Source organism: Centruroides vittatus, unplaced genomic scaffold, assembly GCF_030686945.1.
Source record: "Centruroides vittatus isolate TY-2023 unplaced genomic scaffold, ASM3068694v2 contig_290, whole genome shotgun sequence".
NCBI classification, from domain to species: domain Eukaryota; kingdom Metazoa; phylum Arthropoda; class Arachnida; order Scorpiones; family Buthidae; genus Centruroides; species Centruroides vittatus.
In genome coordinates, this window is record NW_027121846.1 from 1760164 (window position 1) to 1832252 (window position 72089).

The window sequence follows — 72089 nt, forward strand, 5'->3', positions numbered from 1 at the left end:
TACGTACACGATAATTCATGAACCTCTTAAATTGGAGAGATGATTTTAAAAGGTTTTACATATCATTTTCAACTGATGATTTATTTACGTGACTAATAAGTAGAGTTATAAGAACAAATTTATATGCCACTATACCACTAAAGAAAGGTCACGTAAAAGATTCTTCGACCTCCATCTTCTCCATTGTGTACAATGATATAGTTTTCGCGATCCACTCCTTTCTTCAGAGTTTAGATTGTACACGTGAATAATGGACGACCCCATAATAAAGTTTGTAAAATTGATAAAAGTATACAGGTGATGACCTTGATTTCTCATGCTTTGAAATATAAGAGATAAGTGAGTTAAACAGAAGCCTGAAAAGCATTATAGATGATAATCAAAATATTGGCCTCGTTTACATAGTGACTGTTGATAAGCCACATGTTGAGAACTAAAACGATAAGCGACGGTTTGACAACGGGAAAATACAGATGTATATGATTACATGTGGATCTGAGTGAGTAGACATTGTGTTGATATCATGGCGGTTTCGTGTTTTTGTTTTGGACTTTAATTAATGTTACTTATAATTGAAATTAAGTTTAATGTAATAATTAAATTTTGAATTTGTGTAAAATATAACCACTTGAAATTTTAACTTTGGAGTTATTTTAGTAACAAGATAAGTTTAGATAGCAACGCGATAAACTTTTATCGAAGCTAAAAACATACTAAAACGTTTTTAATTATTTATAATATTTTGCTAATCTTTAATCGATTGTTTTAAAAAATCGGAAGAGGGATTTATATAATTTAATAGGTTAAATTTCAATATTTTATGCTATAATAATGGAAATATTTATCAGATTTTATAATTCTTACGTCAATTTAACGTCATATTGATGGATTTTCATTACAAAAAAGTAAGAATGACGTTAACTTGACGTAAGAGGGTACACAATTACAGTACGCTCCGCTGATTATAATCACAAATATCGTTATTCGTCGTTTAATGTTATCAGAATTAATGTGTTCCGAAGCATGTAAGTTAATAATAATTATAATTATTATTAATTAATCTTCAAGTTTGTGTTTTTTAATCGTTTTAACGTGCATTTTTAATATCAGATCAAGAAAACTAGAATTTTCATTAGCCTTCTTTATTTACCCCAAGTAATGTTTTCAATCAGCTTTGTTATCACTACAGACGAGTTATAAACTGATTAAAATAAATGGATTTCACAGTATGATAACGCCAATGTACTTTAATTTTTCAAAAATGAACACTCCTGTATCTATGATGAAAATAATTACTTAGAAATACGATTCTGAATTAATATTTACCCTATTACCACATTAACCCTCTTACCTAATCATATAATTAAAAAATTATGAAAATCATCTTGAGTACAAAAAATTAATGTAAACATATTGTGTCTAAATAAAATGAATGAGATTATTCGTTGTTGGATTATTAGATGAAACTCCTCTTACACTTAGTTATGAATTATTTTCTAATAACTCGGAACACGTTCGGATAACTTAGAAAATGGTTCTTTAACTAACTATTGCTGTAGCCGAGGCGATAAAAGGCGCCAGTCTGCCTCTCTGAGAGTTCCAGAATTGAATCCGAGCAGAGGACCCGAGGAATTTGTATAGACAATCTGTCGTTTATATGTCGGGTCTCGTTTTTCATCAACCGGCCGTCCCATTGTGAGCATTGCCAAACCCATGATGAACCTAAAAATGACCTTAATGTCCTCAGCCGAAAAGACAAAAACGAAATACGCTATCATACATTCCTATTGTATGGCAGTAATGTTTTCAAGTTACAAAGTAATTTCATCCCTTACAGTTAGATACGAAACTACTGTATTACAGTCGGTTTATTGTAGGCCTCTCAACGTTTGTTGGCAGTTGTAAAACCAGACTAAACTACTTTTGAACCATTCGTAGTGGAGAAAGGAATACCCAAGGCTAAGGGGATATAATAATAATTAACTACTTAACTAATAAAGCAGTTTCTCCCTACAATTGTTTAATCTGGTTTGATAATTGCCTACTGTTGAAAGGACTATACCAGTAATATAATTCCAGAACCTACAGTTTCTGGATAAGATAAGAAATGATTTAAAATTTTTCTGACAGTCTATTAGAAAACAGTTTTCCGGCTAAAAAGACGTTTCATTTCCTAAATAAGAGTTGTTTATTTAATAAAATGAAATCGAAGAGGATATTGAATGATTAACTACAGCCTGATCTAAGAACTACAAATAATGTAGAAAATTACTCATGTATTCCCAGTTAGTTAGCGGTAGATTAATTAATTTTGAAGAAAGTGATTTCATCCCAAGCAATGGAATCTGCTAAATTGTTAGATGAAATCACCGGAGACAGTTTGGAATTCTATTATACTAACTTTGAAGAACATGCAAAACCATGTCAAGAATAATTTTATGGTCATTTTTAAATTTAATCACAATATAAACAAAATTATTTCTAAGGGATGGTTGACACAGTCACGACATTCAAAGTTATTTTCAAGGTTGGAGTTGTTTTATGAGGTTTACTTGTGTTTATACGCCCTTCGTGACGCACTTAAGACCCCCCGCGAGACAGGAATACAGACACTTACTCTGAATACTTTATTCGGGGTCCTTCCTGGACCGGGCGATCTCCGCTCTTATACATAAATCAGGGCCGTCTCCCTCCCTCCCTCCCTCTCTCTCTGTTGTTGCTAGATCTTCCCGTAACAGTTGTGCTAGAAAATTGTCCTTTTTTTACTCTCCGCCCTGTGGACTCTAAGAGGACCTCTTATTAGCAAACCCATTATGGGTTCGGCCAGATCCACAATGGGGCGGCCGGGTGGTAAGGGACAGGGGCCGACGTAGACGGCCGGATGGCCGAGCGGTCAAGGTGGCAGCCTACCGCTCTGGGGGACCCGGGATCGAATCCGAACGGGTCGAATAATCCCCAGGAATTTTTCGGGGGGTGGTCCGTTCGGATATGTCGGGCCCCGTCCCTCACCACCCGGTCGCCCCATTGTGGGCCTGGCCGAACCCATAATGGGCCTACTAAATGAGGCCCTCTTAGTGCCCACAGGGCGGAAAGAGTTAAAAAAAAGGGGGGCCGACGTATCCAGTCGGACCACCCCCGAAAAATTTCTGGGGATTTTTCAACCCGTTCGGATTCGATTCCGGGTCCCCCAGAGCGGTAGGTAATTTGTTGTCAAATTGCCTGAATATTGAAAATTAAACGTTTCGACAGTTGATCACTTACACATTTAAAGTTTAAGATGTTAGCTATCATTAAAATTATAGCGCCTAATCACTGGACGTTGATGATCTATTAATTACATATTAGTGACAAAAAATGCTGTTTTAATATGCCGCACGCCCACGCTGGATTATAGTACTGTATCTAAGGTGTTGATACGAAATATATGAATAACAAATATAATATCAAAATAAAATTTTTATATATATTTTTTTATTCTTGTCAAGCTTTCGTTTGTATTTTGTATTTTTTTAACAGTTTCATTTGTATAATCTGACAACAGACGATTATGGCAATCATCGCATGGTAAATGACAACATATATACAGTATATATATATTTTTATTTACAATAAGACAATAATTAATACATAAAATAATTATTTTAATATTGTAACAAATATCAAATTAGATATTTTAATTACTTTCAGTATAATTAACTTAAAAAAAAACGAAAAAAAAAAATTCGAAACAGCAAATGGCGCTTCGATCGCTAATCGTATTATATTCCCTAGAAGTGTCAATCTAGAACTGTAAACAAGAATTGAATCGTTTAAAATATAATTGTTTACAGATTTGTGATAATTATCTGCACATATGTCAACCAATAGTAAAGGTGAGCTGTGATTTAAACGTGCAAATAAATATTACTGACGGATTTTATAATTATTTCAACTTGTCGCTTATGGAATGATTCCCTTTAATTTACACACATTTAAATGGCTTCACCACAAGAGTTTCTTAACCCTCTTTTTTTTTTTTTTTTAATTTTGAAATTTCGTATTTAGAATATAAAATTTTAACGAAAAAACGAATTTTTTTCTGATAAGGAAATTGGGATTATGTATTTTATTCTGACACAATTTTTATAATCATTTGCTGCATCTGGTTTGTTCTTTCATTTTGCTATTTGATTAACATTTATGACATATATAACATGAGATATTGACAATGTTTCTTTAAATTAAATTGAAGAAACAGTGTTGATATAGAGTTAGACATTACATTTGTTTAAAAAAGAAATGATTAAGTATTAAAAATAATACATGTATGTTTTATTACTAAGTGGAGAGCTTCCCTTTTGATGGTAATCATGACCCTAAAAAATAAAAAGAGGTGTTGTAGGAAATGTTTTGCTTGGATGATTTTTACCTCTAAAGAACCTTTATCCTTATATTGTTTTTTTGCTTTAGAGAATATTTTTATGACCCTAATTCCCTGCCAGTCATTAATCTAACTTTTTATTTTTTTATCGGTTTATTCACTAAAATAATATCAGATTTTGAGAATTTAGTATATTTAACATGTTAAATTGTTGTGTAATTATATATAATACTTGCACAACAATTTATAACACCAATATAGTAATAGTAAATGTACTATATACATTGTATAAAGAAGTTTAAATGATATTTAGAATTGCAAATTCTTTTCTAAAATTTTCCTTCATTTTTTTAATAATAATCTGTTAAGTTAAACATTTAAACATAAATTACAGTTGCATTTTTATTTTAAAGAATATTTATAATTCTTCATAGATATCATTTGATTAAAAAATTTACATTATTTTAAAAAAATAATAATTTATTTCCAGTATAACCTAGGATATATATTATCTTACATAATAGTGTTTTGAATAAAATATAAACTGTGAAGCATTTTTAGTGGAATATATGTTGAAATTGAAATTTTTAATAAGCATGTATATTTCTAATGTAGAACTATCGTTTTGATTTTTCTACCTTAGATTTGAATTTATGGGTTTAAATAACATTTAAAACCAAAATTAAGTAATATAGATACCATAAAATGTTATCCATATAAACAATGTGGCAAACTGGATACTTATTATATTAAACAATCGGATATTTGTTTTTTAATACAGGATACAATATTTTGAAATGTGGTGTTCTACTTCCTACATTTTATATAATTATGTTAATTTTTAAATATGTGTACATTCTATTTTGTATTCTTTATTAGTTATGTTCTAGATTGCCTGAAAAGGACTTTAAAAATGACTGAAAACATTAGTATGTAATAAGATTAGTTTACTGGACTTACAAAGATGACTGTTTAATATAAAATGCCATCAAACTTAAGTATTTAAGATAGCTGTATTGGTTTGTGTTATCATCTGAAAGAGTTTGGACAATAAATATTTGACCAAACCTAATAAATAATATAAATTCTTAGGATAAATGACAAAAAGATAACAAACAATGTAAGTACTAAAATTCCAAAGTATTTTTGATAAGTTTAAAGGACACATTCTTAGTTTACTATAATTTTTGAGAGCAAGAGTTAAATGATACTGAAATATTTAGATGAATTAGATTTTGGTGCTGTTACTAGCTTGAGCTTCAATGTGTCTTTTTCATTTTTTCTTGGTGATCAAGGTATTTTTCAAAATCATCATCAAATTCTGAACTAGAAATAGCAGGTGATGTGTCAAGCTGAGAGTCCACATAATTTGATTGCTTTTTTCCTGCAATTTTTTCACTCAAACCAAGTAGTGCTGCTTTTCTTCTGGTTAACTGATCCTTAGATAGCATTATTCTGTAATTTGAATCAACATAAATTGCTGCTAATAACATATCATTATCTAGTAACTGAGTTTCTCTGTGCTCCATAGACTCTTTGATTCCATCAGCAATGAGACCACCAATTTTGGATAACTTGAAGAACAAATCTCTCTATTCCTTGAACAATAATCTGGGTATTAGGTAAGACTCTTGGAACTTTACAGTTGCAATATATGGATGGTGAAGTAATATTTCAAGCTGCTTAACTTCATCCCATACTTGATCAGCTAAAGTTATGTCAAGATTAGGCATATCAAGGAGTACAGGCTTTAATTCTAAAAGACATTCAATCATTAAATAAACACTGTCCCATCTGGTAGCTTGATCAATTAGGACTCCTTTTCCACAGCGCCTTTTGAGAATAGCATTAATCTTGGGGTTCTGAGCAGCTGCAGCAACCTGACGCAACTTACTTATGAGCTTAACTGCACGAGCTCCTTTCAGACCATTGTGAATTGCAAGCTGTAAAGTATGCACACCACACCTCATATGTTGTATGCTGACATTGGTGGAAGTGAAACCTGCAAAATTGTTTCCAATAACATGCAAGGTTTTGTCTAAGTGCTCATCTTCATCTAAATCAAAATTACTGTCCTCATTCTCCAGGTTCTCCACACAGTTTTCTCCTGAAACAAAATCTGTCTTTTTGTCATTTAGTTTTTCAACTGTTTTTGTCATGTTTGATGCATTGTCTGTTACTACGGTATTATCAAGATATTTTCCTTCTTAATTATTTCAAATTCTTTGAGCACATTTTCAATCAATTTGCAAACCTCATTGCTTGCATGCTGGGCTTTAGTATCTTTAACTGCTAAGGTACGTATTATCGTTTCTTTATTTTCATTCACAATTGGGCATTTATTGCAAAATATTTACTTGTTGATGGGTGCATGTGTCCATTTTCAGATGAATATACTTTTCCTTGAGCATTTCCTTCAATAATTCTTTTTGACTGTTAGCTTCTTCTATTATTATTTTTCTAATATTATATCGTTCCAAAGATACTCCTAGTTTGGCTGTCATTTCACCAATCAATCCAATAAAACCCGAAGAAGAGAAGACATTTGAGTGGTAGTCTGTTCTTTACAAGTTCAATAATATATCTTTTAAATTTAGCAGCTGTCATTGTTATTGTAATTCTTTGAGACTCAAAATACAGTAAAACCCCGCTTAACGCTGATTTGATATAACGCGGTCTGCTGGAAGCCTAAAAAAAAAAGCTCAAATTGTATGCTGATCTTAATTATCATGGCATTTCATTGATTCGTACATAATACAATTATTTACGAATATGAACTAGTCAGTAAAAGGTGTCCTTTCTTTAAATCTCCGTTTGTTTGGTGCAATTTTGGAAAAAATATAACATTATGGGTGCCATAGACAATATCGGCTTGGCTTGGCAAGAATTAACTGATAAATGCACGAACAAAGTGTGGAAGAAGTTATGGTTGAAAGTATCCAAGAATTCTCAACGAGAAGAGCCTATTGCTGTATCGTTAGGTTGACCAAATTGTCAATCTAAAATATACAGCAGGAATAGGAGATGCAGACGAGCAGGATATTGAGGAGTTACTGCAGGTTTCTGGTGAGAGCCTTGCCAATGACGACCTTCAAGAACTGGCACAACAAGGAATTCATGTAGAACTGGAAAATAGAGATTCTGAAAATGGTGAACCCAAAGAATTTCCCTACAGATTTCCTTAGTAAAAGTTTGGTAATGATTACCGAAATCATTGATCAAATTGTAGCGAATGATCCAGATTTTGAAAGGAATGCAAAAGCGAAACGAGGCGTTTTGGATGTGATCTTAAGAATTTCAGAAGAGCCAGGACCTTCATCACAAAAAATGGAATTTACATTTCTGTGTGCATATGTTTATGTTATTTAACATATATTATTATGCAAATTAATATAAAAATAACCTAAAATTAAAGTAAAACTTGTTTATTTTTGGTTGCCTGTTCACCTATCCCTATTTGCTCTATGTTAAAATGACCTCATTTAATGCTGTTTCACTTAGCGCTTTGTCATCTAGGAACGCATTCCCTGCGTTAAGCGGGGTCTTACTGTAATTTATTAGAGCATTTTTTTCTTTCTACTTTACTACTTGTGCTAGGCCTAGAAATTGATGACTTTTTGTTGCTTTCCTTTTTCCATCATAAGCTTGAATTCTTTTGGATGAAAGCACTCCAAATGGTGTTTTAAATTGGATGACCTGGTGGGTGCATCACCTCTTTTTCCTTTCCCTGTACTGATTTCTGAATTGCATTGCTTTTCTGGGTTATCTTTGTTAATTGGCATTTGAAAACATTGTTTTCTCGAGATAATTCAAAGCATCCAAATACTGCAGATTTCTTTTGTTCCATTATAGGAAACTGAATTATTAAATTTATAGTTTATCTGAAAAATAATTAAGTTAATTTAAATTTAGGGTTAAAGCTAAATTCAAAAATTAAACTTGAAATAAAGTATTTTTATTAGCTGGATTAATGATTTAAATTAGATAATGCAATATAATAAAATTGTTTTTTAATGTTTGATTGTGCAATATAATTAAAGGAGTAACAAATATATTTTGTTACTCCTTACTCCTATTTGTATTCCTACTCCACAGCCCTGACTGTCCAGGTTGGACATCCCTGGACTAGGCCCACAATGGTATGGCCGGGTGGTGAGGGATGAGGTCAACATATTCATATGGACCACTCCCTGAAAAATTCCTGGGGATTTTTTGACCTGTTCAAATTCAATTCCATGTCCCCAGAACAGTAGGCTGCCACCTTGACTGCTCAGTCATTCAGCCATCTCAAAGAAGGGACTGTTGCGGAAAGGTAATTTGACCAAAAGTAGTCATTGATCTCCTCGTGGAAGAGAGGATGGTCAGTGACCAGTAATTAATACTGATGTACTATTAATTAATATTCGATAAGTGATCCGTGTTGGATAGGTTGTGATTGCCCTGCATGTGGTCAAAGTTGCTAACCTTAAAGTCTGAAAGACTTTATATAAAACTTGTTTAAATAAACAAAAAATGTAAAAATGCAAGAGTAATTGCTTTTATAAGATGATAATGTGTTTATATTTTTGCAACAGTTTGTTTATATAAAGTACGTGGGAAGTATGTTCTTGTAAATATCAAGTTTATAGAAAAATTATTGGGCTGCAATTTGGAAAAATTTTAAGCCTATGGATTCTGACTGTCTTATTTTAATAAAGTTTTGTAACTGAAGAATGTAATGATCTTGGAATTCAGCCTGTAGGAGTCTTTAACATTTGGTGACAAAGTTTAAATAAGTTTAGATTATGTATTATAGATTGTATATAATGTTTTGGGTTGAATGTGTGTGCATAACAATATATATATAGTAAAATTTAGAAGAAATGTTGGAAAAACTATCTGGGGCAAACAGTAAAGTGGTATTGAAAATAAATATCTGCAAAAGACAAAAGTTATGTTTAATGGATTTACTCTGAAAAAGATTGACAAACAGAACTGAGATTGAAGAAGTACAAAATTATGTCTATCTAGATTAAGAAATATCTATGAATAACAATATCATGAATGAAAAAACAGGAGAAGAAGAATTAGACAGAACAACAACAAAAGAATTAGGATTGGATGGACTACATTTAGCAAATATTGCATAATTCTAAAAAGCCACTATGTCTGAAAAGAAAAGTATCCAACTGGTGTGTTCTACCAGCATTTACCTAGAGGAGCAGAAACATGGACAAGACACCTAAAACGATAGCTAGACTATACAAAGAAGTATGGAAAGATGGATGCTGAGAATTATAAGAGAAAAAAAGCAAATCACTTGGATCAGAGATCAAAACAAAGGTATATGATATCATTGAGAGGATAAAATGTTCAAAATTGCAATGGACTGAACAGATTGTCAGAAGATAAGACAACAGATATATAAATATCCTAGACTAGTTTGTACCCATGAAGGATCAAGTGCCTGAGACAAAGATCTCAAGTATGATGGAGCAGTGAAATAAGTAAAGTGGCTGGCATAAATTGGAAAACTAAAGCATTAGACAGAGAAAAATGGAAAATATTAGAGGAAATGTTCATTTAGTAGTGGATTGATAATAGTGATGATATAGTAAAATACAGTGGGTGGTCGGTTAATGAACATAATTTGTTTCAAGACTCTGTTCGCTATCCAAATTGTTTGTTAATCAATTACCAATTTACCATAGGTTTTTATGGGAATTTGACTAATTCGTTCTGGAGACCCCAAAAAATAAAAAAATATATACTTTCTTACTACGTTTATTTTTATGTAATAACTAAAATACATATATGCACAGTTTTGCATTTTTATTAGTCATGTTTTTTCTGTTTGTGGAGGTTAAAGAATCTATCTAATGTCAATTGCTTTTCTCTCTTCAGGATTTTTCAGAAATAGTTAATAGCATTGTAATAGTAGAGATCTCCAAGCCTATTAACCTCACCCTAGTTTGGATGCCATTCTAAGATTGTTCTGACATCCTCCACTTCTTCAAAAGATGTTTAATAGCAGATTCTTTTTCAGAAGAAAACATATCTTGCAAAGTTTCTTGGTGTTCTTCATTCAAGAGTTCTTGGCATTTTTCTGTCATCAGATCAGTTTCAGGTTCCATTATGAGCTCTTCAATGTTCTTTATTTTTCAGATGTGATTTTTATTACTCTTTAAGCTGCTTGAATCTTCTTGATTATACAGTATCTTTCTTAGATAAAATTGAACTGTAGCCTACTGTAGACCTGTTCAAGCCATACTGCCCAGCAACATCAGACATCTTCTGCCCACTCTCTACCTTTGCTATTATGAGCCCGCAGGTTTTGAGGGCATAAATTCAAGAGTTAAAAGGGGGTTCATGACCCACAAGTTCGATAGGAAATTGATCGGATGTTGATTACACATTTGATCAGAAAGAGAAAACATAAATCCAAGGCATTGCGATCAGATCAGAAAGAGAAAACAAAAGTCACGGTCATCACAAGTGAGCAAATTAGTCATCGAACATTGAATAATAGACTGGCTCAGTGCCAACCACGATGGCATAAAAACCTGATCGACTCTGGAAAGGGCGCGATCGTCCAGGAAGGTCTGAATCCAGTGTCTCCAGTCCCGGATATAAGACTGATTCCAGCTTCCATAATCCAGGAGGTCGTCGCATACGGTCATCGGACCACATATCAAGGTATATCGACTTTAAACTTTCTCCCACTAGAAGTTAGGCACGTGACCACTTTATTGGTTAGAGCGCGATTAGCGATAGGAATATTTTATCCGCATTTTGGCAGTAGTTATCTGTATACCTTTATTTTATGTGTATCTTTAGTGTATGTGCACTTTTGTTAGTTAATAAACCTTTATTATTTGTCAAACCTGTCTCCTGTCAAAGTAAGGACGCCTGTCGACTTACTGACGCACTTCCCCACTCACTTTTTGCCCTCCTAGCCATCCAACGACAGCGAGGTTGGGTTTTACCAACCCGTGCAGCGTAAGTGGTCAGCGAGGTTTTCCCCCTGACCCTCTGCTTATCTCACACTATTATACTCTCACCTTTCAAAAATAAAAACCCACTCTCCCAAATACTATAAGAGAGTTGTTTCTGTCAGAAAAAATAAAAGGCTGGAATTACAGGGAGAGTTTCAAAGTTTGGAGGAATACTATCCGATCAGTATATACTGGGCTGAGCGTCGATGTCAACGTCTCCCAGGCTTCAAATAGTTTTGAATTGTTGCCTGAAGACAAGAGAAGACCAATCAGTATTCATTATTTTACATCGCTGCTTCTTGTGTTTGTTCTGTGAGGTGTTCATTATCCGAACATAAAAATCTTTCATGAAAGTGTTTGTTAACTGAACTATTCATTAACCGATCACCCACTGTATGTACCAAATATGTGAAATTATTAAATATTCATAAAAATGATAGTTTATTAGTAATACAGTATATTCAATTGCATACAGACTGTAACTGATTTTTTTATTCTTAATTTAAATCTAGAAAAATTTTATATTCAGTGAGATTGGATTTTTAGATCTTGGATTTTCTATGTTAATATTCTTTCCTTAAACTGTCAATGACTATGCAAAGAAATGTATAATCAGTAGTAGTATAAGGAAAGATAAAATATCTTTAGTCAGACAAGAAAGTTATGTTTCGTTAACAAGATGTTTTATAGGAAAGACAATAGTATGATTGTTTTGCTTTTCAGCATGTCATTTTTATTTTCTTGCTGCATGTTTACAGTATTTAATTTGAATATTTACATTTAACACTTCATAAAAAATATTTTTAAAGTATAAGGAAGTACTAATTTATTTCTTTTGCAAATATACATAATGTAAGAGCATTTTATCATTTTAAGATATTCTTTTAGGATATTTGTACTTTAAACTCTAAACAGATTAGTTCTGAATGGAATGAACAGATGATTTAAATTTCTTAGTAAATTCATTATTACTAATTGAGTATCTTTTGTATAACTTGACAAAATTCCAATGTATCTTCATCCTATAGTTTTATCTTAATGATTGAGTATATTCTTAAATATCGTTATATTGTTGCTTTTTTAAAACTGATATTAATATTTTGAGCTAAAAATAAAAATTTCATTATCCATACTATGTTTTATATAAATAAGATTGCAATAACAATATGCCTTAATGTATTCATAAATGGCAATTCGAAATTCTTTCGAAATATACAAGGTGGTTATAATTAAACAGGAGGTGTTTAGAGCTTTGTGTTAAAAGAACTCTTAAACCAAATGCAACCAAATTTGGTTCCTGGTCATTGGATTTTGATTTTGCAGATAAAACGTTCAGTTCCAATGTTTCCAATAGGTGAAATTTAATGCTAATGCCACTGCAATTTCATATTACATAAATTGGAGAACAACTTTAGGGTTAGGGTTATGTAGGTTGCAATGCATGTTTAATATGGATTAGTAACAAGTCATGGTGCTTACTGATCATGTATTGCTTGATAAACTTTAATCAAAGAAACAGCAATGCTGATATTGCACTCAAGGAGTTCCAATGTTTGATGTCCTTGTGGAAAGATTGGACTGTTACTAATCCCCAAAAAATATTTTGCATTTTGAGGAAATGAAAACGTTCAATGTGAAACGAAGTAGGTTTTACATTGAAAGTTGTCATTCTTGTGTTGGCATTGAAAGTTGTGTGCATTCTTCAACTTTGGTTAAAGTTAGCAAAATGATGGTAGTGAAGTCTATCATCATCAAATAATGATAATAGCATTGGTATTTTTTATTTTAGTTTCATGATTGTTAGTTTGATGTCATGAATTGTTTTGAGTGATATTAAAAGTATTGTTGAAACATATTGTCTTCATTAATACTTGTGTTTTTGGAAGAGTAAGGTATCAATATCACCATGAAAACATTATAAATTTCCATTTGCTTGGATATCTGTTGTTATTATAAGTTTTAAATATATTAGTATTATTTTTTCTTATCTCTGTCAAAATACTTGTATTCTATATATAAAATACTTAGCTTAAAATCACTGCAACACTTTATTTCCTGTCATGAAAAAAGAATAAATAAAAATGGTGGCACTTGGAATTATGATTCATCATTAAATCACAAAATTTTTTATGAATAGTCAATATTAGGAACAAGTTGGCAAAGTAAGCAGAGGTAAAACTCCTTAGTCTTATATCAAAAAAATTTTTATGGAAAACTTTAAAAGTTTTAGGTCATTGTTATCTTTATGGTTCTGGAATATTTTTGCAGTATTCTAGTAGAAAGTTTAAATGTGCTCTGGAGACTATAATTTTCTTGCACATGCCCTTTCCAACATGTTCATAACATGTTGGAAAGGGCATAAACAAATGACATCATCATCATAGTTATATTCAAAAATAGCCAATATTATTTGCATGAATTGTAAGTCAAAGATCACTTACAACTTTTTTTTTTTTCCTTTTTTTCCTTCACTACTAGGTGCATTAATAGACACTAGGCATTTTTACTTTATCTTTATTCTGGATCCTCTATAGGCTGATATGCGTTTCGGTCAAAGGCCCCTCCTCTGTCGGCATGACTTGCAGGATTTTCCTCAGGTGGGGTTGACACATCTCGCTTAAAAATTACTTATTTACAGGTACTTTTAAAATTACTTTTTTACTTGTAAATAAGTAATTTTTAAACAAGATGTGTCAACACCACCTGAGGAAAATCCCGCAAGTCATGCCAACTGAGGAGGGGCCTTTTCCCAAAACGCATATCAGCCTACAGAGGATCCAGAATAAAGATAAAGTAAAAATGCCTAGTGTCTATTAATATACCTAGTAGTAGTGAAGGAAAAAAAGCAATAAAAGGAAGACACAGTCTCGGAATACATAACTATAATCACTTACAAGTTATAGAATAAAAATTTTGATATCCAATTGTGCAAATCTTTGGAAGTGTTTGCTAATTATCTAAGTTAAAATAAGGTGGTTAAAGCAAACAAAGCTACATATGGAGCCATAATTAATTGTTCCTTGTCACTACTGTTGTTATTGTTCTTGGTTGTTCATAACATCCTAGTTGTTCACAACATCAATAGAACATTTTAATTCAGTGATGTCAGAAAACTAGAAAACTGATGATCATATACAGAAATCAGTCAAATGATTCATCTGGCATAACTCCTAGCCCAATGTCCTTTTTACATTTCAGGATCTGATCACTTTATTTTTGTCTTCTGTGAAACTTGCCACAGATAAATTTCTAATAGTTTGTTACTTTCTTTTCTTATTATCTTGAGCATCGTTTTTATATTTTTCATTTCTAAAATCTAATTCTTCTGCTGAACTATCATTTTAGTAAAAACATACACCTTTTTTAAGATTATCCTGAAATTGATCAAAACTAAACAGAAATAAAAATTTTATTCTTGGGGATTAAACTTGATAACTGCTTAAGTATAACTATCGAAGAAGCAACTGTCCAACAAAAACAAAAAAAAATAAAAAAAAAATATTTTAAAATCTAATATAGTTAGGTATTGACAATTTTATCTAAAATTACATATACTTCTACCAACACACTCTTATCATAGCTTTGTGTTTGAATACAAGTTTTTACTACTTTACTATCGATAAACTAATGATAATTTTTTTTTAAATTCATATTACCATAAAATTGAAGTCATTCTATAAAAATATATTTACATTATAATGTGATTGAATCAAAATTTATGTAGAATTAACCTTGGAATAAATTTTGCTTCATTTTGTTTTTTCCTACTTTACCCTTAAATATATTAGAATTCTTGTAAATGTAAAAAATTATTAAGGTTAAAAGAGAATGAAAACTGAAATTTAATGTTATTAATTAGTTACTATTAAAATCTTTGTTTATTGAAAAAGTCCTGTTATATTTTAACATGCATATAATATCTTTCATCTATGTGCTAATAAATGCTGCTGTATACAGAGTATAAGGAAAGTAATAATTGAATGCAGAGATTTTTTTGTCAAATAAAAATATCGTTTTTGTAAATTAAGTTGTAAAAGATTATATCATAGATATTATCAAGTTGTAAAATATTGAAGATTAATATTATAGATACTATTTAGAATAAAATAATTTAGTTCTTTCATACAATGAATTACATTCAATTTTATATCTTAAACTCCATTTGGTCATTACAGAAAATGCTTTTAGTTATTTTTCTAATTTCTTGATTGATTATGATTAATGTGTTTTGAATATATATATTAAAACAAAATACATATATGTATGTATTTTGGGTACGAGGCTTATATTAATGATTTTGTCAAATAAAATAAAGGTTAAAAAGTAGTTGGCATACTTAAAGTATATAAGTCAACTACTCTAGTTATTTGTGAAAAGATAATGAGTCAGATTTGATTGGAAAAAGACAAAATGCATATTCTCAAACAAAATTGTCATTCGTACTTTAAAAATATAGTATGACAGTATAGGATTTTTCTTATACTGTAACTCAGGGATGGGAAACCTTTTTCTATGTAAGGGCCGCATTTCAAGACTTTGAACTGATGCAGGCTGCATACAAGTGGAAAAGAGAAAAAAAATATCAGTAAATCACAATTATTTATTCATATATAATTATAAATTAGCACAGGTATACTTAATTTAGCTTTTGGAACTGATTTAAACGTAATATATCGGAAATATTTTGTTAAATATTAGTCAATGCTAGTGTTAAATTAGTTTTGATGTATCTGTTATCCGGTTTCTTGTTTTAATTTCTACTAAATTCATTGCAGAAAAACAATTCACAGGCATAAGTTGTAGAAAATAACATTTGAATTTTTGCTGCATACTTCCTTAAGCTGGGAAATTAATATGTTGCAGGTTGCCCATCCCCGCTGTAACTAATGGTTGTCTATGAACTTGTTTCATTAAAATCTTTCAAATATATTATTTTTCTAATTGAGTTCTGATGATGAACATGTGGACTGAAAATGCTTGTATCTGAAAATTTTTACTTGGAGAAAGGCCATTTGAAATGGATTTACATTTGAAGACATTCCTTACCAAGTGTATTATTATTTATATTTTTATATAAAATTAATAAAATTCATATTTTTACCATCTTTTGATAAAAGAATTGTGTATCTTATTAATGGATACAATAAGGAAAAAAGTGTTATGTTAGTCACAAAAATTCCTGAAGTGTGGAGGAATGAGGTCATCCCAGCAAATCAACAAGTTTAGAAAGGGTGTATAGTGTGCTGGTCTTTGGTGATGGAGGATCCAATAGAACTTGTCAATGTATCTGGTCTTCAATAAAATCCCTGAAACTTGCAAAAAAGTTTTTGTTTATATATACATTTTTATATTTGCTTAAGTTAATTGACATTTAATACTTGATAAAATATAATACAAATATATTAAATAAAAATGATAAATTTTAACCAGCTTATAATTTTGATTGCCTTCAATATAAAATGGTAAATAACAGTTAAAATAAAATTAAAACAGTATTTATGTATCTGACAGTCTCTGAAGTTTGAGATTTGTTTTTAAGATTGCTAACAATTTTGCATTATTCTCTCTATCATTAAAGAACTAAAAGGAATGCCAAATTCTGATTTATAGTGTATGAAAAATATAATTCTCAAATAAAATTTTTGTCATGCTTTAGCCAAGCATGAAATAATTTAAAAATGTTAGAAAATGCATTAATTTAGTATTACTGAAATTGTTTTGAGACGATATAATATAATAATTTACTATTTATATATATAAAATTACATGTTCTGACTGACTGACTGAATCATCATTGCCCAGAACAAACTGCTGAACCTAAAGAGGTGAAATTTGATACATAATTAGGGTACACCATGAGAATTCACACTAAGAAGAGATTTTCAGAAATTCCTCCGCGTGGGGAGAGGGAGAGGATTAAGGCTTAACCCCGAAGAACTCGGCTTCTATTATACTATTTTAGATGTCTTGTTTTTAAAATAATTTTTTGGCAGGAAATTGAACATATTTTTAGACCCTTTAAAAATTTTCAACGATATTTAGTGTTCCATCGTATTTAAAGTTGACATGGGGAGTGCATGCGCATAAGTTCACTGTATTCGAACTTTTCGTCTTAATGTTTGATTTTATGTTCAAATTTATATTTATGAATGGTTCTGAAAGTTCCAGCTTATTTTTGGAATTAATTAAACCTAAAGAAGAACCCATGAGGTGTTACGGAAACATTTGTTATTCATCACTTAGTGGTACTGTGAACTGGTTAGTAGTTGCAGTGAGTTTTAATTGTCGTTATTCCAGTGTGGTAAGCAGATATCTAAAAATTCTCTAATTAGTCTCAGAAGAAGAGGGACCTAATTCTTGCACTCAGTGAAAACGAGTTAGATTGACTATAATCTAATAATCTTAATCTTTGTTATCGTTACTTTTTGCTCAAGCAACACTGGGCTCATAAAGTGCAAGAAAGCATTGGCTAATGAAGAGACAAAGTGTGGAATCTGCTAGTATTTATATGGTTGCCTTTACACATTAATTTAGTCCTATAATCGATATAGCCGAATTAAAATAGTATGTTGCATATTTATATATGTTAATGAATAGTGATAATTAATTAGTGAATCATAATGAAAGTAAATATTAATAAATAATATTAAATTTTTATTAAATCTTAATAATAATAAAACAATAATAATTAATTTAAAAAAAATTCTGTTTGAAGTTTTACAGTTTGAGTTTTAGAGAGATCTGAATAATAATTGTTTAAATTACAGATCTGTTAGATTTTCTCTAAAAAACAAATGTTTAGTCTTAAAAAAATTATTATTATTTTTAAGACTAAACATTTGTTATTTTATTAAACGTTAACGAAAATGTTGTTATTTTATTAAATTTAATTGTTGGATTTTTAAAGGTGTGATTTTTGTTAAAAATAATGAGAGCAAGAAAGCATTGGCTAATGAAGAGACAAAGTGCATCTATTTTACCAATAGCATTTTATAGATTATCTTGAAAGCACTTTAATTTTGTTTACAATAAGTTGCATTATTTTAAGAAACAAGCTGCTATACTGTAGTGATCAATACACTATATTATTATATATTGTAGTAGCATAAGTTTTTATTTATATTTGAAAATACCTCATTTTCAATTGTTCTTGCTACATTTTATACTCTGTAGCAGTTTTCTTTAAACTTTCAGCATTTGTGGAACTAACTGGGTTCTATAGATCAGGGGTGGCCAACAAGTCGATCGCGGATCGACCGGTCGATCGCGAAGCCAATTTTGGTCGATCGCTCGCTATGTCTTCACTTAATGTGTTACACTTGTAATCGAACGCAACAGTATGCATGCAGTTATGACTCGACTCAGAAAAACAAAGCCATTTAGCTTGAATATTTGGTACTGTCATACGGTAGCTTTTTTCTTGAAAAAGGAAATTGTGGAATTTATATCTTTTCCTTTTAAGAAGGATTTGTGTGAAACGTATTAGCCAAAAAATTTCAGACATATTTCGTATGAGCAAAAGGCATTAGAAAAAGAAATTATAATTTTACAAACTGACTTAATCTTACAAGTCAGAAAATTTGAAGATTTTTGGAAATGCGTCAACTGAGAAAGACAGCCCAGTATCACCAAATGTAACGAATATATTTGTTCTTGTTTCGGATCTACATACCTGTGTGAATCGGCATTTTCATACTTAAAGTTAGCGAAGACTAAACAACGTTCTGTTTTGACTGATTCCCGTATTGAAGACTCATTATTATTATCTTTGTCAGGATATACACCTAATTATGACTACTTGATTAGAGACGTGCAAACTCAGTCCTCCCATTAATGTTAAGATAATAAAATAAATTCTAAATCTGTCTTTATCTGTAGCTATTTTGAATTAATAAATATTGTTAATAATTGATGTTTTAATTCCCCTGGATGTGAGATTTTTGGCCCGTTAAATAATTATGTTGTTTTTACGTAGGTAGATATACAGGGTGTTTTAGTACGAGGTGCACTCTCGCGAACTATTGATAGATTAGCAAAAGAGTGCACCTTGTACTGAAACACAGTGTATAAACATAGTATGTATTTCACACCTCCCCCTCCCCATTTAGACTATGCTTATGACAGCAAGTCGATCGCGATATATTTTTAAGATAAAAAGTAGATCTCACGTACACAAAAGTTGGCCACCCCTGCTATAGATGTTAATATTTGATTTTTTATAATTCCACAATAAAAATGACTGTTCTATATATATTTTTTTCTAATTACTTTTTTGTAATCAAAATTTTATTTGAAAGTTTTTTTTTTATTTATTTTTGAACATCAAGCATTATTGCGATATAAATTTGTTATGAAATTTTTCTTCAAAAATTTTTTTTTGTAAATTAAATACAATTTCTCAGAACTCCTGAATATTACACAGAATCTTTGGCTATAATTCCATTGGATGCAATTTAAATATCACTGTTCTATAGATTAATAAGCTAGTTTTTACATTTTCATAAACCTGTTGCACATACAACAGAGTGCATTCTTACTAATCTTTCAAACTAATTATAAGGTTATTCAGATTAGTGGAAAATTTGTATTAGTGTGATTATAGGGAGAGAATAGGAAGTTATAGAAAATTGCAGATAAATCCATACAGTAAAAAACTTTTTAAATGTGTTTGGTACATGTGTTCATGTTAATTCTTTTCCATATAGATGTATATTTATCATTTTTTTTTTAGAAAATAAAGACAGCAAAAAATAGGATTCATATTATAATTGTTACAGTGGCGTAGCAAGGGAAGTGCAAGGGAGTCTATCATGCACCGGGTGCCACTTGCAGAGGCGTGCCCAAATGGTCTCCAAGACAAACTGTGTGTTTCTGGAGGGGGAGGGGGATGCCAATAAAGTGTTGTGCCCCGGGCGCCAGTTATGTTTGCTATGCCACTGAATTGTTATACTAAATGATAGTTCTATTGTTATTATTGCTATTATGTCAATATAACAAAAATTATTTCAATTGTTAAGTTTGGCTATTTTCTAAATACAACCAATTTAGATCAGTTTACATTTACATTTTTATTTCTTTAGTGTGTATTTGCTTAATGATACTTCTCATACTTGTTTTAATTTTTTGGTTGTTTTTTAAGTAAACTCTTTAATTGTTCAAATTGTTTTGTGTATAAATATTGCATTTAGTATAGTCACTTTCTGTAAGCGTTTATTTATTTATAGTAAATTTTAAAGAAATTTGTATTTCTCATATTAATTATGTATCTACATAATTTTTTCTATATTGGTAAGAGTGCAAGATGTATAAACTAGTATTTCAGAAAAAATTTATCAGAATTATGAAAATCAGGTGAAATAAATGATTATGCAAAAAAAAAATTCTGAGGGGAAAAAAATTGATGATTTGGAATTGGAAGAAAAATGATTTTGGAAAAATTATTTTGCTTTGAGAGAGTAATAATAAATGCTTTAATATTTAATTCAATTATATTATAAATTTTTAATTTTCAATGATTTAGGTTTTAAATGAATTAAATATTCATTCAAAATCAAAAAAAATCAAATATTTGTAAGTTAGACTTATGAAAATAATTTAAATAATTTGAAAACGTGGTGAAAAATGCAATATAGAAACATTCAGTAGAATGTATCCTGTGTTAAATTTGTTTTTTAATGCAATATTTAACAGATAACTTTTACTTTATCTTTGATATACCAAATTAAAAAAAAATTTAGATTGAATAAGAAAATATTTCTCAATTAAATATTATTGATAAAAGTTCATTTTCTTGTTTTTATTTATTTTTTTTTCTTCCAAATAATTTCAAAATAAAATTTAAGGTAATAATAAGAATATGTTTCATTATTATATTCATGATGTTTGTCATTAATAAATTTTCAGTTCAGTAGCAATGTGTTTTAGTCAGTTTTTCTTATTTTGGAGAAAACAAAAGCTTTAATATAAAATAAAAATTAGAGTTTTGTAATTTTATTCTAATATGTTTCTCAGAAACAGTTTTTATATACAACTGACATTTAACAGGAAGTATGAGAATAGAAGTAATGTAACAGTATTGAAGGAAGTAATTTCAGCATATGACTAAAATTAATGCTAGTAAAATTTATAGCTTCTAAACTGTTGAAGGAATGGGAAGTAGTTTATGCTAGGAAGGAATTATAGTAAAGAATAATAATAAACAAAATAATAAAGAAATAATAATAGTGCAAATATGATGATATGAATTATGTCATTAGTGTTGAAGTTGAAAACAAATAAATCAAATTAACTTTAAGAAGATAAGTTTCATTTAATTATGAATAATTTCAGATATTTAAAGTTTTCAATATAATTGTATTTTATTAACTGAAAGACTTTTTCTAATTGAAACATTTAAATAAATTAATTTATTGAAGAATAAATAATAATTATATCAAAGTGATAATTATGTAAAATTTTATCATGTTTGCAATTCTGATTTTTAAATTAAATTTATATTGATTTAATTACTAATTATATAATTTCATAGTTATTTATATTCTTTTGTTTCTATGTTAAGATTGGAGAGAGTTATTTTAATTCATATACAAAGTTCATAATAAAATTAGAAAAATTCCTTTAAAATTTTGAAGTATATATATTGTATATAGAAATTAAAGTTCTGATATAGAAAATTAAATAGAATAAACTAGTATTTAGATTCCTATAAATATTTTGTGTTGTATTTAGTGCTTCGTACTTATATTCAGGGTTGTAGATACAAAACTGCAAATTCTGGATCCTCAATTTTTAAATCTCCAATTTCAACTCTTTCATGAATGTTCAATTTGTGTTCATAATGGTAAATGTACTGAAATGATAAGTGATACTGTAAGAAATTTTATTACTGCTACTGTATGAGCATCAAACTTCATAGCCCAGTTTGTCCTTTCAATTTGTTCAGATTTTATCTTTAGTTTCTAATAAATTAATAGTAAATGTTTTGAAGATAAATTAATAAAAATAATATAGAAATTTGAAAACTTCTATAATACAGCATTATGTATAGTCTAAACTATGAAAATATTATTTGAAAATACAGAGGTATCAAAAATTTTGCATAATTAGAGCATGGCTTCACTTGGATATAACAAGTAAATTAATATCTTCAGCAGTATTTTTTTTTTTTTTTGTAACTCTTTCCACCCAGTGGGCACTAAGAGGGCCTCTTATAGCAAGCCCATTATGGGTTCGGCCAGGCCCACAATGGGGCGGCCGGGTGGTGAGGGACGGGGACCGACATATCCTGACGGACCACCCCCCAAAAAATTCCTGGGGATTTTTCGACCTGTCCGGATTCGATCCCGGGTCCCCCAGAGCGGCAGGCTGCTAACCTTGACCGCTCGGCCATCCGGCCGCTCTTCAGCAGTATAAACTCCAAATACACTGTAAATAAAGTTTAAAAGTTCAAGTATTTCACAAGGAATATAGGAATATTTACAGTCAAAATATAATTTACAGAATCACTATATTTAAACAAATATAGTGATTCTGTAAATTACTGAATCACTATATTTGTTTAAATATAACACTGATTACAAATTACAATCAGTGTTGTAAAACACTGATTGTAATTTCAAAATTAGAAAATTCTAAATTCTAAATGACTGTTATAACATCAACAACATAAGGTCAAAAGAACACAATGACATTACCATTGAAAGGAGTTAGTGTCTATTTTTGATGGCCAAATATGGATTTTTAACATCCAGATTTTCAGTGCTTCACTGTATATTTAAACATTTCAGTTTTTATTTAAGTGATATTTTTCTTTTTATAAATTAATCTTTTCTATATCTAATATATAATGTGTATTATAATTTAAATAAGCAGCTTTGTTTTACAGTAAATTTAAGTGAAGAAATTTTTAAAATATTTATTACAAAATTAAAAGAATTATAATTAACTATAAAATATTTATTCAACAGAGAGTAATTTTATTCTTAAGAAAAATTAATGATGATAGTTTTTCTAAAGTTATTGTTTTTTCTCAGAGAGTTCCAAAAAGCTACACTATGTAAGTGATGAGTTGTGACATATGAATGATAGATACCATAAATAGAAATGAAACACAAATTAACATCAATTGCTTTATAACATTGGGCTAAATATCACCATAATAATTGTAAATTACTGATAAATTTGACCTTAGAGGGAGGTGATAGGTGCCATCTTGTATTAAATTTAATAATTAAAATTTAATTAAATAATTTTAGATTAAACTGGAAGAAAAGAATTAGTGTGGAGAGTGACTCAAACCCACAACTCCTGCTTGCTGTGCAGATGCATTGCCAATTACACTACTTGGACCTCTGGTTTTATCTGCTCTTCCTGTATATTTAATATTACAATATAACAATCGTTGGTTGTTACAATGCTGACTGGAAATGCATTCAACGCCTTTGTCCTGTAAACTCTCACACAAGGCACTCAGCTGGCCATTGCATATCCAGCAAGGTGCACCTATACAAATATAAACATCTTACAAAACCTGATACATTACAATAAAACTACTTCAATTGCAGGCAGTTTATATTTGAAACAAATTTTGAAATAAATATAATAAAATGCATAAACTGTATAAAATTTAATGAAATAAATGGGTTCCACTGATGCTCAACCCCTCCCTTCCAGTGTGGTTGCCATTTATGGACAGCCCTTCCTTGTGTTTTTTGATGCAAGAAAAAACTGTTTTGCTGACCATTACTGAAAAACCATGTGTGTTGATCTGTTTTCTTTAGGGCTGTCCATTAATTACAGTTACAGTTTTACAGCCAATTTTTGATCGCCCCTCTCTTTCTGTTGTGAACAATGATGTACTTTTGACAAATTTCCTCCCCCTTCAATTACATGTACAATAATACTTGGACTCCCCTGACATTGAAGAAATGACTTAGAAAATATTTGTAGAACTTTTTAAACTAATAATTTAATTCACATGACTAGTAAGCAGGTTTATAAGAACAGATTTGTTTGCTACTAAAATCTTCATATAGAAAATGCATTAATCCCCTCCCTCCTCATTGCGTACAGTTATATACTTTTTGCAACCTCCCCTTAAATTGTACATGTAATTAATGGACAGCTTCTAACATAACAAAAAATTATGTATTTAAGTTCTTTTCAGGCACACTGTATTTATTTTATTTTTTTTTATAACAGTTAACAAAATTAATTTATTTCATATGGTACTGGTACATAATATAAATTTGATACTGCAGTTATTTAATAATTTACTTTATTAATCTTAAATCTCACAATGCAGTTTAATGTAAGAATAATAAGCAATTTCATTAAGAATTAGCTTAAAGTTCTTAACAAATTATACTTGCTAGGAACTTACTGAAAATTTTATGCAATTGTTTTTCTTTCTAAATGGCTGTAGAATTTACTTTCAATATAATCATTTAAAATGTTAACAAATTGCTTGAGAGATTAATTCTGAAATTTTCTGATATATATTTATTATTATTCATAATGAAAATGTACCTAGTAACTACATTATTTTTATGTTAGCTGAATTAGTTTGTGATTCTATTTATATACCTTGAATAAAATAGAAATGTTCTTTGCTTTATAAATAATTCAGTTATTTTTCAATTCAAATTATTGCCACAAAGTTAATATATTGTCATTCAAAATCATTCAAAAATAAGCTATTACTTCAAGCCTTTGCACTCTTTGCCAAATGACAAGCATCCATTTATAGGTCAATTTTTAAATTAGTATATTCTGTTTATATCTAATAAAATTATCCTCTTTCTGTTTTTCATTAGATTATTTTTCTAAAATAAAAGTATAATTTTTAATCATTTTAAATATGAATGAAAGCTAGTTGTTTATCTATAACAATAAAATTATAAAATCATTAAAATGATTTGAATTGAATTAAATGCTTTCTAACAATTTTTGAATAAATTTCTTCATACTGAGAAGAATTTTTATGAAGATTTTTATTTTCAGAAAGAATGAAGCAATGGTTTATAAGTAATAATTAAATATATAATTTTGTTAAAGGATTACTGTAGTTGAAAAACTGTACTGATAGAAACATGACTAAATTCTATAAATATTGTATTTAGAGAAAATTTTAAAATAATTATTATTTGTTAATAATATGTTAGTTATAATCTAAATTAAACAAAATTAATTTCAACATTAAAATAAATAACAATGAAAAAGCTAATAATTTTGAATGTCATTAAATATATAAACTGTATTTATATATAATTATAATGTTGCTTTTTTCCATATAAATATGTTTATAAATTTGAGATAGCACTAATAAAAACCTTGTTTATAAATTAATTAACAGAGCCAAATGATTCTTGCCAAAGTTATTGGGCTAGAGTGTAGCCCCAATAATTTCGGCAAAGATTGTTTGGCTTGAATCAATTAAAATTGGGTTATGAGGTTTTGTTTATATTTAGATTTTCAGTTTTTTTCCCCTACATCAGCACTGTTTTACACATGCATGAATACAAATACAAAATTTCAGTTTTATAGCTTTAATGTAAATCTTAGGATGGGAATTTAACTACCGTCATTAATATTAAATCTCCTGCTAGAGATAGAAGTAGGTTTTTATCATTATTATATCTTATTTATAAATTTATTTGTTTTTAAATAGGTTGATAATTTTTTTTATTAAATTTGAGATTTTTCATTAATGAATATTAAATTTATGATATACTGTACTTTTATTTATTTATCTATTCTATCTTTATTGTATATTAGACATATAGTCACACTTTTTATCATTACTTATTGATTAGTACATTAATATATCTGTTAATTAACAATTTTTCTTATTACATGAACCAAATTATAAAATTTTAAACTATTATTTTGTAAATAAATTCTTGTTTATTGTCAATTTTAAGTATTCAATCTTTGTATTTCTCAACAAATATAAGAATAGTTAAAATTTTATATAATTAATACATTTTTTTGATAAAATTAATACATTAATTTTATCAAAAAAATTGATTTAATAACTAACTTATTTAATGGATTAAATTATTATTGTAACATATTAAAATGTTGTTAATCTTATCAATTTTATGAAAGGTAAATAATAATATATATTATCTACTGGTATTTTATATTAAAAAAAAAGATAAACAATATTTAAATTATAAATTTTATTACAGATTTCTCATGAATTTGATGAAATATTGAAATATAATATGTGGTTATTAGTAAAATCTGTTTAAAAATTACAATTCTAGTTATCCAAAAGTCTTGAGTTTGGTGGGAAAAAAGAAACTAGCTTATTGCATATCATATCCCAATCTTCAAATTTCAATAGGACGTATACAGTACTCCATAATTATAAAGAAATTTTCACATGTGTCTTGAATTGTAATAAATTATATTACTATATTTAATGTTTAATATCTTAATTTCATAGAAGTATTTATATTTTCTGTTGTTATTAAGTCTGCTCTATTAATAGAATGTATTTTGACCTTTTAAAGATAAGTGTTTTATTATTTATGCCAATGACAAATTTATAAAATAGAAAATAGAATTTAAAATTGAGTTTTATATAATAACAACAATACAGATTTTTTAAAATATGTAAAATTTTCTTTATTAATATTTAATATTTTTAAATTAATGATTTGTTAGATAAATAATTTTATGATAAAGTAACATTTTTTTATGTGCTATTAAAACTAATTGGGCATAACAACCACTAAATATAATGACTGTACCTACATAACTGCTCTCCATTTCTAAATTTAGCAGTTGCAGTCTATTAGTCAGCTTTAGATTCTTATCAATTCTACTTTATGCAAGTTATATTATCTATAATTTATGCTTAATCTGCCTGTTATTTTTATATGAATCATATAAAAAAGAATTTAAAGTGTCTATTTAATGTATTTAAATATATTTATAAGTGTTAAGTAATTTATTTTATAACTATTAGTTATTTATATTAAACTAAAGGAATTTTGAATGACGAAACATGAACAATTTTAATTACTGCATTTATAAAAAGTTTTTAAAAGGTAATAAAATGTAATGATTATAATTCAGTTACATAGTAATCGAGGTTTTGAAAAAGTAATTGTCAGCAATTAAAATTCTATTTAAATTTTCTTTTACGTTGATTAATGAAAAGCAGGTTTATCCCGATATTCTTCAATTGTATATGTTACATATCTGTAAAAAAAATATATGTATCATTTACTTTTAAATAGTATATAAATATATATGCATTATTTTAATGTCATCAAAAGTAAACCTTTTTATTATTCTGGTTTTTAATGCACAAGGTCAGTTTAAAAACCAGTTAGAGATGACATAGTGATCCTGTTGTAGGAATGTAATGACAATAGAATTTTGAATTTAAATTAAAATTGATTTGAATAATAATACAAAAATTAGTTATTAATATTATTATTTGTAATTTTTAAGAAAATTAGATTTTTTTTTTTAAAATAACAAAACAATAATAAATTTGTAAGAAAAAAATACATCATATATATATATATATATATATATATATATATCTGCAGATCTGTATACTGATATATCTGTAGATCTATATAACTTCTATTTAATTTATTTATAAAATTTTAAATTTCCTGTTCAGTATTTAGAAGAGAGAAATTTGAGAGAACTGTAATCATCAGTGTTGTTATATAAACACTATTTATATATTTTTGATAGTATAAATTTCATAAATATGTATTTTATACACAATATTTGTTATTTTGTAATAAATAATGAAATATATATAATATATAGAATTATTATATAAATCATTCATAATTGTAAACTTGTCTAAATTACTATATTTTACAGTATATAAGATATATGGCATATGACTTCCTCCCAGTTCAGCACAGAATATTAGGAAGATGTATTTAGTATATTTCAGTTATCCTATGCCTTTGACAGTCTGCTGTAAATTTTTTTATTATATTCTAGTTAAAAAAATTATTGTTTAATAAAACATATTATAATATTTTTATTCAAGCGTTGGCAGTTACCTATAGCCTACTGAAAGCTGTTTCAGGATTTCATTAGCACATGGGATCAAAACCTTATATAAAGAACACATGGCTTTCTTTTTTTTCCAGAAAAGTTGCATCTTATATGTCTTAAAATATTGTAATATGTAAATACAGTAAGACCCTGCTTAATGCTGCCTCGTTTAACGCTGATTCAATATAAAGTGGTCTGCTCGAAGCCTAAAAAACGGCTCAAAATTTATGCTGATTTAAATTATCATGGCATTTCATTGATTCGTATATAATACAATTATTTACAAACACGAACTAGTCAGTAAAAGGTGTCCTTTCTTTAAATCTATGTTTGTTTGGTGCAATTTTGGAAAAAATATAACGTCATGGATACCATAGGCAATATCGGCTTTGCTTGGCAAGAATTAACTGATAAATGCACGAATGAAGTGTGGAAGAAGTTATGGCTAAAGGTATCCAAGAATTCTCAAAGAGAAGAACCTATCGCTGTATCATTAGGTTGACCAAACTCAACCTAATCAATACAGCAGGACTAGGAGATGTAGATGAGCAGGATATTGAGAAGTTACAGCAGGTTTCTGGTGAGGGTCTTACCAATGATGATCTTCAAGAACTGGCAGAACAAGGAATTTGTGTAGAACTGGAGAATAGAGATTCTGAAAACAAAAAATTCAAAAAATTTCTTTACAGATTTCCTTAGTAAAAGTTGGTAACGATAATTGAAATCATTGATCAAATTGTAGCGAATGATCCAGATTTTGAAAGGAGTGCAAAAGCAAAACGAGGCATTTTGGATGCGATCTCTTGCTACCAACATTTACTTATGGAAAGAAAAAGAAAGTGACAAATGAAACTACACAATTTTATCACAAAAAACAAGAATTTCAGAAGAGTCAGGACTTTCATTACAAAAAATGAACTTTACATTTCTGTGTCCATATGTTTTGTGTTATTTAACATATATTATTATGCAAATTAATATAAAAATAACTTAAAATTTTTATATTTTTGGTCATGTGTTCCCCTATCCCTATTTACTCTGTTAAAATGACCTCGTTTAATGCTGTTTCGTTTAGTGTTTTGTCATCTAGGAACGCATCCCCCATGTTAAGCAGGGTCTTACTATATATATTTATTTCTTTGACTATACTCTTTACATGCATATGTGCACACAACTCACTTATCTGAATTTGATGGGGCCAGAGAGATTTTGGATAAATGAAATTTCATATAGTCAAGTAACACATTTTTATATTATGGATACATCAAACACATGCATTTAAAGTTTCATGAACAATGAATACTGTAAAGTTAAATAATTTTCTCAAAATCTAACAACTAACAATGTTACATATATGACCTAGTTTTTGTGGCACTACAATTGACAGATTACATAGTGATTTCCTGTTACATGGAAATGTTTTCTCATGTATTATACTGTGATATATATATATACAACACTATATGTTCTGGATTTTTCGAAAACTGTTTTGAATAATCGAGTTCCCACTTCCTAATCTCTCTTCATTCCAAACTATCCCACTATACTACTACTAGTGGTAGTAGTAGTATAGTAAACAAATATATATAACTATATATATTTGTTTTAACAGTTTTCTGAACTTCATAGTGATGGGATTGTAATATTGAAACTTAATTGATAAATTGTTTTAATAAGAATAGTATCAGTTTGGTCAGACTTGTTCACTTGCATTCTCTTTTTCTGTATGCTATCTGCTGCTTTTTTTTTTTTTTTTTTGTAGAAATCTATTGTTCTTTAAAAGAGATCTGACTTCTGAAATAATTTCTTATGGAGTGTACCCTTTTAGTTGAAGTGCTTCAAGCTTCCTCACTCATTCAATCTATAATGATTTGTACAATGAAGATGACTTTGCCAGTTATCAGATTGACACATATAACAAACAAACACATTTCATTTAAAAACAGTTTATAAGTAAACTTTGTTTTTTTAATATAAATTATCATTTAAAATGAGAGAGAGAGAGAATAAAAATATTTTGATTAGTTTAGTGTAATGGTAAATATTTATTTACTTATGTTAGAAAAATAACTTACAATAAAAATAAATTTTCTTTTTATTAAGAACTTTAAATGCTGAATGAAATAATGATATAATAATAATAATGATGTTATATTACTGTATTAGTAATATCAATTTCTGTATGCATTAAAATATTTTAAAAGTATATATTTTTATAATATAAATAAAAAGATTATAAGATGTATTAAGAATTAATTAAAACTTAGCTAATAAATTGGAACTAAATATAAAAAAGTATTATTTGAATTTATAATTTAAGAACATTGGAAGAAGTGTCTTACTTGCAGAAATGTGTAATTAACACTAAGAAATCGTATTTAAGTTTATTGGTTGATTTTTATTGTCAAGATGTCATAGTATTCAAACTAAATATGCTATTTGATATTTAGAATTGCAGAAAAAAAGCATCTACTATACACACATTTATTTTATAGAAAATTTAATTTTATTAGAATTTTTTGACTGCTTAGCTTATTAATGTAGTAAAAATAGTTTGTGACAATTAGTTATAGCTATTATATGAAAGTTTAGTTTGAATTATTTCTTACGTATGTTTTTATATATACAAGTAATCTCAGTATTTGTGTGTTTGTATTTGTGCTTTTGTTTATTTCATGAAACATTTGTATATCCATATATTGCTTTTATAGTATTTCAATTAGAATGCATTACTTGTAAAAAATGTATTCTGTTATCTGTAATTTTTAAAATTTTTGGCAATCAAGCAAAGTACAGGAGGGTCTAATGATGTGTTCACTTGTTTATAATCGATCAGCGCCGCCGTAACTTATCCGTTACAATTCCCAGACACGCACCTGTTATCAAAGAGTTGACCGTTACGATTTGACCGTTACGAGATTGACGGTTGTGATTTGCGCTGATCGATTATAAACAAGTGAACACATCATTAGACCCTCCTGTACAATAATTACAATATTTGTATTGTACTACCGAACTGAAGTCATTGTACAGATGTTGAGAACATACTGTATTGTAGAGCTATAAAATCCACAAATGAACTAAGTGGACATGATGATACAGAAAACTTCCACCACAGCAGAGGAAAGATGATGAAAAAAAAAGTGCAAAAGCTGCCATTGACAGCTTTCAAGCTTTCAAAAATATACAGCACTGTTGATAGCTTGTGCAAGGAGTTGCAAGAATCAGAGCTAAATCCTGAGTGCATCCTTAAATTTAAGTGAGCTTTGGAAACAGCCTGGCTTCTGTATGCTGAAGTCTTAAAGGACATGAATAATTTTGTATATCAAGCAACATTAACTCAGTTTTTCCAAATTGTTGTTAATCTTCCACAATCTTCTTAAAATGTAAGACTAATGTTTTTAATATAATTAAGCATAGGAATAAAATAAACATTAGGTGTTATTTACTTGTTGAATCATTCACAAAAGTTTAAATTTTCCTGAGACAGCAACATGGTTTAGATAAGGTACAGTACATTGGTTCACCCACAGGAACATAACTCAATTTTCCCGTAGTCCTTTGTATTTGATATTTGTGAGATTTCCAAGAAACTTAACTCTTGTGGATACAAAACTGTTTAATATAAAAAATTGTGTATTAATCTTGATAATTAATTTAGATTATTTTATCTTTTTAGGTAATATGGGAACTTTAAATATATTAAAATAATATAATGAAAATGGAAACTAGGAATGTCACTCATCGCCTTCTTCAAAGAGAAGAAAATGTAAGTATTATACCAGTTCAACTTGAATAAATTCTGTTAGTATTAAAGAGAAATATTTTTGTTGTTATAATTTACAGTACTGGCATAATAAAATAATAATAATCATAATTTTAAAAAGTTATTTTTGTTTTGATGATTTATTGAGCTAAAATTAAATAATTTTAGGATGTTCAAATTTTTAAATTTACTGTAAATTTATAAACATAACTTTTTAATAATTTTGTTTTAAAAAATCAAATGACCTAAAATGTTAAATGTCATCATTGGTTTTGTAGCTTTATAAATATGATATTAAATATGGAATTATTTTAGGATAAGTGTCAGCGTCGCTTCCAACGAAAGCTCCATGTCACTCCGAATTTAATTTCACGTCTTGGTTTAGAAGCAGAATTGGAGGTAACTTATTTTATTTTCTCTTTTCAGTAAGATGATTATTATTATCATTATTTAAAATTACAATGCTTTTAGGGTCATGCTGGCTGTGTTAATTGCTTAGAATGGAATGAGAAAGGAGAGTATGTATTCATTTTTAATAGGATTATTTTTTTATTTTGAAAAATATATTTATTTATTTACTTATTTTCAGTCTGTTAGCAAGTGGTTCAGATGATGTTCACATTATATTATGGGACCCTTTTAGACATAAAAAGTTACATTCTATTCAGAGTGGTCATCATGGAAATATATTTTCTGTTAAAGTGAGTAATCTGTCATTAAAAATATTAAACATTTTTTATAATTTCATTCATTTATTTTATTGAAATTAGTTCCTTCCAAACTCTAATGATAACATGATAGTAAGTGGAGCAGCAGATTATAAGATAAGAGTGCATGATGCAAATGCTAAAGAAACTACAATGGCTTGTAGTTGTCATGCTGGACGTGTTAAAAGGATAGCTGTAGCTCCTAATGTACCATTTATGTTTTGGAGTGCTGCTGAAGATGGAATTGTAATGTAAGCTAACATTGCAGAAAACAATTAATATTATATAAAATATATATTAATATTTAACATTATATTTATTAAAACTATTTTAGGCAGTTTGACTTAAGGGCACCTCATCAGTGTTCTAATGTGTGTAACAATGTATTGATTAATCTGATAAACCATTTAGGTAAAAGTGCCGAAGCTAAGTGTCTAGCAATAAATCCATTTAGACCAGAACTCCTTGCAGTGGGAGCAAATGATCCTTATGTAAGGTTATATGACAGACGTATGATATCAACAACAACTATAAAAGTATGTATGTTTTTTGATCTAAGATGTAACATTTTTAAGTATTAAATTTACGTAATACATCATTTAGTATTCCAATGAACATATACCAAGATCATTATGGGAACGTCACTCTTATTTACCTATGTCAGATTCTGAAGAAGACAATCTTCCAGTAGGCTGTGTCACTTATTTTGTAGCAGGTAAAAAAGAAAATTAGAATTGAAAATTCATGTTTTGTTTTATTTTATTTTACTATTCATAATGCAATTTATATCTATACATATAGTTAGTTAATAATGTTTTGGAAACCATGCTTCTTAATAGTCAGTGATAAAATAATTTAAAAAGTTCTAGTATTTGTAGATTTTGTAAATTTTTAAAAGTTACAAAGTTTTATGTTATATAAAAATTAACATTTAAGAATGATCATCTCTCAGCATTTATATAATTAATGTTATAGTGTCTCTAAAATGTATCAAAATGTTTATAAATGCTTAAAATAAAAAACAATTTATAAGTCCTGTAATTTCTAATTTTTAGCATTGTCAATATTTCAAAACTATGCTTTTCAATATGTATTGAAAGTTCATAAAACTAATTTTTAGTCATAAAAGAAACCTCCTTATCAATATAAATAAATTTTTGAAATGAGAAAGATATTTAGGATTCTGTCTATATATTGCAGGGGCATATCCAAGAGAGTGCTTATGGTGCTGCATCACCCCATTGATACCAAAGCAATCAATTTTGTTACTTTAAAATAAAAATAAATATAACAACACATGCATGTTGCATGACTTCAGTTAGGTGACATTAGATAACTGAAGTAATTGAGCAACATTCTCTGAAAACAATAAGAGGCATTTGCCTTGGTCTCCCTGAATCTGTCTTGAGCAGCATCCATATTCTTAAAATCCTGGATATACCACTGATATATTGAACAAAGAAAATTGTTTTGTGAACAGCATTGTCTTTCAATAACAATATTAAAGCAAAGTTTTATTTTTATTATATGTTCTTGGTTTTTACTTCCTATATATCATTTTTCTGTGCATATTTTTTTGCCATTTTTTTACTAATCAAAAATTGAGTTGCAAAAAATAAGTGAATTTTTTTTTTGAAGATAAGACTGTCCTCATATTTACTCTTACAGGATATCTTGATTAACTCTTTAAACGTGATATAAGACAAACTTGCCTTAATCCATTCGAGACAAAATTGGCCAAAGGAAAAGTTGTTTGACTGGTTTATTATACAAATTTTCTTCATAGCCTAAGGGATAAAAATAATTTTGTTTCCAGATACACAAAAAGAAGAAATTTTCAGAAGTCATGATTTTATAAGACAAATTTAATATTGTAAAAAATTAAGATGTTTGAACAATTTGAAATTTTTCACATAAATAACATGCAGATAACCCATTTTTGTTAGGTGTTCATATTCTAAAAAAAAAGATCATTAAATGAGATAATTAACTCTGCTGTTTATTATATTGATTTAAAATATTAATGAATTACTAACTTAACTTAGTTGTCTTGGTCTGATGCATTTCTCTTACTGCCCAACGTTGCAGATTTGTCATAATCTTCATCACTACCAGCATACCGTCAGATTAAATTATCTTCAGAACCATCTATGGTGTTGGAAATTCTGGTTTTCTGAATGCTTCTCAATTATTGTTGGTGAAATTTATTTCCATATGTTCACTCTCACATCTTTTCCTGACTTGACTATTGTATTGCCAGATGGCTAGCCATCAAGTTGTGGTTACCTCCAGCCATCCACTTTGCATAAAACCTTTGAATTCCATCTGTAAATGGTTTAGTAAGTAGGATATCAAGTGGTCGCAAGACTGAAGTTATGCCTCCAGGAATCGCAGCCATGTGTGTTCATCCTTCTTGGACCATCATCTTCATTTCCTCATTTAGATGGCCCCAGAAACTATCAATTACAAGCAAAGACTTGGCAAAGTAGAGCACTAGACTTCCTTCTGCAACATTTTTTATACCCAATCTTTCATTAATTCCTTATCCATCTATCCCTTTTCTTGTACTTGGAAATTGTTCACGTTGTATTCGTTTAAAATCTTTAGGCATGATCTTTCTTTTAAAAATCACATATGATGACAATTTCTGTCCATCAGCAGTCACATCTAATACCACTGCATCATTGCTTCTCAAAGCCAGTTGATTTGGTGATAACCTATGGAGATAACTAGGGTTGTTCTAAACCAAAATATTGATATCAAAATTTTGGTTTAGCACAGCCTTAGTTATCTGCTACACTTGTAATAAACAATAATACTTTCATAAGTACTAATATTAACTTTCTAATTCTTTCTTGACTAATAGCTGGAGTTTATTGTTTACATTAACTTTTTATATTTTACTAGTTGATGTACAGAGCAGTGCTTCAGTCTTCTTAAGAAAACATCAAATAGGTTTGAAAACTACAATGTACTCTTGTTACTTGGTGACTATATATATATATTAAATACTTGCTTCTGTTACAGTGTCAACAAATTTCATTTTTTCTTTTGATCTTCTCTTAATGAAATTGTTTTATTTACATATGTTTATAAAACAAATCAGTGCAAATACATGTCTGTAAATTATGCAGATATGACTGGGTTGATATGTAAATAATCTATGTAATGCTAGGAATCTCAACTCTTGGTAACAGAATGATTCATTACTGTTTCCAAAGAGTTGCTTAGTGAATCCTACTGTTTATTTCACTGCTTTGTACAAAATAAAATGATGTAAAATTAGTATCTCATGCTGTGTATTAAATACAATTAAGTATACATATTACATAATTTTGATGGTGAGTATGTGTGACATGTTATGGAGCATTACAGGGGATTGGATTGTAGTTGAAAAGTATAAAAATAGCATTACATAATTTATGGAAATGATTCCATATATTGATTCCTGTATATTCTAAAGATTCTTATAATTATTTAACTGTAACAAAAAGTAAAACAATTCACATTTGAAATACAATCTGAATTAAATTTCTTTTATATCATGTATATGTTATGTAGGCTGTTTTTTTTTTTTCAAGCTCCAATGGTCCATAAAAAAAAGACAAGTGTAAATAACAAAATGAATATATTACCAAAAGTTAGGTACAAGCATGGTTACTTTTTGACACAATCACCGTGAAGATTGAGGCATTTGTCATATCTGTGGATGAGCTTTTCCATCTCCTTGTCATAGAAAGATGCCACCAATGACTTGAGATGGGCCCTGACGTTGCTTTGAAGATCATTATTAGTCTCGAACCTCTGCCCTCCTAGCCACTTTTTCTGTTCAGGAAAGAGGTGCAAGTCACTCAGCGCTAAATTGGAGCTATACACTGGGTGTTTAAAGCTGGTGAAGACTTCCACTTCTTTCCTGAACTGAAAATGTGGCTAGCAGGGCAGAGGTTTGAGACTAATGACAATCTTCAAAACAAAATTGTTGTTAAGGCCATCTCAATTCACTGGTGGCAACATTCTATGACAAGGGGATGGAAAAGCTTGTCCATAGAAATGACAAATGACTCAATCTTCACATGATTGTGTCGAAAAGTAACCATGTTTGTACCTAACTTTCGGTAATAAATTCATTTTATTTACTCTTGTCTCTGTTTTATGGACCGTGGGAGCTTGAAAAAATCACCCTCATATTAGCAATGTGATTGAGCCATATACCTGCTAATATTTCAAGAGAGAGAATAATTATATTTCAAAGCAACATTAGGAGTGGATGGAAAATAATAATAATAATCTTTAAAAACTTTCAAAATATTCATGCATTATTAGGTTTTTACATTGAAAGCAATAAACCAAAATACCAGTGTATAAATAAAAAAGATAAATTTACTACAAAAACTTGGAGAAGACAAAATTCAACATTCAATCCAAACATAAATGTGTCTACAATGGCTTTACACAAATAGGATGCTGTCACAAATATACATACATAAATACAAATAAATTGTAATCTTATATGCAAGAATTTAGTTTATTGTTTGAATTAATTTCTATAAAAGTACACTTTGATGACTTTGAATATTTGATTTTATTAGTGGATTCTCAAATATCATTCAGTAATTTTGAAAAAGCTCTGTGATTTTTGATATTTCTGAAGATTTTTTTTTCTAAAAGATGATAAAATTTTATTGTTGAAATCTATAGATACATTACTCTTGTATCTAGGTTTTATTAAAACTGATTGCATATTAAAATGAATGAATCTGTTAAGATTATATAAATTGTATTATTCAATGCATAAATTTTTCATAATCAAGCTGAAAAATTTACAAATAACTTTTTATTACAGGCCACTTGCCTTTAAAACAGCCAGATTACAGGAAACGCTACAGAACTTTGGCATCAACGTATCTCACGTTTAGTCCCAATGGAAGTGAATTATTAGCCAATTTAGGAGGAGAACAAATCTATCTTTTCAGCATTGTAAAGCCTTCCTTACCCAAAATTTATGATTTACAGGGTGTCCCTCTATCAGCAAATGGATTGTGTAAAGGTATTGTCTCTTATATTAACCATACAAACATTTCATATAAAAACAATTTATTACCTCATATTTGAATTGCAGATACCTGTAATCCAACAAATGGATATAGTACTCATAAAAATGGTACAACTAATGGTATGATGACAAATGGCGTAACGGCGACGACTGCCAGGATATTACCTACAGAGATATTTAATTCCAATTCGTGGAATGTTGGGAAAAGTAAACGAGGGTAAATGCCAAATTTAATTTTTTTGTCTAAGTAATAGTCTGTTTCTCTTAAAAAATGTATAAAATAATGTAAATTTAGATTTGCCTGCAAATCATTACCACCCACAGTAGAATTAATAAAAGCAAGAGCTAATGAAAAGTTTGAAAAACAGCAGTTTACAGTAGCAATTGATCTTTACAATCAGGCAATTGTTTTATGTCCATCTGCTGCAGCTCTGTATGGAAATCGTGCAGCTGCATTCATGAAGAGAGGATGGTAAGTGTATTAAACTAAGATATGTTGTCATTTCAATTAACTGATTTTATATAACAAATTATTTTCAGGGATGGGGATCTCTATGCAGCATTGAGAGATTGTCATGTGGCATTACGAATAGATGGTGATTATTTTAAAGCACATTTTCGATTAGCAAGATGTTTATATGAGCTACATTGGACAAAAGAAGCATTAGATTGTTTGCAGGTATATTAATTTTTCACTAAATTACAATAGAATCTACTTTTTGTAATTATTTTGAGATTTACCTATACTGATGATAACAAAGTAATAATATGAAATAGAGTAAGACTACAATTAACAGAAATGATTTTATTGGCTCTGGCATTAAATAGGCATGTTAAAATAATAAATCTTTCAAGTTATAATAGTTGAAGCAAGAATGTCAACAGTTTTAAACTACAAACAAATAATCATTGAAACTGATAACATTAACTGGCGACCATTGTGCATCAACCACATATTGATGTTGAGAGACATAGTGCAAAAAGATAACTTAAATTATTATCGTTAAAGTACACTTACAAAACTTCACAGATCTCAAAACAAGAATTATGCAAAACTGAAATGTTAAACAACTGATAACATTGTGTGATTACAATAAGCAGATTCTATATTTTGTAAAAATTAGTACATATTTATTTATTTCCTATGTTTTTGTTAGACATTCAAAGCAAAATTTCCAGATCATGCTCAAACCCATGCTTGTGAAGCATTGGATAGAGATATTAAAGCTGCCATTTATTCCACAGAAACTGGTAAACTCTTACATTCTTTTTGTTTTGTTTTTACCATTATAAAGCTCTTTATAATTTTTGTTTTTCAAATATTTAGAAGAAACTAATAGTACAAGATCGTCTGATTCTCAGGGGTCAGGTAGCAATTGTAGCAATAACAATTCTAATACACGTCATAGAAAACCTTCAGTTTCAGAACAGGAAAAGATTTGGAGGTCACTAGCTTATGATTATGAAACACGTTTTTGTGGTCATTGTAATACCACAACCGATATCAAGGAAGCCAATTTCTTTGGAAGGTATAATGATTTTCCAGTTTTATTTTGTACTGTTAAAAGATATTTTCAACACAAAATTTTTTCAGTTGTGGACAATATATTGTTGCTGGTTCAGATGATGGTTCTTTCTTTATGTGGGACAGAGAAACCACAAATATTGTAAGGGTGCTGAGAGGAGATGACTCTATTGTTAATTGCCTACAACCTCATCCAAGTAGTTGTTTACTAGCAACTAGTGGTATTGATCCTGTAGTCAGGTTATGGAGTCCAAAACCAGAAGTAAGAGTGCATGCATATTTTTGAAACTTTGCAACATAAAAGTATGTTAATATTGTCTTTGGCAAATTTTTACACTATAATTTGAAAAAAATTATTTTGGAAACTTCAAAGAATTTGAAATCAATAGACTGCTTTTAATGCATTTTCCAAGACTATTTATGATTAACCTTATTGTTATCCAATAATAACATAGATGATTGCAGATTGATGTAATTTTAATAAAATTAATTTTATCTTTGGTTTACTTAAAAAAAATAAGTAATATTAGTACACAAGCATTCTGAAACCTGTGTAATAGATTTTCATTAAAATTAATTTTTGTAAACTTTTTCATGTCATTATCATCACAGATGATGTCCTTACATGCATCAATACAATAAATTAATCACTGTAAAAATATTTTCAGTGTTTTTCCTCTCTAATTATGATTCTTATCAAAGTAATTTAAACTAATATATTTGGAATGATTACTACTAAGAAACAAATTCCAATAGATTGTAGAATATTAGTCTGGAATGTTTGTAAATAATTGTATCAAAACTAATGATTAAATTCATAGCCATTGTCAGATTGATTTCTCTTTACTTGTTTAAGAAAATATCATTTTTTCCCCTGTGTTGCATGATAGTCTTAAAAAAAAAAATAAAAGTAAAATCTTGCCAGAGACTTAATTCTTTCCTTAGCTTAATACCTAAAATTGTAATACAACTTCTCTAGGACGGTAGCAAGGAAGATAGAGAAGTAATAGATTCCGAGGATGCGGCAGTGGCAAATCAGCGGAGGATGAATGCCGATCCGTTGGAAGTAATGTTAATGAACATGGGTTATCGTATACCGGGTGTTATAGATGCAGACGACGTGGAAGGAGAAGGAAGAGAAACCAGTATAAGTCAGTGCCGAACAAGTTAGAACGGACTTTTCGATTAAAACTAAACATGTACATATATATAGATACTGCCATGGTGAATGTTATAACATTAAGCCATTGGATTTGGAACATCTGTGCTACTTGGACAATTCCTTAATTTTAATTTATAATTTTAAAAGAAACAGTTAACATAATAAAAATATTCCTGTATTGTCGATTGTGACGATAAAATATATTTTTAAAGAGTATTTATATTTTAATTTCTGAATTTCCATTTGTCTTCTGTGATACCATAATAAAAAATAAATAAAACACTAATGTACATTTTTTCAAATTGTAAAATTTTTTTCATTAAAATATGTTTTGTCATCGGCTTACACTAGGCCAAAAATCGTAAAAATTGTACAGAGCATTAGATGCATAGATCTAAGTCACGCACCAACGTACAAATCCCGTCTGCATTAAAGTTTTTGTACATTTTATTTTTTAAATGTTAGCAATTCGATTGCCTTGCAAATCTGTCTCGGAGCACCAACTTTATGAATGTGGATTTTAACAGCTTGAGTAAAAAAGATACTAGTTATTCAAAGTAGCACAGCTGTTTCAAAAAAGCAGCAGTAAAATAACATTGAAGGGCTGTTAACCACATTCATATGATAATATAAATCATGTATGTACAATGGTAGATCATGTTAAATTTTAGAGGAATGTTTCCCCTTGTGATTAACGTGGATGATGACGACTTCACGCAGATAAGGAAGTAATGTTTCTGGTAATATTGGGCTTACTTACAAAGAAATGTTTTATGAAATTTGATTGATGGCTGTGTATAAAATTTGCATGAATGTGTGAATAAAAAAAAATTTCACATATTTTTAGTGCCTCAATTTATTTATGCTTTAGCTTTTTTAGCCAGAGGACCAGAATTTGCACGTCCTTTACGCTTGCCTCCAGAAGGAAAATTCTTCTTCAGTCCTTTCATCTTTCGAGTATTTAATTGTTTGAAATTTTGTCGTTTCATGTGGATTCGTCCAAGTTTGGAACCAAATACATTCTTCTTTATATTCTTTACCTTTTTTGGCTAAAAGAAAAAAAAATAATGAAATTTAACATTGAATGAAGTACAATGTACAAATTTGGCATTTTAGTTCATATTTAAAACCAAGATTAACTTTTGAGATTGGTAAAAAACATTCCACGACAAATTATAAGAAGTTTCACATCTAACTCTGCCAAATTTTTAGTTGATGGCAGTATCATATGCAAATAAAACTATCCTTGTAAATGTCACTTTTACCCTCTCTTCATTTCTTGAACAGTTAAAGTCTAGCCAAAACTACAAAGGATAAGAATTAAGGCATTTTGAGTACTCATTTAATTCTTCAAAAATCACAGAATTATGGAAATAAATGTAACAATATAACAGAATTTTATAAAAGATTCTTAGAATTTTGCATTACTGCTTATTTCATCATAAACAGATGTCAATCAAATGAAACTTTTGAGGAATAGTTTTATGTTTCAAGTTATCACCAATGCTTGATTACAGATGGTGGCCAGAGAATGAATCCTTGCATATAAAAAAGCAGAAAACACTTCAAAGAATAATGATTGATGTATGAAATTTTTCTCTAGAATTATGTATGCTTTATTATATTGGATAAAATTCAAACATTAAGCTGTGTCAGCCTCACTGATTAGCACAAAATGAGAATCAAGGGTTAAAATGGAAGATGGAAATACCTTGGTGCTTGTAGAATGCCATAGCATATGAGCACTCACTCAATTTTAAAAATGAGGCAGAGGGCACTTAAAAGTTTAAATTTATACACATTATTAGAGGTTGCAGCTGACGTTTTCAATGCAAAAATATGTGCGTCGGACATTCAGCGCCACCATCCTGTGAGCCTAGAAGTTTGACAATGGCATTTGGAATGTCAGTGGAATCATGCTAGACATTCCAAACATTGTTATCAAACTTCTAGGCTTACGGGAGGGCGGCGCTGAATGTCCGACATACACATTTTTGCATTGAAAACGCTGATCACAACCTCTCTAATAATTGATGGGAGGACAATTTTGTTATATATAATCTTAGAATCCTGGTATAGATGTTATGGACAAAGTGATTAATACAGGCACTATTCATAATGACCAACAAAATCGGGCATTGTAGTAAATTTCAATAATTTATCAAACTGACCAGTCATTATGAATACCGCTAACATCTAGTTGGGCAAAGTGATGATAATACGTTGCGGAGTGATCATCCAAAATACGCTAGCCAATTAGCACTCGTATCTGAATTGTGTGTGTGTATTGCATTTAGTACCGAATTTGGTGGCGGTCACGACTGTTTGTGCTCTTGACGGATTCCTCTCGGAAGGAAGCCACCAGCAGACCGCCGATTGTTTACTAGTTATTTATTCACAGTAGTTCTTGAACCCACATATTAATAACTAGTATGTATCAATATCTAGTGATGTTAAAGAATTGGCGGCCTGCTGGCAGCTCCCCTCTGGGAGGAATCCGTCGGGAGCACAGTTGCCACCACCACCATGATGGTGCACATAGGTAAAATTTTACCATTTAATTGATATAGTTAAAAGTACTTAGTTTTAAAAGATTACATGTTCTTTTTAAAATACTTATTTATTTTTTGTGAATTATATTTCTTTCAAAATGAAATAAGTGGAGTTTTTAAAAAATCATACTCCTAGAACCTATATCTGGTGTGACGAAAAAACGAAAGGGTTCACCACAAACGTTTTCGAACTTCACAGCAGTTTGAAAATGTTTGTGGTGAACCCTTTCATTTTTTTCGTCACACCAGATATAGGTTCTAGGAGGACGATTTTTTAACACACCCCAGCGTTTTGTGTTATCGTGGAGTTTTTTTTAATCAAATTAATTAATGTTGCATAATTTAAAATTCAGTACTAAATGTGATACGCTAGCCAATTGGCATTCTGACTTGCCGATTGTATCGTGTTGAGTGCGTATGTTGGATGATCACTCCTCAACATATTATTATCACTTTGCCCGACTAGGTGATAGCCATATTCATAATGACCAGTCAATTTGATAAATTAATCAATATTTATCATGCCTATATTGATAAATATTTATCAATGTTTATTATAATGCCCAGTTAATCACTTTGTCCATAACATAGTGAAAATGATGTTTGACGTAACTTTTAATTACAGACAAATATATTATATATATAGAAATATTTTTTATCTATTATTATAAAATAATTTAATTATCAAAGTACGTTGTAATACCTTTAACACTTTTGGCTGCTTCCTTGCTAGTTTGAAAAGATCATCTGAAGCCATTTTATTCCTTCTCAACACCATATCTAGAGATGGTCCAATCTCTATTAATTCTATATAAGGAGTTTTCGTTCCAGATTTCTTCATCACAATTCTAAGAAAATTTAAAAATTTATAACTATATTTTATTTTGAATGTCTATAGCTAAAGGAAACTCACCTGTAACTTCTAAAATACAATTTTCCATCATCTGCCGTAATCATAATGACATGTTCTAGACCTTGCAGCCTTATCATCGAAACCTCTGGTCCTCGAAAAAAATCTGATAAACAAAAATGCTAAATTAAATATGTTTCGTTTGATTATTGTTGCGTAAACTTTTGGATGTTACCGACCTATTAATAGATTTTTAAGTCTTTGATAAATGGGGTCTTCAAATAATTCTCCCACAAATAATAAAAGTGGTTTTGTACTACATGAAATTTTTGGCACCTTTGAAAATAAAATTTTTTTATTTATTATATTTATAACAACAATACAATTATATAAAGGTACCTTAAAGTCTTCAAGCGATTTAAACTTCTCTATGCCCAGTTCAAACATGTCGAGCAGATGAAAATCATACATTCTGCCAATTATTAAATTATTTGGCCGCTTCTTGTTATGAGATCCGAACATAAAAAAGGAAGCATCATTTTTCTGACAAAAAGTTTCCTGAAAAAAATTATTTACTTAAGCTACAACTGATTTTCATTAATAGAAAATGTAAAATAAGATATTGATATTGAAATAAATATACTAAAATTCTATCTTATTTTACATTTTCTATTAAAGATAGAATTTTAGTATATTTATTTCAATATCAATATCTTATTTTACATTTTCTATTAATGAACTATAATTCTCAATTTATTTTCTATTAAAATAGATATTTAATAACTGCTACTGCCCAACAATAATATAATGAGATAGAGATAGGGATCACACTGTATAATACTGTGTACTCATAAATAGTCAAAATAAGAGAATTAAATACAATGAGTTGTTTTTTTCTCTTTCCCATTTGCAAGACAAAAATATTTGATACAAGTGCTAACAAGACTGAAATTCTCGTGCACTCACCAGTTTTTATCAAAACATTCAACTTACACAAAATACAATACATATAACAGACTAACTAAATGCCTAGACACTGATCTGACTAATAAATTATAAATGAAAATGAAGAAAATTACCAGAGATAAGCTGCTCCTATTTTTATCTCAAAAATCATCTAGAAGGGCAAGTGCATCAAGCTTATTTGGGATGGTTAAGACTTGCAAATTGGGGTAACAACTGAGATCTGTACTGGGAAACTTTTGCACCAACTGTCATATTAGAAAAGTCCTTACATAAACCTCCACATTCAATCAACAGATGTCATTAAAACTCCATCTGAAACTCAGCTGGATAAAAGCAATATTTTGATTGGTTTTTGACTACATTGGTTTGCTTCTAATCTAATAGAATGGAATATAATACTGGCTAGCAATTTGACAGGCTTAAATTATTTAAGAGTGATAAAATTGCCTAAATAATTTGATAAACTTTTATTTTATACTGGATCAAAACTTTTATAATCATTCCAATGGCTCTCCAATTTCAGGAGACCTACTTAAAATTATACTTAAATAGATAGTAGATCCAGTTATTGCTAAATATTAAGATATCATATGTCTGCTTGGTAATTTTGTATTGACATATTTATCCTTCTATAAAATGAGTGACATAAATTACCTTCTTATATAAAAACATACATAACCTGTCACATTAGTATACCTCAATCTCAATTTAATGGACTAATTTTGGGTAAGGGAGTGTCTGTAAAAGCCAAAAGTCCATTATATAATTAAGCAGGTTTTTCAGATTGTGTTAACAAATTGACAAATTAATTTGTTTATCTGTTTTTACTTATGTAGATACTTAATTTTAATTACACGGTTATGAGAAGTTTACTTTCACAGAAAAGTTTTCTATATGTATTATTGCTTATTTACTCACCATAGTTCTGAGACTGTAATAAACAAGTATACAATCTAAATTGAAATAAACAAACATTTTTAGTTAAATACACTAATTGTATTTAACAAAAAAAAAATAAATCATGTTCTTAAAAAGAAAAAAGTTTAAACTTGACAAAAAAAAAAATTCTTATTTACTCATCTTCAGACAATATATCAAGACACTCCTGTAGTGGTGTAAAGTTAAGAGCGGTGACTCTTGGATTTGAAAAAATAATAACCTGTTAATTATCACTTACAACATATGGACCAGAAATTCTGTTTGTGAAATCGAGGTTTTACTGTAATACCAAACAATCTAAGATTTTATCAAGCTACATTAAGAGTAATTAATAATTCAAAACATTATTCATCCATCTCATGATAAAATTAACAACATTAGGTAAATTAATAGCTCTGGAAGGAGTTTGGAGATTCAGGTAGGCATAACTGGCAATGCAACTGCATAAGCAAGAGTTGCAGGTTTGAGTCCCACTCTGGACCAATTCTTTTCTTCCAGAGTATTCTAAATTAAAATTTAAAACAAATATATTTGTAATTATTAAATTTATTACAAGGTAGCTTAACTACCTACCTCTAGCCAAATTACTTTGTTTCAGATTATTAATTAGCCTTAATATGTAGCCCGATAAAAATTCCACGTATTATTGGTATCAAATAACTTTCTTAAAGATTACACTAGTAGAATTACTAATTAAGCTTAACATTGACAAAATTAGCAAGTCCATTATTAATTATCTGAATTTAACAATCTTCAAATCATGAGGAAAATATTGCATTAAAGTTTTTCATAAACATACAGCTGTAGATGCAAATATAAACTGCTGTTCACAATATAATGGTACATAAATTAGCTATCCTCTACTCTCTGATTATAAGGCCATCATCCATTCTTTCTTGACAGTACATATGAAACAAGAATTTATTATTAGATATCACTGCTGCCCATGGGTATGGTCATTGAAATCGATTACTTCACATTTTAATAATACCACACTTGGCAGCACTTCCACTAAAGTAGAAAAATTTAGCGGCAAATATTTGACATTAATTATTAGTCCAAACAAAAGTAAGGAGAGTATTAAACTTTGCATTTACATTCACATAATAGATGGCAAATATCTAAGATCAGATAAGGAAAAAATGAAAGATATGGATATGAATAAAGCCAGGGTATATGAGATAAAATTTAACAAAAGCATGAGAATTAATACTACATTGGTTCTACAATTTGTTCTTTAAAATGCTCTTTTACAATCCTAATTATCTCTAGGTAGTAAAAACAATAATTTTGTAAATACTTCACTGTGCTTTAGAATGAGGAGTAAAAGTATAGTGGAATATTCATTATTATTGAATTGAGCTGTTACTCCATCAGATTGCTAGAGCAGATACTTATTTATATATTGCCTAAACATGTTATTAGGATTAATGCTAGAGATACACTTGAATTGAATAAAACTTGGGCCAAATTGTTAGAAACAAGAAACTTCTCTTTTGTGATGTGTATAATAAATAAATTTGATTAGTTGTATTGGATTGAACCGAATGTTTGTTTGGTTTTTAGAAAGAAATAAAATACACAATTTTGGAATAAATAAAGCCCTTTAATCCACAATGTATTCACTCTTCTGTTCAATAACCATATGCAATCTGGCAGATGGTTTCATAATTCCATCTGTGTAGAATTGAGTGTGTTTCTGATTAAAGAAATTTTCAACGTGATTTTTGATACCTTCTAAAGATTGAAATTCTATGCCATTTAAATTATTCTGCACAGAACGAAAAAGATGATAGTCTGAGGGAGCATATGTGGAGAGTATGCAGGGTGACTCAAAACATCCCAGTTAAAGTCTAGAAGTTTTTGGTGCGGCCTTGCATTATCATGATGGAATACCACTCCCCATCAATTTGCAAGTTCTGGACATTTTTGATGCACTGCAGCCTTTTAATTCATCCAGTTGGAGACAATATTTATTGGAATTAATTGTTTGGTTGTTGGTAAAAGCTCATAATAAAGAATACCTTTCCAATCCCACCAAACTGAAATCATTACTTTTCTGGGATGCAAACCAGCTTTAGGTTGCAGCACTGGCAGATCACAGGGCTTACTCCAAGATCTATTACATTGAATATTGTTATAAATGATCCATTTTACATCATCTGTTATTAATCACTTTGAAAATGGATTATCTTCATTACGTTTTAAAAGTGAAAAGTGAATCACAAACAGAAACATGCTCAATAAGGTTTTGTTCACTTAACTGATGTTCTCCATCAGTTAAGTAAACATCATAACAGGAAGTGTATCCAAGGCTAACCAAATGTCTGACAACAGATGTTTGGGATATTTTTAAGATGTTGGCTATCTCTTGTGTTGTTCTATGCCGATTATTTTGGATTTAAGCCACAATGGACTCAACTATGGTCGAAGGCCATCTTGACTGAGATCATCTTCAAAAGAGAAATCGCCTGCCCTAAATTTTGAAAACCATTTCTGGCATGTTTGATCAGTAACTGCATCCTCCCCATATACAGCACATATCTTCTTTTGAGTTTTTGTTGCATTTTTTCCTTTTTGGAATAATAGAACATAAGATGTCGAAAATGCATCTTCTTATCTTCCATTTTAATGTTTTTTTTTTTCCTTAAAGATACAGCTATTTTTTAAAATTCTGTTAACTAAACTTATGTATTAAATATGCAAATATTCGTAATGTTCACCTAAACAAGTTAAAACTCGATAAGCACGACAGAGGTGTCACAGACAAACAATTGTGTGAATACCTGAATGAACTATCAGTTCAACCCAATACATACATGCTCATCCTACTAAGGTAATCATTTTTGTATTTTGATAACAATTACGGAATAAGATATAAAAATATAATGCAGTTGTCTTGCTTAAAATATCAGATGCACAATGTCAATTTTCATTCCTTTTGGTTAGTTTTATACCTTTGTTTTGTTGATAAGTTCTATTTAGATTAATTTTAAATAGTATTTTTAATATTTGAAGCATATAGTTTCGAAAATGGCAACTCCACTCTTTCTAAGTCTGGAACATAAGAGCTGTAAATAAGGAAAATTTTGAAACTAATCTTCAATTTTATGCATTCTTTCTGTTTTGTGATTATATATCTCATTTATATTTAAACTGTTGTTCAATTCTACAATATTCAATGTTCCAATATAAGAATTTCTGTAACTGAAGCTGGCCCGAAAGGCCAAAAACATTTTTAAATTAATAAAACATTTGACTGTATGAAAAAGCAGTAAGAATTTCTATTTTTACAATATTGTGTCAAGAATTTTGCAACTTAAAGATAACAAAGTGCTTTACTTACTATTGGTATAATATCTTCAAATGGTCTCATTTCATTCTTTCTAATTATAATAAACAAAACATTAAAAAAAATACATATATAGATATAAATAAATTTGTTGCTTAAGTTAATCTATTAAAATATATATTTTATAAGTAATTACTTTAACATGTTTAATTAAAAACATAGGATTTAAATATTTTTACCTGTTGAAAAAAACACCATGAGGTTTCTTTAATGCATTCTGGAAATAAATTGAATGCTCAATTAAATATAACAAATATTTATTTGTAAATTTTTTAAAACAAGGAAATTTACTTCAATTAAATAATGTTTGCACAAATAAAAGTTAACTTCATTTAAATAATCCACAGGGAAAAGAATATAAAGTGAGAGTTCAAATATTTCATATTTGCTCTTACTGAAATCATTTATAAATTTATATAAAAAATTTATAAATTATTTAAAATATTTTTTCTTCCAATTTTAAGAATATTTTTATATCATCATACATGATGCTTTAATTGTTTGTAATGGTTTTTTATATAAGGATGGCCAAACCTTCTCACAATAGGATCCATATATTTTCTGACATGCAAGAGCAAACTTATACAAATATGTGTAAGTAGCATGTAGTAAGCTTACAAAATAAATTGTATAATGGATCCACAGTAAAGGACTACAAGACCTGCATCTGGCTCATGAGCCACAGTTTAGCCATTGTGGTTATATAATATAAAATTATACAGAATAGTTGATAAACATTTTTAATTATATATATGATTAAATCATAATCATTTATGTATGTATATATATATATATGTAAAGAGAGAAACCTCTCTTTCAATTTAAATTCTGCCACACATCACACTGTCATCGACATGAGACGTGTGGAAAAAATATGGCGTAATCGGTATATTATGGTGAAGAGTGAAAAAACAAATAATAAAAAGGAATTGATATAGTGAAGAATAAACTTTAAATGTCATTTCTTTGTTTACAGGTGAGCATGTTGATTACATTTTAAAAGTGTTATTTTGGTGATGTAACTTTAAACTAATAAAATAAAAACTTTGTTTACAGAGCAACACATCATGGTTTATTTCATTTGTTGAATCTTTCTTTTTTGGAAGATAATAAAATCCTTATATATATATATATATTTTAATATATAGTAATACCTCGGTTTTCGATGCCTTTGGTTATCGTCGATTTTTTTTGCAAAAAATTTGTCTCAGTTTTTGTCGGTTGCCCACATGACCTCGCTGCTGATTTTGTGAAAACAAAGGGTGATCCACACATTTTCCTGCTCAGTGTGGCATTGTTTCTCATTATGTGAGCATTACCCCACTCATCCAGACAAACAATTCCATTGCTTTTCTTTCCTTTTAGCTCCATCATGGAACCAAAGAAAGTTTCCAGAGCCAGCAGCCCTTCGAAGAAGACCAGGAGCACGATCAGGTTGAAGGAAATAATTGAAAAATACGAGAGCAGCATTGAGATTGCTGAAATTGGCCGCATGTACGGGAAGTTGCCATCCATAATAAGTTCCAATGTGGCAAAAAAGGAAGCAATAATGTAGGCTAACGTAGCGAAAGGTGTGAATGTGCTAACAAAACAGGAATCACAAACAATTGAAGATATCTAACAGTTATTATTAATTTGGATCAATCAAAAACAGTTAGATGGCAATTCTGTTTTGGAGGCCATCATATTAGTCTTTTATATTCATTTTATATTAATTTCTTATTGACTTTAGTATTAAACACTATATTTATTCTCTATAAACTGTGTTTTTGGTATGTATTTTGGAGTACCTAGAATGAATTAATTGGATTTACATTGATTCATATGGAAATAATTGCCTCGGTATTCATCAGTTTTGGATTTCGCCGATTGTTTATGGATGGATTATTGACAAAAACTGAGGTATTACTGTATATATAAATGATTTGTTTAAATATATACCAGAAGATAACATTATCATGCACACAGATAATATTGTAATAACTTATTCTCATACGGAAGCTCAAATTCTTTGAGATAACCTAAATAACATCCTAAGAAATTTACATACTTATATGGAAATGAATAAGCTACAAATCAACAAATCAAACAAAAGTCAAAATTTCTTTGCTTTTGCAAATAGAAATAAAAATGTTAATTCAGATCACTTAAAAATTAAAATAAATGAAGACAAAATCGGTAGATTAAATGTTATAAAGTACTTAGGAATAAGAATAGATGATAATCTTCATTGGAACTGGCACACTGATGATATTACTATTTTTAGCCAAGTATATTAATAAACAAAAAAATTCATGATTTTTTAACTATCTCACAATTGAAGAAATTATATCACATGTGCATGGAAAATAAGATTGAGAATATCTGTTTGGAAAACCACATCCTTTAATGCAATTAATAAACTTCAAGTAGCACAAAATCATTTTATTTGATCCATTCATAATTTACACTTCAGAGATTCAGTGTCGGAGTATTACAGAATTGATAAAATTGATAGAATATGCATTATATGTACAAAACAAGTTTTGATGGAGAGCTACAAATTCATAAAGGGAAATAAAGATAAAAGTAGACTCGGAAATAAAATAAGAGAATATCGTAAAGTCTCAACACAGAATACTCGAAGGAATTATTGTTATACTCTTCTAGTCGTCAGACTCACAGTAGGAAAATCATCACCAATTTTCCAAATGATATTACATTGGAAAAAGTTGAGCAATGATCTAAGACAGGGGTGGCAAACCTGTGGCACATAAGAGAAATCATCTGGCATGAAATGTATCATATGATTTCTGTCTTTTTCAATCATCCTTTCTATTTATCACCTGATCATCTTTTTTCAATCAGATTGTTTACATTTTTCGAATTAAAGCGTATTCGTTTAATTTCTTTAAATATCATTATTCAAAGTCTAATACATTGGCACGCATTAACATCTTTAAAGATAAGTATGCTTACAATACGGCATGCGGACTTAAAAAGGTTCGCCATCCCTGATCTAAGAGAAGTGTCAAGTTATAGAGTTTACGAAAATAATGTAAAAAATCTGTTCATGTTATAGTTTTTGATGCTAACTTATGGTTTAAATGTATATTTATGTTTTTTGGTTGTTTGTAATCACTTGAAAAAGGCCCAAATGTCCACAGTGACTTTTCTAATAAATAAATAAATTAAATAAATAAATAATTAAAGCAGAATTAATACTGTATAAAAAATGTTTATTGGAGATTTGAATGTAGATTTGTTGAAAATTATTATTTAGATTATCTGACATGTTTAAATGTAAAGGTCTACTAGACAATACCACAAATCATTGAAGATGTAACCAAATGTACAAATCCTAAAAAGGAATTTCTATTCATCCTAGGCTTTGATATAACAATGGAAAGTTTATTAAATTTACCAATGTGCTAAACAATATTGTTTAACATAAATTTCCAGAGGATATACAAGTATAGGCAAGAAATATATAATATGAAATTTCTTGTTCTTTTATGTACTGAGATGTATCAATTAATTTATTACTAATCGCTTCCTCCACTGATTAATCATCACATAGGTAGAAGAGCCAATTATTGGAGGATTAATCATCGAAATTCCCCTTGAGGGGAAGAGGGAGAGAGTTAAGGATTATGCTGAAGAACTCTGTTTCTACTGTACTATTTTAGATGCAGTTTTTTGCATTTTTGTGGGAAATCAAACATATTTTTAAACCCATCTAAAAATTCTCTAATTAGCCTCGGAAGAGGGGGTCCTAATTCTTGCACCCAGTGAAAACAGGTACGATCGACTATAATCTAATAATCTTAATCTTTTCTATTGTTACTTTTTGCTGAGCAACATTGGGTTCACCTGTTTGTTCTCCAATAATTAAGTAATTGGTAAATAACCATTCCAAAGGAAAAAAACACACAATTTTTAATTTGAAAAGTAATAAACATTAAAAATTGATGTTTAAAAAAAATGATAACTTTATTAGTAATCGTAATTCAGGATGATCATTGCAACAAATCCAGTTTTGTTAGAAACCACTAGCTTTTTGTATCTTTACTTTCAGTTGAAATTTTTATCCAAACTGAAAATGTTCTATTACGGTACTAAAACCTTTTGGAAATATATGTATTTTTTTTTTTTTTTAAGGAATAAGCTTCAAATTCATTCATAGCTAATTATCACATCTGATCAATTAATTTTCAGTGCCATTACTTACTTTTGAAAGAAATTTTTCATTTTTAAACAAGTAGAATGTTATTAAATTGCCATTACTTCATGTCATTTTTTAAAACTATATTGCACTTGAACAAATGTCTGATGTGTGGAGTAATTGTGACATAAATCAATTAGTTTATCAATTATGGTACTAGTGGAAAAACATGACCACCAAAAATATTAAAATCATCATACCTATTGGTTCAGAATGGCATCAGTATAGAATTACCAAAAAAGTATAATTTATGTTCTACATTAAAAAAAAAGATAGTAAAAAATTGTCTTGAATCAATGTCAAGAAACTTATATAGAAATAAAACCTGTCCAAAATAGAATCTTAATAAAGCAGAAACTTGCCTAAATGGGAAAAATTCTTAGGAATGCAGCAATTTACTTTGAGAAAAAAACCGGTTCAAAATGGAAACCTGCCAAACTGGAAAAAAAAAATATTTGGTACTGTACAAGTCCAGTTTACACAGGTTTCACTACAGTTTACTGTGATAATTTTGATTATAATAAGTTATTAGAAAATTAGCATGGTACATTATTTAGATTAAATTATCCATTGTTTGGTTACTTCTTGACTGGCTTGATAAGATGCACAGAATTAGACAGTTTGGTTCAAAACTGGACAGTTGGTAACTTTAACTATTATAGATAGGTTTGATAGCTATATTGATCATCCAAGAATAGGAGGCAACCTGCATGAGACATTAAAGGAGCAGAAGAAGTGAGCATGATTAATGCCTAAGCATTTTTAATTTAAGAATCCAGTTTAGCCATTGAACTTGTTGCTGTTTATGTGCCAGTAGAATAGATTTAAGCCAATTACATAGCCATGCATTGACACTGTCTGGAGAGAGGGTGTGGTATACAAGTTTCTACAGATTATACCATGCAGAGCAACAGCCCATACCATCAACAGCATGCTCTGCGATAGGAAATTTCAAGTCTTTCTAGGGGATGGAATGAGTGCCGATAGGAAGATACACAATGGACTACCTCAAGGATCAGTGCTCTCACCTTTGCTATTTAACCTGTACATTTCTGATCTTCCAATTACTGCATCAAGAAAGTTCTGCTATGCAGATGATATCACAATAGCTGCACAACACAGTCAATTAGAGCAAATTGAGGAAACTTTGGAACACGACCTGGAGAGCTTGGGGCACTACTTCAAAAAATGGCGATTGTCTCCAAGTGCCACCAAAACAGAAGTGTCCTGTTTCCACCTGAATAATCAACTGGCAAATACAAGGCTGAATGTCTCTGTAATCAACCTCTTAGACATAATATGTACCCCAAATATCTGGGAATCACCCTTGATCGCACTCTGTCTTTCAAGACGCATCTACAAAATGTCGCTGGCAAGCTTAAAAGCAGGAACAATATAATACAGAAGATTTGTGGCACCACGTGGGGATCAACTGCTAGCATGCTGCGCTGCTCAGCTTTAGGACTGGTTTATTTGTGTGCTGAGTACTGTGCCCCTGTCTGGATAAATAGCTCCCATACAAGACTGGTAGATACACAGCTTAATGTTACAATGTGCCTGATTTCTGCTACCATACGATCTACACCAGTACTTTGGCTACCATTGTTGGCAGGAGTCATGCCACCTTACCTGCGTTGATCTAGGGCCCCTTGCTCGTGAGTCCCTAAAGATAAGCAAAAATCCTCAACTCCAAATTTACCAAGACATTCCATCCTTGAGCATTAATCGCTTGAAATCTCGGAATCCAACCCTCCGGGCAGCTCAAGACATGGCTATAACTAATGGAATGTCATGAGAATAGAACTCTTTTGAAGTTCAAAACATCGAACATCTGATGGCTCTTTTGAACTTCAGATGGCTATAACTGATGATGACTATATGACATTGTGGAAAAACCGCTGGAAAACAGGAATGGGGTCCCACTTGCATGGCCTGTTCTGTCATAGGGGAAAAGCCCAAGGTTTCGACTTACCTCGCAAAACATGGTCCGCGTTAAACCGTGTCAGGACGGGCCATGGCAGGTGTAGGGACTCTCTGTTCAAATGGAAGAAGGTTCCGAGCCCAGGGTGTGACTGTGGTGCTCCACGTGAGACCGTTGAGCACATTGCACGTGAATGTAGCCTCCGGGCTTACCCGGGAGACTGGAGCGACATATTAATGTCCACTTCAGAGGCCTTGAAGTGGATAAGCGAGTTAGATCTACAACTCTGAACGCTCTCTATATCTTTGTGTACATGTGCAGTCACACTTTTGTACAGTTTTACAATAGTTTAATTTCATTTAAATAATTCAAAGTTTATTCAATAATTAAGTTTTACAATAGTTTAATTGCTTATAGACTTACTGCTTCTTGTTCTTTTGTTTCACTTATGGTTTTGTATTACTCCATTTTGTTACGCTTTGTTCGTGTCATGTATAAGCCATACGCTAAATAAATAAATAACATAGCCATGCAGTTCTTAGCATCTTGCAACCAAGTAAACAGGCTCACTACAATGCAATGTGGACAGAATGCTAAATAATGGAGATAATAGAAACCCCAATATCCTTTATTATGTAAATATAAAATCATACTAATTAATTTTTTTACAGTAGTGTAATCATGCTATGCACCTGCTAGTATATTGAATAAACCAATAGGGATTGTGATGACTACTAAAATTTATATTAGTAACTCAACTTGATCAAGGATAATTTATGGCCATTGCAAACCCCGGCAAGGCGTATACATATAAATAAACAACAACTAACCCGTTATATATAAAGACCAACAACTGGCGAATTATCGAGCTAGCAAAATGGCTATAGTAATATTAATAATTTAAGTTAATTTGGTACTAGAGTTAGGCGTTAGACGCCATCTCTTGCTAAATTTAATAATTAGAATTTTAATTAAATAATTTAAATAAATTTAGGCTTAACTGGAAGAAAAGAATCGGCCCGAAGCGGGATTCGAACCCGCAACTTCTGCTATCCGTGCAGACACGTTACCAGTTACGCTACCCGGACCTTCGGTCCGATCCTCCCCTTCCAGTTGATATAAGATTACCGTACGACCATCGACGGCTATTACAATGCCGGCTGGGGACACATTAATTGCCCATGTCCTCCCAAAGGCACTCAACCGGCCATCGCAAACCCCGGCAAGGCGTATACATATAAATAAACAACAACTAACCCGTTACATATAAAGACCAACAACTGCCGAATTATCGGGCTAGCAAAATGGCTATAGTAATATTAATAATTTAAGTTAATTTGGTACTAGAGTTAGGCGTTAGGCGCCATCTCTTGCTAAATTTAATAATTAGAATTTTAATTAAATAATTTAAATAAATTTAGGCTTAACTGGAAGAAAAGAATCGGCCCGAAGCGGGATTCGAACCTGCAACTTCTGCTATCCGTGCAGACACGTTACCAGTTTTGCTAGCCCGATAATTCGGCAGTTGTTGGTCTTTATATATAACGGGTTAGTTGTTGTTTATTTATATGGATAATTTATGTAATTTATCTTTCAAATTTTCATGCAACCTCAACCTTAAACTGTAAATATATAATAAAATACATATTTATATTTGTAATTGGTAGATACTAAGCAAAACTATTGTCATAAAAACTTAAATTTAAAAAAAAGCCTGCATAAAAACCAAAATAAAAAAAAAATTGAGATTTTATATTTAAAAAAATACTTTACAACACTTAGTTAATGATTAATTATACAATTACATAATTATGCAATCAGGATTAATTGTTCATTGTTAATTACCAGGTGTATAAGCTTAAATCTGCTGTTTTTTAGTCAGAAAAAAACACGTTTTTTTCATAGCAAGCAAAAACAAATTTATTCAAAGTACTTTCCCTGACTAGCGACACATTTTTTCCATCTCTCGGGCAATGTGTGGATACCATGCCAAAAAAATTCTTTTTCTTTTGAGGCAAACCACTCATCAAGCCATTTCTGGACATTTTCGTAAGAATCGAAGTGGCGCTCAGCGAGCATGTGGCCCATCGACGAAAATAAGTGATAGTCAGAAGGGGCCAGGTCTGGTGAATAAGTGGGATGGGGTAGCACCTCCCAGTCGAGTGTCTCCAAGTAGTTTTGGACCAATGTTGACGAGTGCGATGGTGCATTGTCGTGGAGGAAAATCAGCTTGTGTCTTTGCTGATAATCTGGCCTTTTTTCAGAGCATGGTGCAATTTGATCAGTTGTTGGTAGTAGCGGTGGGCATTGACAGTTTCACCAGGTTTCAACAGCTCATAGTAGATGATACCCTGCTGATCCCACCAAACGCACAGCATTGTCTTCCGTCCAAAGCGATTTGGTCTTGGGGAAGATGTTGATAATTTGCCTGGATCAACCCACGATTTCTTGCGTTTAGGATTCTCGAAATATATCCATTTTTCGTCACCAGTTAGAATCCAATGAAGAAACGACTTTCTTTTTTGTCTGGCGAGTAAGATTTCGCATGTGTTTTGGCGTCGCTCCATCTGCCTATCGTTCAATTCGTGCAGCACCCATTTTCTGATCTTTTGAATCTTTCCCATGGCACGTAGATGCATGGAAATGGCTGGTTGAGTAACACCCAGTTGCTCAGCAAGCATTTTTTGTGATTGGGTATCGTCTTCGTCCAAAAGAGCCTGCAATTGATGGTCTTCAACCTTCCTGGGCCGATTTTCACGCTTCTTGTCGCTCAGGTCAAAATTGCCGTCTTTGAACTGACGAAACCAATCTCTGCACGTGGTTTCCGATAAAGCACTGTCGCCATAGGCCTCCACAAGCATTCAATGAGCTTCGGCAACCGATTTCTTCAAATTGGAGCAGAAAAGCAGAGCTTCCCGCATATGCTGTTTTTCTGGCACAAAATTAGGCATGATTACCAAAGGAAAAATGTATGATGTCGTATGAAATCGCTGATGATGTGCACTGATTAATGTTGACAAATGTCAAAATCATCGAAAAAAAAATATGGTGTCTCCACAGTAGCTTAATACGCTTACTAACGCCATTTATTAGCAAACAGTGGATTTAAGCTTATACACCTGGTAGCTAAACTGTTGAGAGAAATTGCAAATTTATTGGTATTTAAACGGAAATTTGTAATTTGATATAGGGATAGTATGTTTAGTTGGGTGAAGAGGGGATAAAAATCCCCAAATGTATCCCAAGTCCATGATGAGTAAGACCCAATAAAGTATCATGAAGTGCCTATATGTCTGGTAGGTTTTATACATGACCAAGTATATTTAAAACAAAATATTGAATACAAAAAATAAATTATTATTTGGAAAATTATTGCAACAAAATCAAAACTAAAACACAATCAGAAATATAAATGGTTTTTACAGTTCTCCTCAATTTCTATGTGCATTCACTTTTACTTTTTCAGATTAGATTAATGGAATAAGGCACTTGCAACTCCTGGGCAACTGCCAAGTGGAGAGTGCCTTCTGAGATGACATTCTAGAAATACCAGCATCTATTTCGACATGAAGAAAACCTAGAAATGTTCATTAGGTTAGTCTATTGGTCAGGTGTGAATCTATAACCAACTACCGATGTTCTGTAGTTTTATTCACTTGCTTAAAAATAAACGTCTTCTAACTGTCAACACTGTAGAGTGTGGAGGTGGAGGTCAAAAACGTTAGTGTGTTTCTACTGATTACAACACTGATAAAAAGGCTCTTGTTCGTGACAGTTTATTATTCACTTCTTTATTTTATTTTGTTTTCATTCAGCAATCTCTTTCCGGGCATTGTTTTCATAGTAGAATTAATATTTAATTTAAAAATACTCATTAATTTTTAGTGTCTAATAAAAAAAAAATGATGATTTTACATTGAAAAAAACACATGCTTCCAAAATGAATGGTTCAATGTAAAAAGTAACAGTGCCGTAAACAATTTTGAGAACTTTGTGAATCTTTAGCATGCTAATTTTTTTGTTAGGCTATGAATTAATTAATAAAAACGGCACTCATATTGGTAAATCTTAAAGTTTCTAAGAACTTATTACTGTGAAAGGACAAAGTAATTGAAGTTCATGGTACTGCCTCTTCAAGAGAACAAGTAAATATTATCTTTTCTTTTTTGAGAATGAATTAATAAAAAGCAAAACAGGAATCCTAACTCAAGTTTTGTGGGTACCAAAATGTGTAAATTGTAAGGATCTGTATAGTAGTTTATTAGCCCAAGACACATTACATATTTATAGATATGACACTGAATTACAGATGATACTCTATAAAAATCATAATTTAAAAAATTATGATTTTTAATATTATATAGAATACAAATTTGTTAAAAATAAGAACATTTTATAAATTGGCATTGCAACATACCAAATTCTTCATGGCTGTAAGAACTGTATTGTTTGCCGTCGATCCACGTATGAAACAAGTTGTTTTAACATTTTCGATCACTTTTGGTGATTTATTTTCTACAAATTTCTTCCCACGTCGGGTTTTAGGTTTACTAAAAAAATACAAATATTTTACCGATTTTTAATTAATCAATATCCATTCACTCAGTCTGTTACTTCTAGAAGCAAATTATCCTTTATTATAAACAGTTGAAATTAGATTTTCTAAAGAAAATGACTAAAAAAACTAAAAATCCATACCTGATATCTCTTATAGCTGACATTTTGGTAAATAAAACCACGTGTTATGTGTAAAGTAGGGTTGCCAGACATTTCGAAACGTTTTAATATACTACAGAAATTAAATATATTTAATTTTTATTCTCGCAAAAGTTGAAAATATTACCACAACTTAAATTTATATATTATTATTATTATTATTATATTAAATAATATGTTCAAAAAGTAATATATTTATTTAATAAATTTTTACGGTAGACTCTTGAATTTCATAATGATTATGCATAAGGCAATCGGCTTCTGATTTCAGTATGTCTAAATTTAAATTCTTTAATTGTAATTCTATAATCAGTTATGGCTGTTAGATTTCCAATTTTGCCTTTTCTTATATATTATATTAAGTTTTGTTCGCTTGTACGTTCCTTTTAAACAGAGAAGAACGTTACTAACGGTTGAAGAAGTCTTGTACTTTTTGCAGAAGTGACTCTCGCTTCAAAATTGTTGCTCAAGTGAATATAAAAACTTCGTGATAAAAGTTGAAAAACGTATATACTTCATTAAAAATACACCAATAAGTTATTATAAACAAATACCGCAATGCATTAAATGAGAAAGTAATAATAATGATTCTCAAAACAGAATTTATTAGAAAAGAGCAGACTAATAAGTCAATTGCGATCGAATCGGTCGTGCGAGATGTCATTTTTCGCCGATCGCCGATAAAATAACTTGTTAAAATGTGAAAAACAGTTGTAATTTTCTTGAAAATACAACCACGAGTAGTTTTGACTTCTGAAAGTCGTAGACATTCATTATAATTAGGTGAAATCTGCACTAGAAAATTTCAAATGTTTGTCTTGTATCAGCTAGTTGGACATGAGCTTCTAGACTATTAGCCCCGTGGTAAAATGTGACTAATTGTCATATTTATACAATTTGTATGCAAACGTAATTGTATGCGTTTTATGATGGTTGTTATGCGAGGAATAATGCATTCCGGAGGTCTTTTAAGGGTAAGTGGCCCCTATTCAGGCATTACAGACGTTGCGAAAACCCAGGAAACTCCACGTGGTTAGTTCGTCCGGGCGAGGCGCGAACCCACGACCGAATTCCCAGTGTTCAGGGAACTGGAATCGCTTGTCCACTGTTGAGCTCATTTCAGTTGCTAATAGAGAGGTTGAGGTCGAAGTTTTTAACGCAAAAACATGTACGTTGGACGTTCAGCGCCGCCTTCCTGTAAGCCTAGCCCTTTCCATGCGGTTATACGCCTTTAGGCGTATGTCACGTGACTTGCCGTTAATTCGTGATGCGGCATACGCCTTTCGGCGTAATTAATCAAAAAATTCGATTATTTTGCGTTATATTCGATTTTCCAGCGATCTTAGCTTTGATTCGCTATTCTGTAGGTCGATTGACTTTGTTTAAGCCAATAAACGTTTTGTTACCACCCCTGGGCCATAAATATTTTGGTAAATACATCCCCTACTATTCTACAGTAAATCTTCGCAGTTAACTACACAGTTGGCTGAAAACAATCAAAATGAAACTCCTTCTACAGTTTTATTGAGTCTCTTCTGTCTTTGTTGACGTTACTTTAACTAATCACAGACTTATGAAACGAAAAAATTGCCGCGAAAAGCCCCGCCTCCAACCTTCGAAGTAAAATGTAAACAATCACTGTAAATTCGCTTTTTAAATCGATTTTTAATTCTAATTAACTAATTTAATGCACTTAGACATTAAATTAGCTAATTCGACAATATTTAGGCGAGTAAATATGTTTTTAAAACTATCTTCACGATAACAATCGACTACTCTCCCAGCTAAGTAATTAGAGACATAGTGTGAATAATGGCAATAACTTCTCCCCCGCTCTAGGTAGAAAGCTGCGGTTTGTTTTGTTTAATAGAGGACAGATGTTTCTATCTAACAGATGTACAAAGTTCAGCGATTCTCTGTAAATTAATTTTTTTTTTTTTGTTCGTAACCTTCAAATTTGTTCGTAAACTTCATATTATTTTAAATATGTATAAAACTAAAAATTATACAATCGTAAACTGTAATATGTTCTTAATCAAACGCAAAAAACAGATTAAACATAACGCGATTTTAAAGCGAAATATCGCGATTTAAAAATCATCCAAAAACTGCAAAAAATGCGCCGCATGACGAATTCCACTCAATTATTTGCTGTAGATCGCCCGCATGGAAAGGGCTAGAAGTTTGACAATGGCGTTTGGAACGTCGAGCATGATTCCACTGACGTTCTAAACGCCATTGTCAATCTTCTAGGCTTACAGGAAGGCGGCGCTGAACGTCCGACGTACATGTTTTTGCGTTGAAAAGTTCGGCCTCAACCTCGCTAATAATTCATTCTTAGGTTTTTGTAGAGAGAATAGATTCAAACAAATAATCTCTTTTCATTGGTGTCTTCATAGTGTATGCAGTTGGAAGCTGACAAAAGCGTAATCCGCACTAATTTCATCAGTGGCGTGCCGTCATTGGAAGCTGTGAAAGCGCCGATTCCTTTTATTTTCTAAAATATAAGTACATATTGCGCGATTATTTTCATATTTGAACGTACAGTACTTTGAATTACTTAAAATTAATATTTTATTACAGATTTCTATATGAAATCTGTAATAAAATATATGTGAAAAACAACGATAAGATCGCTATTGTATATTCGAATCTAAATTTGTGTATGCATATTCCTAATGGAAGCGCTGTATTGTCGAATACGGAACAGCTTCCAGGGCGAAAATATTTGAACAGTGTAATGCAGTCAATTTACAGGCATTGGCGCATGCGCTTTACAGAGCACCAACCTCTGGCGGTTTAACCGGTGATGCTACACACAATAACGCTTCCAACGATTCTATCCCTTAGCCACTGGAAGGGAGTTATTTGAATAAGTGAATTGTTTTAAGATTTTAAAAGTAAAAAATATTCAATATTATTTTTATGTATATGCTTCTTTGAAAAGTTATATTTAATTATAATTTTCTTTTAATTAACAAAGATATACTAAAAGAATTATGATTTATCATTAATTCATTATAATATCATTAATTCTTACGGTACCATCTACCAGTGCGTCTGTTGAGCGCAGTTTTTCGACTACGAAGCCAGGGCCGATTTACCAATCCAGGGGCCCTGGGCACAAATTCGGTGGGGCCCCCCTTTAAGAATAGGCAAATTTGATGATTTAGAAAATTTACACAAAATACTGTACTTTCAACTAGATTTCAACTAGGAAGTTGTAAATTTCATTTAAAATAAGGTTATTGTAAACATACATATATTTTATTGTGTAAAACTAATTATTTTAATTTAATTGAAAAATACCTATGTAAAATTTTTTTCCAGAAATTTTCCGATGTTTCATAGGTTTTCTCCCGGGTTTGGTTTTCTTTGCTTGTGGCCCTCATGATTAGGCCACACTAGGCTGTCGCAGTAATAGGGAAAAAAATTATGTTTAAACATAGTTTTGTGGGGCCCCCTATTTTGTGGGGACCCTGGGCACCAGCCCCAAATGTCCCTATGTAAATCCGGCCCTGCACGAAGCAAATTCATACATTGGCCAGGAACACTCACTCAGTTAGAAAAAAAATTGTCGTCGCTAGCGTCGCTTTCGATAGAAAAAGAGCTTTCAAATACGTTGACGGAGTCGACGACTAGCGACTTTTATGATAAAGTAATTAACGACTTGGCGGTAAAAAATCGCCTATTAGAGTTAGTTTATAAAAAATTAAAAAACAAGGTTTTCTATCATTGTTTGTATCATATCAATTTGTATTATGTATGTATTATTTTTATTTTAAAACTAAAATACATTTTATCATTTGTTTTTAAATAAATTGTTTATTTTTATCATTTGCAGTATTTGTTTAAAACTTTTATGGAAATGTAAGGTTTGGGACAGGTCTGACCCGTCACGAAAGAAGCGAAAAATCGGTTAATTTAGAGAAACATTTATTAGTTTAAAAAAAAACAGGAAAAAAATCATTTGTAGTCGGACACCCAGTGGTGATATTCGGCGGGTTCTCACAGGTTCGGCCGAACCCGTTGTTAAAATTTTCAGTTTTCCGAACCTTGTTAAACACACGGAACATTTCTCAGTGGGTTTGTTTTTTTTTAACAAAATATATTAAAATATGCGTATTATACTCTGTAATACTACTAAACTAGAGCCTTATAGTCTACCCCGTTCGTACTGAGCATTTCAATCTAGATTGTGAGCAAGGTCAGGGAGTATGTCTTGGTGCGATCTCTCTCGACCGTTTCAATCGAGGTTTAATCGCGATCGATTCAAAAGAGTTCTTGAAAGTAGATCCAGTCATAAGAGAGATCCCAGAATGCCACGCGCGCGAGATAATACAAGATGGCTGTCGAACACGTGTCGGGCTATGGACAGCGAAAGAAAAAGTATAATGTATCTCGAGAAATGATGACACGTGTGTATTTCCAGAAGCGCCATTTCGCGGTAAAGATTACCCTGCCTAAAGAAAAAAAAAAAAAAAAAAAAAAGTCGACAGCCCTAAAATATTATCGTTACCTGCCCTTCACCCATGGCTCGTTACGTTACGTTCCAAGTACGCCACTGATTGTTAGATATACGGTTGCAAGAAAAGGTATTATATTTACATCTATTCAAAACTTCCATTTCGTTTCTCGGTGATAGTCAGGGAAAAATTTTCTGCTAGCGAACCCCTTGTTAAATATTTCGAATGTCACCACTGCGGACACCCATTGTTTAGGTATATCAAACTGCAACGCAGAAATTATAAATCGCGGAAGGAAGTCGTCTTATGATCGGTGGAAGATTGAATTCATCTTCGATTTTGACCTTTCTCGCGCTCCAGGTAGGAGTCTCGTTACGCTTAGTAACGAGCCACTCGGGAAGCGTGATTGAGGAAGAATGACCAGTCAAAATAGACGAAAGAAAGAACGGAGATTGATATAATCTCCGACAATCGAGGACACTTCGCACTCGGCTAACATTCCGAATAACCAAAGCACTGTGTGTCAACGCGCAAAAAAAAAAGAAAAGAAAAAGTAGTTTCTCATCTATTGTGCTAATCTGTAACCCGTGCCATTTCGGACTTAGACCGTGTCCCCGACGCCAAAAGACGAAGTCTTTCCGTGCCTTAAGTAGTGTTAATTAATAAAAATCTTTTTAAATATACATAATATTATTTTTATAAATTTCCACTTGTGGGTGTTGTGTGTGCTTGCGTATGATAATATACATACAGTGACTTAAAAAATGTTTACATAATTTTTTGAAAATGACTATTGTATCCACATATAAAAATATTCACAGAAAAAAAACTATAAAATATTTTATATTAAAATATAAATTTACAGATTTTTTCCCAATGTTACTGTAAAGTTACAAATTCACATCTTTTCCATTTCTTCTTCAATTCGCTCAGTCATTTCCAATGTTCGATAATATGTTATAACCACAAGGAAACAAACAATCTGAAAATTATATATAAAATATCAAATATTCATGTTTATATTATTAAATTAATAAAATCAATACATTTATTTGTGAATAACTTTTATAAATGTAAAAATATATTATATGTTACATGCGTTGCAACAACTTACATGTAATCCTAGCGTAGCCAGAAGTATAAGTGTACAAATAAGGAACTGCAATATATATATTGTAGTGAAATTATCTAATCAGAAATTTACAATTTTATATTTAATCCTAGAAATAATAAGATAAATTTTCCATTAATAAAAAAAGCTAACACGGACTTCCTAGACAGTTCCCTTTTTAAATGTAAATATTAGATGAGATGGACCTCTCCGGTACCTTGACAACCTAAACATCCACGGGATAATTGCAGTTACTGTATTTCAATTAAGTTCAGCTACCGTCACACAATGCAGAATCCCAAGCGGATAGCCCTCTCTTCCTCAGTTGATGTCATCAGTGGCCAAAGAGTTCCGCTCCCTGAACACTAAGAGTTCGGTCGTGGATTCGCGCCTTGCCAGTACCAGTTTTTAAAATGCAAAGTAAACCTTACCCATAACGATTCAGAATTAAAATTCTTACCAAAATCTCTCTATGCAATTGTCCCGACACATGAAAGCCAATAAGTGCGGAAAGTTGACAGATCATTAAAATCATGAACCAAATCATCCATGGTATTAAGGCAAAACGCTTTTTCTAGAAAATTATTACAATATTTTAAAGTTTATTATTTCTACTTTACTTTTGAAATATTCCACTTACCTTAATCACGGCGTACACCTGTAGCAAACTGAACAGAAGGAATATTAAACAGAATGTTAAAGATGAAGCGTACACCGCAATAACTGAAATCATAACATTTATCTGTTTACTAATTCATTTACAAGAGATTAAAATTTTCGATAACTGTTAAAATGAAGAAAGTAAACTATATTATAAATAGCAATATATTTTATTTAAAAACACTTACAATAAGTTTTTGAAGTGGGATGAAATTCGAAGTTAGCCCAAATGACTATGATAGTTATTAAACCGATTGCAGACACAACCTATAAATATATATGCAGACAGTACTTCATATATATATATATATATATATATATAACAGCAAGAGAAATAAGAACTAAAAAAATGATCCACCCTAGATTTTATATTTTTTGATTCAGAAGACCTTGAAACGTCGAAAAATGCAAAAAAAAAAAAAAAAAAAAAAATTCGAAGTTTTTTCTGTATGTGTGTGTGTTAATGTGTTTGTGTGTGGCACGATTTTGTTCACCCTCTTTGAAGCTTAATAACTCCTATGCTTTGGTCGAAAATTTCTGAAATTTTGCAGAAGGGATGAGGAGATAAAGGAGATCGCGTCATATCTCGAATAGAGTCGGACTTAATGACGATTTTCCTCGTTATTGGTATTTACAATTTTTTTTATAAAATCCATCCCTACCCTGAAAACAAGCAATTATTTATTGTGACGATGTCACATTGCCGGGCTACAATTTTTAATCATATTTTTAATTTATTTAATTAAAATATATGCTTTCCACTTCAAACCAGTAGCGACTTGCCAATGTATATCATACTTTTCCTTTAACAATAGAGTCGTGCCGGACATCTAACACCTTACAGGGGAAATTTTTTTGAATTCAAATAACATGACTTCGAGTTTGCATCGGAAGTTCTTATGTAGTTAATGGGGCCTTCTGTCCCTAAAGGTTTCTACATCTGGTCTTAGATTTCATCTATCTAACTCCATTCTCGAGATCAAAAGACGTACCACAGTGGGAATTTATAGATCAACAATTTTTTTTTTAAATTGCAGCTGAATTACGCTTTTTGCCATTTTTTAATAATCAAAAATATAAAAAGTTGTAAATGAATGTCTCTTTAATCCGAATAAATAAATCCGGTAGACTTCCTCACAGCTATCAGGTTACTCCTTTATTGGAAATTACAAATGCATTTCGGCCTATTTAGAGTTTAAGTCCCTTTTCAGTGTAATGCTTCAGAATTATTAGAAATAACAAAAATCTTAGTTAATTTATAAAAAACCGCGTGTAGATGATCTTTACAGACACAAAAAAAACTTCTTTACATACCTTTGTGTCATATTATTGTGTCTGTAAAGATCATCTACACGCGGTTTTTTATAAATTAACTAAGATTTTTGTTATTTCTAATAATTCTGAAGCATTACACTGAGGAGGGGCTTAAACTCTAAATAGGCCGAAATGCATTTGTAATTTCCAATAAACGAGTAGCTAACCTGATAGCTGTGAGGAAATCTACCGGATTTATTTATTCAGATTAAAGAGACATTCATTTACATTACGTATATACAGCTACCACATCTGACATTATAAAAAGTTTTTTAAAATAAAATATCATAACAGATGGCAGCATACACGCAGTTTTAAATGTTGACGGGAAAGTTAAGTAATTCGTTGATGGAATATTTTATAGTATTTTTCTAGCCATAACAAAGATATGGGCAAGGTTTATTTTTTAAAAGGCAAAACGTATCGCGAATTGAATTCATGATTTTCCACGAATGGAAAGAAGAGGAATAAAATTCCTTAGTTTGTTAACAGTACGTTATACAAGAACATTTGCTATCCAAAACTGTATCTTGTAACCCATTATTTCCTATATTAAATTCGTAATTAAATCACAAGGTACATCAAAGTTTTAATGGATAGCACAAGTCCGCATTTTTTGCAAAATTAAAGTAAACGTAATTTATTTTAAAAATTTATTTCATGTTTTATTGAAAAATAGTTAAGTCGAGAGTCACGGCAGTGACTCTGCGCCTAGTGAAAAAGTCACTGACTGATTATACATTTAGAAATCAGAGTTGCAAATTTTCGAAGGTCAATTTCTCTGACCCCAAACGCGTAAATCTGAATATCTCGTTCGAAATAGAATTGTTTTCTTAGGTAGTGTGCAAAAATTTCAGATTTTTCTATAAAGGGACTGCCGAACTATAAGCAGTTGAAAAGTACAAAAATCGTCAAAAAAGCTGTGTTTTCTTCTCTTTTTCATCCGGCACTGCAGACTCTCCAAAGGGAGAAACTACCGGGTCTACAATGTGCAAATTTTAAACTTAAGCTTTTAATATTATCAGTGAAGTCCTGGCGAAACTTTCGGGTCGATAGGTCAAAGTTTACTGGTGTTCTCCATAAAGCTATTTTACTTTTATCGCTTAATTTTACGCTTGTCAGAAAAAAATTGATTGGAAACGAATGACTTTATTCAAAATGTTATCCACAATAATAAAAGCTCAACTTTATGCACATTAACATGAGAAATTTCACTAGAGCCTATTTTAAAATGAATGCAAATTTTCTTAAAGAAATGTTTTTATGTTTACTACTTAATACGATTAAAAATGTATTACTATTACATGTTATAGTATTAATTCTTTTATTACCAAGCTATTTATTTTATCTTAGGAGTAATATAAACTACAGTAGACTCTCGTATAACGCGCTCCCGTAAAACGCAAATTCGTACAACGCGACAAAAAATTGCGAGTAGTTCTCATACAGCGCGATAAACAGTGTCATATAACGCGTAAGATAAATTTAACATTTTCACATAGTTTCTGATTTTTTGTTTAGAAAAGCGAATGTATGCACTTACTCGTTATTTATATATGAATAGTGAAGCTGATTGTTTAAAGAAGTAACGGTTTATAAAAAAATAATAATACATACTCATTTAAAGATATAAGAGGAAAATAATTTTATTCAACTTAAAATAAAATTATGCACTTCATTGCTTAACATTTATTCACTATCGGAAGTACCAACAAATAAGTTTCAACGATGCCGTTTTGTTAATAGTGGTTGTACAGTACAGATTTATTGACAACTGTTACAATTTACAGACTCCTGAATTTGCATAAATTGATCTGTCTCGTATAACACGATTTCCTACAACGTGGAACGTATCCCCCGCGTTATATGAGAGTCTACTGTATTTTATCCCGTAGTTCATAATTAGATGTAAATGTTTCCTGACATCCAAAATCGATTATAATAAAGACTATTTTTTAAGAAAAAGTCTATTGAATTAGAAGAGTTTTCAACATAGAAAATAGATTTGAAATACAGGTAACCCCCGTATAACTCGGAGTTACGTTCCAAAAAATTGCCGTGTTATGCGAATTCGTGTTATACGAAACAAAGAACTAGTACGAAAAGTAGGGTTAGGTTCCAAAAATTAAAAAACATGCTATTATATTTTCATAATTAAGATAAATATCTTCATTAAAATTTTCTTAAGAAGTGATACATATTAATATAAATTAAATAATGTTTTCGTCGTCATCACTAAGCACTATTAACCGAAAATTTTTAATCTACATAGCCAAAAAAGAGACACAATTAAAGTCTTAAAGTATACTTGTAAAGGTGTGGATTGTTCCAACGGTCGGAGGCGCGGTTCAATGTCTAAGAACCGGTGACGGAATAAAGCAAGTATGGAATAAGGGAAAAACATCTGGCAATATAAAACGAGAAGCGTCGAGATCTGGCAACTCGAAACAACTTTCGAGAAGGATCATGTGTATCGACAGAAGGCGGGAAAATTTACATACTGTACTTAAGTACTAATAGTTCACGAAAATTGTGCATGAAACTCTGATAGTACGTACGCGTTCGAATGAAAAATATCAAATGAGGAATCTTTCGTACTTAAAACCTTTATCACGTTTATTGAACTGTTGTACGGGGATTTCCCTAATTTCAAATTAGATAAAGTTCGCTTTTAATGGTTTTTATTACATTTCATGTAGTACGAGGGTTTTACCCAATTCTCGAAACGTATTAGAGTGAATCCGTGCTATAGAAGTGCCGTGTTATACGGGGTTAACTGTATTAAAATAAAGTTACATGCTTAATTTACAATGATTGATACTTTGATTTATTTAAATTAACTTGAAATAAATTTCAAATGTCTTTGAAAAATAATGATGATAAAAGAAATTTCATTCATTAAATCAGAAAGTGAAGTTTAATTTTTACTGTTTAAATAAATAAAAACGATATAAAATATATATGTTCATATTAACTAAAATATATAAAAAGTGATTTTCTAAATAAATTTAAATTTAATATAATAATAATTTAAATAATTACTTACAGTTGTATAAATTCCCGATGCTAGCGAAACAGCTTTACTGTTTTTAAAACATTTGTTGCAGTTGCACGTCATTTTTAACTTTCTAAAAATACAACATATGTTAAAACTTCTCAATGTTCGATAACACCTCCCGACGATCTAGAATAAACTGAATTCATTCATTTAAGAAAAGGATGTTTAAAAATATTATCATCGAATATTCTACCCTATAAAAAAGGTTGCCCACCCTAAACTAGATTTATAACTTCACCTAACCGATAGGAATTTACTGGCATGTTTTTATGATAGTTCTGTATAGTTGACGAGAGTTTTAAAAAAAAATCCATTAAAATATTTGATACATTTATTCCGCGTTTATTCCGCTCTCCCATCTTATATTACTTACGGATTTCAATGTTAAACCGGTGATATTACGATTTCAGTATGTCCCATCTGTAAGGGGATGCAGAAAAAACGTGTACAATTCTAGTACAGTGATAAAAAATTAACTGTTACTTTGGCAGCATCATTTACAACCAAATTTAATGAATGAGACGTACAATGGTACAGAAAAAGCTCTAGAATTTATTTTCCTTAAATTTACGATTTATGTATCGGTTGTTATAAAAATTTCTTTTCACTTCTTTCCCAAGACTACAGATATTCGAGTACAAAGTAACCGGTTTCAGCTTATTTCTACTTAAGAAGTAGTTAAATAATTAAGCGATTAGGGAATTAGAAACATAAATAAAACCCTGATGAAAAAGCCGAAATTTTACTTAAACAGAAGCTTAATTAACTGAACGAATCTCTTATCGAGTACAGTGGGGTCTGTTCTCTTCATAATATTAGATATAATAAAAACAGAAATTTTTCCAGTTCAATGAGAGTGGCCGAAAAGTTGTAAATTTTGGAAATTTCCGTGAACACTTGGTCCTAAAACGAATTAGTTAGAAAACGAACGACGGACAATCTGTTAAGTTTAACAAATTTAGATATTTACAGCTATGGTGAGAAACGTTTAAAATCTACAACAACCCTGTCGCGTCCTGTGATATATACTAGTGATGCGACAAAAGAGGCATTTGACATTGACCGGTATCGGCACCTTCGGGATTTGGCACGCACACACCTACCTGGACCGTCTCTGATTCCATTCATTAGCCACTCGTAGGGAGCTACAGTATTTCACTAAGTGGATTGTTTTAAGATTTAAAAAGTAAAGAATATTTTGTTATTTTTATGTACGTTTCTTCACAAAGTTATATTTAATTATAAGTTTCTTTAAAACTATATTCATACAATTGAAGAATTTTTTGTACTAGGTATGTATATTCATCACACATTTTGTTTTACCAAGTAAGTTTTTCTGATAATTTTAATTTTAGCCCTTATATCGTAACTAGTGATTCAAAAATTTATTTTA

The 72089-nt window shown here is 30.3% G+C and overlaps 3 protein-coding genes across 5 annotated transcripts; 1 reads left to right on the forward strand and 2 right to left on the reverse strand.

The window, feature by feature from the left end:
- Positions 1–378: 378 nt before the first annotated feature.
- On the forward strand, positions 379–41427 carry adp (adipose). 3 transcript variants are annotated; one of them, XM_067266963.1, is made up of 16 exons: positions 379–499; positions 32054–32143; positions 32456–32539; positions 32612–32658; positions 32730–32841; positions 32911–33098; positions 33182–33383; positions 33451–33562; positions 37691–37894; positions 37967–38117; positions 38196–38372; positions 38441–38579; positions 39058–39151; positions 39228–39429; positions 39495–39687; positions 40405–41427. In XM_067266963.1, the coding sequence occupies exons 2-16, from the start codon at positions 32090–32092 to the stop codon at positions 40594–40596; spliced, it is 2151 nt and encodes a 716-aa protein (XP_067123064.1). In that variant the 5' UTR covers positions 379–499; positions 32054–32089; the 3' UTR covers positions 40597–41427. The 3 variants fall into 3 exon arrangements, with proteins under 3 accessions (XP_067123064.1, XP_067123063.1, XP_067123065.1); XM_067266962.1 differs by lacking the exon at positions 379–499 and adding an exon at positions 3735–3872; XM_067266964.1 differs by lacking the exon at positions 379–499 and adding an exon at positions 27151–27172.
- Non3 (Ribosome production factor 2-like protein Non3) lies at positions 41426–60198 on the reverse strand. The gene is made up of 9 exons (XM_067266980.1): positions 60070–60198; positions 59789–59921; positions 49426–49463; positions 49241–49280; positions 44389–44547; positions 44229–44325; positions 44053–44155; positions 43843–43987; positions 41426–41636 (listed from the first exon to the last, which is right to left on the reverse strand). Exons 1-9 carry the CDS (start codon positions 60090–60092, stop codon positions 41448–41450), a joined length of 927 nt encoding a protein of 308 aa, XP_067123081.1. The 5' UTR covers positions 60093–60198; the 3' UTR covers positions 41426–41447.
- Positions 60199–65378: 5180 nt separating this feature from the next.
- On the reverse strand, positions 65379–70756 carry LOC136972338 (uncharacterized). Its single transcript, XM_067266894.1, has 5 exons — positions 70685–70756; positions 66513–66591; positions 66305–66387; positions 66125–66238; positions 65379–65535 (listed from the first exon to the last, which is right to left on the reverse strand). The coding sequence occupies exons 1-5, from the start codon at positions 70754–70756 to the stop codon at positions 65452–65454; spliced, it is 432 nt and encodes a 143-aa protein (XP_067122995.1). The 3' UTR covers positions 65379–65451.
- Between the last annotated feature and the right edge of the window lie 1333 nt (positions 70757–72089).

Coding starts and splice junctions, on each gene's coding strand:
- adp (XM_067266963.1), top strand. CDS start 32,090: ATGAAAATGGAAACTAGGAATGTCACTCATCGCCTTCTTCAAAGAGAA. Junction 39,152..39,227: donor CATTTATTCCACAGAAACTG/GTAAACTCTTAC, acceptor TCAAATATTTAG/AAGAAACTAATAGTACAAGA. Junction 39,688..40,404: donor TATGGAGTCCAAAACCAGAA/GTAAGAGTGCAT, acceptor CAACTTCTCTAG/GACGGTAGCAAGGAAGATAG.
- Non3 (XM_067266980.1), bottom strand. CDS start 60,092: ATGTCAGCTATAAGAGATATCAG. Junction 59,922..60,069: donor TCAGCTATAAGAGATATCAG/GTATGGATTTTT, acceptor GTATTTTTTTAG/TAAACCTAAAACCCGACGTG. Junction 41,637..43,842: donor AGCAGCCAAAAGTGTTAAAG/GTATTACAACGT, acceptor TTTTTCTTTTAG/CCAAAAAAGGTAAAGAATAT.
- LOC136972338 (XM_067266894.1), bottom strand. CDS start 70,756: ATGACGTGCAACTGCAACAAATGTTTTAAAAACAGTAAAGCTGTTTCG. Junction 66,388..66,512: donor TCCCACTTCAAAAACTTATT/GTAAGTGTTTTT, acceptor TTATGATTTCAG/TTATTGCGGTGTACGCTTCA. Junction 66,239..66,304: donor AGGTGTACGCCGTGATTAAG/GTAAGTGGAATA, acceptor ATAATTTTCTAG/AAAAAGCGTTTTGCCTTAAT.